The sequence below is a fragment of the Stomoxys calcitrans genome, chromosome 5, assembly GCF_963082655.1.
Source record: "Stomoxys calcitrans chromosome 5, idStoCalc2.1, whole genome shotgun sequence".
In the NCBI taxonomy this organism is placed as follows: Eukaryota; Metazoa; Arthropoda; class Insecta; order Diptera; family Muscidae; genus Stomoxys; species Stomoxys calcitrans.
In genome coordinates this window covers 24,938,926-25,011,014 of record NC_081556.1, presented here as the reverse complement: position 1 = coordinate 25,011,014, position 72,089 = coordinate 24,938,926, and the positions used below count along the sequence as shown (strand labels likewise).

Here is a 72,089-nt window from a genome sequence, read left to right as displayed (position 1 = left end):
CCCACCCTCAAAGCCCGCCAAATGGAAATTTAAACCAATAATGACAATATGGAGCTCAAATGAAAAGTATTTGAGACTAGAGCGCAAATCTGATAAATGGGGGTCCAACTCACCCCCATAACGGACATATTTACCGGCCAAAGCAATATAAGCCTAAAACGAAAGAAATTTGGGAATAGAGCACCAATATGATATCCACATTGGGGCGAAATATATAAAAGGCCGTACTTGTATCCCCAAATAGGACTTTTTTCCTGACCGTGCCAGCATAGAGCTCGGATAAAATAAGAAAGAAGGCGCAGCGAAGCGGTCCCTGTCCAGCTAGTATGATATAGAAATTATAGCATATAGCGACTTGAGACATCAATAAGGGGGAGCGGTATATATGGGGACTTTAACATATAGCTGCTTGATATGGAATTCATATTATGCACCTTAAAATACATATACCCGGGGGTTGATATATGTATTTGAAGGTGTATCTAGAATATTCTTTAAATGATATATCACTGTATGGTCATATGTTGTTTATTTACAGTATTTACATTACATTTAAAATTCTTCCAATGATACCAAAAGTTTGTGTACTTTATCATCCAAGCAATTAACAATGCGGTGAACTTTATCGCATTTATTAGCTCCACCTTTTTGTCGACATTCTTTGGTGAATTCGCGTAATTTGTCTACATGTGTTGACAACTGACCACTCTTTTGTAGTTGAATATAGACATCTTCCATAAATATATCGTCGATGAACCATCCATATTGCTCAACCATGCACTTTCCGAAACATTTCATATTGTTGCTATACTGATTGGGGTCATGCGTATCGCTCATCATTATTGAAAGTTCGTCGTCTGATAAAGGAAACTGCTGAATGCAATGGTTCCACATATATGCCAAATCATCCATGGTTTCACACTTTAAATTGGGCAACATTTAAAATTTATTAACAAAACAAAAACAAATATTTTATTTACGTGCTCTTGGATATATTTACCATCGCACCACTGGAGAGTATTATTAGAGAATATGAAACAAAGTATATTAACTTCATATTACTTTTTGGGGTATGCTGTATCTTTGAAATGCATGAAATGTGTGCGAAACTTGCGCCTTTATATGAAATCGGGTTGAGATTGATTTCAATAAAATTTAATTAAATGTCAAATTGCAAAAACCTATGAATGAAAATAAGTATACTAATTTTCTTTTCAACTATTTTTTGATTTGACATTTAAATCGCAAAATTAGCAAAATTAGTTACCCCATTGTGACTACCTAAAAAACATAGTGAGCGTTTTTTCATAACTCTTTCGCACTCTTTATTTTATCAAACCAATATTTGTTTATTTATTTATCAATAGTTGTTGTTTTGTGTACTTCACTACAATCAAAAAGGTATTTTTGAAATTAGACCATTTTTATACCCACCACCAAAGGATGGGGGCATATGCATATTGTCAATCCGTTTGCAACACATCGAAAAATCCATTTCCGACCTTATAAAGTATACATATTCTTGATAGTGGTAAAATTCTAAGACGATCCAGTCGTTTCCGCCCGTCTGTCTGTTGAAATCACGCTACAGTCTTTAAAAATAGAGATATTGATTGACAGATTCTTTTTTTTTTTGTCCATAAGCAGGTTAAGTTCGAAGATGGGCTATATCGGACTATATCTTAATATAGCCCCCATATAGACCGATCCTCCGATTTAGAGTCTTAGGCCCATAAATGTCACATTTATTATCCGATTTTGCTGAAATTTGGGACTGTGAGTGATGTTTGGTAATTCGACATTCTTCTTCTGGAGCACCTTTAGTGCCGCCAAAGCGGTCTTACAATTGTGGAGAATTATCCGAAGAAACGCGACCATAGTCAGGATTCAGAACTTCCACCACTGTTGTGTTAGCCTCGTCTTCTGATTCCACCAGGAGTTCATCCTCACAAGATTTATTGGAACTTGTCATGATAAGCGTCCGTACGCACCCACTCTTCCTCAGGACACTGAATACTTGCGGTGTTGACGATTCCTCCTTAGATGCATCACTAGCTGCTGATGCAGAAAATATACAATTTAATGGCCACTCATTTGATATTCTGCCCATGCTCTGCCATTCAAAGCTTGAAAGTAGAGAGAAACTCACCACTCCGTATTCAGACTGCTCTCGTGCCTTGAATGGCAGAGTATGGGCAGAATAAATATAAAATGGGAGCAAATGATACCAATTGAATGCCCATGAACTTACATGATATACAAATTATAGCCTCTAGGAACTCGAAACATCAAATAGGGGTGATCGGTTAATATGGGGACTTTAACATATAGCTGCTTGATATCAACGTCAATGCGAAATACACTATGCACCTTAAAATACACATACCAACCCCTGATATCTAGAATATACTTTAAGTGATATATCACTGTATGTTGTTTAGTTACAGTATTTACATTAAATTTAAAATTAATGCAATGATACCAAAAGTTTGCTTATTTTACCATCCATGCAACGCAAAATTTGGTGAACTTTATCGCATTTATTAGCTCCACCTTTTTGTCGACATTCTTTAACGAATTCGTGAAATTTGTCTACATGTGTTGACAACTCATCAGTCGCATGGAATTGAATATAGACATCTTCCATAAATACATCGTCGATGAACCATCCATATTGCTCTACCAAGCACTTTCCGAAACATTTTATATTATTGTTATACTGATCGGGGTTATGCGTATCGTTCATCATTATTGAAATTTCGTCGTCTGATAAAGGAATCTGCTGAAGGCAATGGGTCCACATGTATGCAAAATCCTCCATGGTTTCACACTTTAAATTGGGCAACATTTAAAATTTATTACCAAAACAAAAACAAATATTTTATTTACGTGCTCTTGGATATATTTACCTTCGCACCACTGGAGAGTATTATTAGAGAATATGAAACAACGTATATTAACTTCATAATATTTTTTGTTGTATGCTGTTTCTCTGAAATGCACTATTTTCTAAACAAAACTTGCGTATTTATATGAACTCGGGTTGTAATTATGTTAAAGAATAATTCATTTCAATAAACTTTAATTTCATGTCAAATTGCAAAAACTATGAATGAGGATATGAATAAGCAAACCAATTTTCATTTCAAATATTTTTGAACATTTAAATCGTAAAATTAGCAAAATTAGTTACCCCATTGTAACTACTTAAAAAAACTTGTAGGCGTTGTTCATAACTCTTATTTACGGTTCGCACTTATTAATTTATCAAACCAATTTTCCTTTATTTATTTACCAATAGTTATTTTGTGTGCTTCGCTGCAACCAAAAAAATTTAAAATAGCCTTTCTGCATTTGTTTGTTCGAAAGCATAGGAAAAAGACCTACCATGTACTATGTATGGATTCGGAACAATTATATAATTAGGTTTAGGCTTCATGGTCTATATGTCTGCCTGTCTAACTATGTATTCTTATAAACAGGGCACAGGTCTTGAATATTAGAGAGAGAGAGAGAGAGAGAGTTCTTTCTATATGGCACCTATATAACGGGAGGCTTAGAACAAATCACTTTCTCAAATTTCAGCGAAATCGGATAAAAAATAAAGCTTTAAAGGCTTCAGACCCTTCATTGGCAGATCGGTCTATATGACAGCTATATCTTAATAAAGTCAAATCGGAACCATATTTGGGTCAATTGTTGGGAGGCCTTAAACTATTCCCTGTTTCAAATTTCAGCAAAATTGGATAAAACATAAAACTTTTATGGGCATCAGTCTCTTTATCGGGAGATCGGTCTATATGGCAGGTATATCCAAATATATTCCGATCTGAATCATATTTGAGTCAAATGTTATGAAGCCAAAAACTGCTCACTGTTTCAAATTTCTGCGAAATCGGATAAAAAATTATACATTTATGGGCATTAGACCCTTTATCGGGAAATCGGTCTATATGGCAGCTACAATATATCTATATATAGCCCTATCTGAACCACATTTGGGTCAGGTATCGGGAGGCTTAAAATAACCCACTGCTTTAAATTCCAGCAAAATCGGGTAATAAATAAAGCTTTTATAGGCTTCAGACCCTTTATCGGCAGATGGGTCTATATGATAGCTATATCGAAATATCGTCAAATCTGAACCATATTTGGGTCGATTGATGAGAGGCCTTAAACTATTCACTGTTTCAAATTTCAGCAAAATTGGATAAAACATAAAGCTTTTATGGGCTTCAGACCCTTTACCGGGAGATCGGTCTATATGACAGCTATATCTAAATATAGCCCAATCTGAACCATATTTAGGTCGGGTCTCAGGAGGGTAAAAATAACTCACTGTTTTAAATTTTAGCGAAATCGGATGAAAAATAAAGCTTTTATGAGCTTCAGACCCCTTATCGTCAGATCGGTCTATATGGCAACTATATCTAAATATAGTCCGATCTGAACTATATTTGGGTCAGTTGTCGGGAAGCCTTAAACTACTTACTGTTTCAAATTTCAGCGAAATCGGATAAAAAATAAAGCATTTATGGGCATTAGACCCTATATCGGAAAATCGGTCTATAAAGCAGCTATATCCAAATATGGTCCGATTTGGCCCGTTCAAGAACTTAACCTGAGTGCATAAAAAAGACGTATCTGTGCCAAATTTCAGCTCAATATCTAAATTTTTGAAGGCTCTAGAGTGATTACCATAGACGGACGGACAGACACACGGACATCGTTAAATCTTCTTACAATTTTACGACGATCCGAAATATATATACTTTGCAGGGTCGGAAACTGATATTTCGATGTGTTGCAAACGGAATGGCTAAATGAATATCCCCCTATCCTACGTTGATGGGTATAAAAAATTTAAAACAATAACTGAAGAAAACAATAACTGAATGGTCCATCCGCTTAGTCCAATTTTGGCACACTCTTTCCAACATTTCGGCGGGTATCTCACGAATAAATGCTTCATTGTTGTCTTCCAATTCGTCAATTGAAGCGTGCTTGTCTGTATGGACATGAAATGGGGCTTTAACATAGCTCTACAAAAAAATAGTCTAAAGGCGATAAATCGCATGATCTAGGCGGCAAATTGACCAGTTCCGAACGTGAAATAAAATGTTCACCAAACTGGCCTCTCAATAAGTCCACTGTTACGCGTGCTGTGTGGCATGTGGCACCGTCTTGTTGAAACCACATACAACCACAAGTCAAGCTCTTGCATTTTGGACAAAATAAACTTGGATATCATGCCACGGCAACTCTTACTATTCATAGTTACGTTACGATGCGCATTATCTTTGAAGAAGTACGGTCCAATGATGCCACCAGCCCATAAACCGCAACAAACTGTGACTTTTTCTGGATGCCTTGGTGGCTCTTACAATGCTTCTGCCTTTCTTCACTCCAAAATCGACAATTCTGCTTATTTACGTAACCATGGAGCCAAAAATGAGCTTCGTTCATAAATTGGTAGAAGTGCGCGATGAATATTCTTAACAGAGCAAGCATTTGGATAAAAAAAATCTAATAATTTTCAAACGTTGTTCGTTTGTAAGACGACCAAACTGAAGATGTTTGAAAGTGAAACAAAACACAAAACATGCGTGAGCTGTTTAAACAAGATAATAGCTAAAAAATCACTCTTTACATTATGTTCAACATGAAATTCTGTAGACCGAATAATTGATGTTATTCCTTAAATAACCGGAACGCTCCATAGAAGATTTAATTTATTTAGAGTTATTACATTTCATTTAGGATTCATACAATGTTGCCACAAAGTTGTGTATTTTATTCTCTAAGCAATTCACAATTAGGTGCACTGTATCGCATTTATTAGCTCCAACAATATGTTTACATTCTTTTACAAATTCATGTACTTTATCAACTTGCTTCGACATCAGATCGCTACCAGTTTGGAATCGGACAAAGACATCTTCCACCAGCACATCGTCGATGAACCATCCTCTTTGCTCAAGTGTGCACTTTCCGAAACATTTTATATTATTGTTAAGCTTACTGGGGATATACGGATCGCTAAATAATATTGACAGTTCGTCATCTGATAAAGGAAACTGCTGAATGCAATGGTCCCAAATATATGCATAATCGTCAATTGTCTGACACTTCAAATTGGACAATATTTAAGTTGTATTAAAGAAAAAATATATATTCTATTTACGAAGTATTGGATATATTTACCTTTGCACCACTGAACAGCATTATCAGAAAATATAGCACAATGTTTACCAACTTCATAGCACTTTTTGGTTTATGCCGTAAATGAAATTCACAATTTTCGAAAAGAAACTTGAGAATTTATATGAACTCGAGTTGTCATTATGTTAAAAAATATTTGATCCCCAGGTGATATAATTATAGTGTCAAATAGAAAAATTTTAAAATGAAAATTACGCTACCAATTTTCATCAAAAATATTCTTCGATTTGACATTTAAATTGCAATGCAAAATTAGTTTAAATTACCATTATCAAAAAAAGACTGGTAAGCATTTTTAATAGGCTTGGTTAGGTTTAAGTGGCTGTGTGCCATCAGACTCACGCAGACAGACTCAGACTAATCTAGATTAGGCCACATAAATTGGGAATGCTCATAGACCCCTCTTTATGACCACCTATCTATGCCTTAAGCGACATGTAAGCTAAGTTATCAGGATCGGTCCCGAAGGGTAATGAATCCCTTCGGGCCTGATCCTGAAAACTAACCTTACATGGCGCTAGAGGCATAGTCAGAGATTCCAGTTCCCCCGTTTTCCCCCCCCTTTACAATTCCCTGGGATATGTCTGTGGCCGCAACCAGCACAGGTGAATTTTTAACTATTCAGCCATCTCGCAACAGTCGAGGGCGGTGTTTGTGTTCAGAAATACGTTCTTCAGGGATTTAATGGCTCCCTGGCTGCTTGAGAAGATATTTATGCCAATCGTCATTATGACATTACATCTTAGCCATTCCACCACTTTCTTAATTGAAGAATCTCCGCTTGATACACAGTGTAGTGGTCGGGTAACCATTTCGATATGACCAGTTCTAGATTTTTAGAGTACGCCTCAAAGCCCAACTGGTAGTCTAGTTTGGAACTACTATAAGGGATATCGTAGTTCCAAAAGGTGTTATCAGGAACATTTTGGGGCAGTACTTTATATCAATAAATATCTCAGGCAGGGTATAATCAACACTGCCTGGAACATCGGACATTTTATCAATGATAACACAGTGTCCGTAGCCGCCACATGCCCAAAGAGAGCTCCCCTAGCCTCACGCTAGTGGTCGCAGCAATTAGTCTAGCCACAATGTCCAGGGGCATTAGATGAAGCATTGAATTCAGTGCATCAGGAGGTGTCGTCCTCAGTGCGGCTTCGATGTACAAACAAGCCAGCCTATGGATCCGGTTGAGTAGGTGGACTTTTGAAGCGCAGTCATACAGACCACAACACCATATATCATTATAGCGGCATGTGCGAAAGCAACGTAGACACTCTACCTCTCACTTGCAGTGTGGAAGATTCCTCCTTAGATGCTTCACTAGCTACTGCTGTTGATGTACTTTTTGAGTTACGTCCTTCAACGCTGGCGCACACCTTAAGCCCAATTCAACAGGATGACCCACCTCCAAAGGCTTGTCGGCTCCCGTTTCGATGCCTTCCCCTCTTGGTTCGATGGTGGCAGGGGGATTTAAGTCTCCTGCAATCCGATGTGGTCGATAGTTCCACAGGCAAGTGTTCAGCCAAAAAAACTGAGCCGTCGCTTGATTCCCCAACCCCACCGGTTCCACAGATCTTCAGTTTCAACCGTGAAACCGTAGGATAAAGTTTAGTTTAGGTTAGGATGAAAATCCGCCCATGTCACTGTGGAAATACGCCTTAGCCAGTAATCGACTTGTTATGCGCTCTAAAAACTATAAAGTAAACTCTAAAAAGAAAATTTTAAGTTAGTAATTCGGTGCTACTAACAAAATCCTTAATCCTAAGTATCCCGTTATTATACCAAAAGTTATACTGACCTCCTTCTTACTACCATTCAGTAATAGCCTCGTCCTCTTACGATCCGTATTACCCCATTGGATTTTCTCCAACCTATCGACTGTTTCACTTTTCCACAGTATTATATGCCACACCCTTAACTTGGACTACGTCAACGCGAAGGGCTTCGGGTTAACCAAGTTTAATGACGGCAGTCCTCTGGCCTTCACCGCCAAATCGTCTGCCCTTTCATTCCCCCTCACTACGTTATGGCCTGGCACCTAAATGATGTGGATCGTGCCATCCTCAGAGACGGCGTTAATCTCCTTCTTGCATTCCAAGATTGTTCGTGATCTTATCCTCCTGGTTGTTATTGGCCTGATGACCATTTTACTGTTCATAAAGATTTTCACACTCGACGTCCCTGCGTTAACACCACACCACCTCACGCATTCCGTGGTGGCCCGGATCTCCTCCTGGAGGACCGTATTATGGTCAGGCAGTCAAAAAAAAAAATCTCATTCTTTGAGTATTCAATGTAGACCTTCAAGCCCACTCTGTCCTCTAACTTTTATCAATCCATGTAACATGATCTTCCAGATTCCAATATTAGAGTTCCATCAGTCCAAGACTGTGCCGTTGGCAGCAGTGCCTTGCACTCGACCTCAAGTGTCGTCTCAGTCATCCGATCGGAAACCTCTTCCGTACCATCCATCTTTCCTATCGTCGCCTCGATTGTACCGCGATTGTATGAGCTGCTCCCATCCTCAATCCATTCTCCCATCGCCTTAAGTCCTTATGTTGCACTTTTTCTCCATAGCAGTCCACCTAACTATTGAGGTGTATTTAAGTATTGCTCTAATCTTGCTCCTGTAGAGCCAGGTGACTATCCTCGGTTTACATAGTACCCAATATTGTGAGCCTACTCAGTACGCTCCTGAATGTGATACTTTCAATTAGGCATCCTATTCGACATCAATCCTAAGTATTTGACTTTATCAGATATCGAAATCGTTCTGTTAAGGCAATTGGTCCACCCGATACTGGTCTAAGAATCAATGTGTCGGCCCGCACATTTTTAGAAGCCAATTCGATGTCAATACCCACCATCGTAGGATAGGGGGTATATTCATTTAGTCATTCCGTTTGCAACACATCGAATAATCAATTTCCGACAAGGCGTATATATTGCGGATCGTCGTAAAATTCTAAGACGATTTAACGATGTCAGTGTGTCTGTCCGTCCGTCCGTGTAATCACTCTGGAGCCTTTAAAAATTGAGATATTGAGCTCAAATTTGGCACAGATACGTTTTTTTGATGCACGCTGGTTAAGTTCTTATACGGGCCAAATCGGACCATATTTGGATATAGCTGCTATATTGACCGATCTGGGGATAAAGGGTCTAATGCCCATAAATGCTTCATTTTATATCCGATTTCCCTAAAAATTGGAACAGTGAGTAGTTTAAGGCTTAAGGCATCTGACCTAAAAATGATTCAGATCGGACTATATTTAGACATAGCTGCCATATAGACCGATCTCCTGATAACGGGTCTGAAACCCATAAAAGCTTTATTTATTACCTAATGTCGCCGAAATTTGGAACAGCGAGTTATTTTAAGCCTCCCGACATCTCGCCTAAATATGGATTAGATCGGTCTATATTTAGATATAGCTGTCATATAGACCGATATCACGATAAAGGGCCTGAAGACCATAAAAGCTTTAGTTTCGCCGAAATTTGAAACAGTGAGTTGTTCTGAGCCTCCCGATATCCGACCTTAATATGGTTCATATCTGTTTATATTTGGATAAAGCTGCCAAAGAGACCAATATTTTGTTCTACAAAATTGAATAGAGTCTTAATATTAGACCCCTCAATGTCCGTGCCGAATTTGGGTGCTTAAGTTACGCAATTTTCACCGGATTTTGATGAAAGGAGGTTTACATGTATAACCGAGGTGGTGGGTATCCAAAGTTCGGTCCGGCCGAACTTAATGCCTTATTACTTGTTCTTATACCCTCCACCATAGGATGGGAGTATACTAATTTGGTAATTTTGTTTGTAACTCCACGAAATATTCGTATAAGACCCCATAATGTATATATATTCTTGATTGTCAAGACATTTTAAGTCGATCTAGCCATGTTCTTCCGTTTGTCCGTCCGTCCGTCCGTCTGTCTGTTGAAAGCATTCTAACTTTCGAAGGAATAAAGCTAGCCGCTTGAAATTTTGCACAAATATTTCTTATTAGTGTAGGGATTGTAAATGGGCTATATCAGTCCATGTTTTAATATAGCAGCCATATAAACCGATCTTGGTCCTGACTTCTTGAACCACTAGAAGGCGCAATTCTTACTCGATTTGGCTGAAATTTTGCAGAACGTGTTTTGTTGTGACTTCCAACAACTGTACTAAGTATGTGGGAAATTGGTTCATAACCAGATATAGCTGCCATATAAACCGATCTGGGGTCTTGACTTCTTGATCCACTAGAGGGCGCAATTATTATCCAATTTGGCTGAAATTTTGCATGAAGTGTTTTGTTATGACTTTCAACAGCTGTGCTAACTATGGTTCAAATCGGTTTATAACCTAATATAGCTGCCATATAAACCGATCTGGGGTCTTGACTTCTTGATCCACTAGAGGGAGCAATTCCTATCCGATTCAGCTGAAATTTTGCATGAAGTGTTTTGTTATGACTTTCAACAACTGTGCTTAGTATGGTGGAAATCGGTAAATAACCTAATATAGCTGCCATATAAACCGATCTGGGGCTTGACTTCTTGAGCCTCTAGAGGGAGCAATTCCTACCCGATTCAGCTGAAATTTTGCATGAAGTGTTTTGTTATGACTTTCAACAACTGTGCTTAGTATGGTGGAAATCGGTTCATAAGCTGATATAGCTGCCATATAAACCGATCTGGGATTTTGACTTCTTGAGCCTCTAAAGGGCGTAATTATTATCCGATTTGGCTGAAATTTTGTAGAACGGCTTCTCCCATGACCTTCAACAGACGTGTTGAATATGACCTGAATCGGTTTATAGCCTAATACAGCTCCCATACAGGGGCGCAATTCTTACTAGATTTATTTTTTTTAATTTGATGTGTTTTTTAGTTTCAAAACAAGTTTTGTTTTTATGATCACGCCGAAGTCTAAACTTGATATTTGATTATTTTCAAAAAGAATATTAAATTTAATATTCCTCATATATCCACAAAGGGTGTTGTATTTGCATCTGATTTGTTTGAAATATTAATGGTTGAGTTGTATTAGGCCCTTCTACATTTTTTTTAAATTCATACACAGAGGTTTGCCTTTCTGTTTAATCCCCATATAGGACGACCTCTTGATTTAATTTCTTGATTGCCCAAGAGCCATATTTTCGAATCGGTGGGTTAAAGTTGATGACAGATTCGTTCTTCACTCCCTAACGTTTTTCACTCTAACTCTATATTTCAATATTCGTTCTATAGGGACCAAATTTAGAAAAAAATTTTATTCATCCTATAATGATTAAGTTGACAATGACAATGAAGAAAGATACTTGTCATATGTTGTTTAACATAGTCAGTTTTATAATTTACGTTTAAGTTCAGTTGATGAAGATATTTAAATATTTTTGTACCTTTATCAAATTACCTTCACGCCATTTAAAAAGTTTACTTCTATAAATATCAAGTATCAATTGGTACTAAATAACAATATCAACGAAACAATATAATTGCCGCCAATTAGGCTGTCAGTTAGAAAATTTTTTCTCCCCCTTTTGGAAGACATAGTAATGGAAAAAAAAATTAATTAAAACATTATTATAGTTATTAACAGAAGTATTTTGATGACAGTAAATAATCAACGTGGAACATTTCCGTATAAATTGCAAGAGCTTCCATCAAATGCTCACAGTTTGTCAGAGATCATCAAGTGCATTCCAACATTTTGGCAAGCTTTACTATCATTAATACATAAAATTATGAAGCATACATTTGTTTTCGCATTCCTCATGGTAGTCGCCATTGGCACTGTAAAGGTAATCTAAAATAGATCATTAGTTTCCATATAAAACATTAATCTAATCATTCTTTCCTATCTAGGCCAATTTCTCTGATGATATGAAGGCATTATTTGAAGCTTGTAGCGCCAATTTCCCAAATTTCCAAGGCGATATAGTTAAGTTGTTCAAAATTGAAATGGGAATGGAGCCCGCTGATGATGCTTCGAAATGCTACATAAAATGCATTATGGAAAAGGAGGGAACTTTCGTAAATGGAACATTCAATATGGATGAGTTTATTAAGATACACAAAGAACATCCAGTTTTAAAGGATCATTTAGATGAGGTTATCGAAAGAGCTAAAAATTGTTCAGCCCTGAAGGGAGTCAATGATTGTGATGCAGCTTACAAAATTGGCACATGTTTGTCTCATCGTCACTGAAGGAATGTTTTCACAAAGTATAACTTTAAATGTTAGAGGTTTTCATAAACTAGAATAAATGTATGGCTATAGCGAAAGCTTCCAGCAATGGAATAAGTGTTCTATTCTATCATTATGTTCGGAAAACATCGATATCAAGCTACTACTACTACTACATATACGTACATAAGTGTTTCAGAGTTTACAAATTGGAAATTTTGCCCATGAACATTCCACTAAGGAACAGGGCCATACTTCTCACATATCAAAGAGTGCAGTCCGATTCAAGTTTAAGCTCAATGATAAGGGGTCTGCTTTTTATGGCTGAGTCCGAACGGCGTGCCGCAGTGCCACTCATCTTTTGGAGAGAAGTTTTACATGGCATATTACCTCACAAATGTTGCCAGCATTAGGAGGGGAAAGCCACCGCTGAAAATTTTTGCTGATGGTCTCGCCAGGATTCGAACCCAGGTGTTCAGCGTCATGCGCTACGGCGGCCTCCGTATTTCAGAGTTTGGTAAAGTTCACAGGCGGACCATAGGGCTATGTCTAATATAGCTTCTTACCTGAACCTTTGGGTGCAGCGAGCGTTTAGTAATTTCACTCCGCAAGAATATTCTGTTATGCGTAATCGGTAGTTATTTTTTGGAACAAAATGCTAAGTCATTCAAGGATAGCTGTGATAGTAATATCCTTTAGGCGGTTGATGGTCTTCGTCAGTTTCCAGTGGAACGGCAGATCTAGAGCCCGAGAATAGGCTTAGAATTATTGGGTTGCTCAAAAAGTAATTGCGGATTTTTCATAAGTCGGCGTTGACAAATTTTTTCATAGCTTGTGACTCTGTAATTGCATATTTTCTTCTGTCAGTTATCCGCTGTTACTTTTAGCTTGCTTTAGAAAAAAAGTGTAAAAAAGTATATTTGATTAAAGTTCATTCTAAGTTTTATTAAAAATGCATTTACTTTCTTTTAAAAAATCCGCAATTACTTTTTGGGCAACCCAATGGAACTGGCAAATTATTATTAATCGCAACATTCGATATTTTCGATGTTTTCATATCCCCCACCAAAGGATGAGAGTATATTCAATTTGCGTCATTCCGTTTGCAACAAATCGAAATATCCTTTTCCGACCATCTAGTCATGTCCGTCCGTCTGTCTCTTGAAATCATGCTACAGTCTTTGAAAATAGAGATATTGAGCTGAAACTTGGTACAGGTTCTTTTTTTTTTGTCCATAAGCAGGTTAAGTTCGAAGATGGGCTATATTAGACTATATCTTGATATAGCCCCCATATAGACCGATCCGCCGATTAAAGGTCTTAGGCCCATAAAAGCCAAATTTATTGTCCAATTTTGCTGAAATGTGGGATACTGAGTTGTGTCTTCGTCTTCATCCTCAATTTGACTCAGATCTGTCCAGATTTGGATATAGCTGCCATATAGACCGATCTCTCGTTTTAAGGCCTTGGACCCATAAAAGGAGCATTTGTTGTACGATTTCGATGAAATTTGGGACAGTGAGTTGCGTTAGGCCCTTCTACATTCTTTTCCAATTTGGCTCAGATCGTTCCAGATTTGGATATAGATGCCATATAGACCGATCTCTCGATTTAAGGTCTTTGATCCATAAAAGCACCATTTATTGTCCGATTTTGCTGAAATTTGGGACAGTGAGTTGTGTTAGGCCACTCAACATTCATTTGACTTAGATCGGTCTAGATTTGGATATAGCTGCCATGTAGATCGATCTTTCGATTTAATGCCTTGAGACCATAAAAGTCCCATGTATTGTCCGATTTGGCTGGAATTTCCGACAGTGAGTAGTATTAGACCCTTCAAGATGGCCCAGATCGGTACAGATTTGGCTATAACTTTCATATAGACAGATGAACATGGCGAGGAAAGTACGATCTGTCACCGCACGGAAGCTAGACATTGAAAAGCTGCAAACACAACAAATGGCAGCGGCATACTCCACTCGACTGACCCAACTGCTTGATGAAAGCACTCCGATTATATAATGGCGCAGAGGCACATTATTGCCCACTCTATGAAAAATGCCGCGAAATACGTACTTGGGTACCGGAAGCCTCCTCCAAGAAATCCATGGTACGACCAAGAGTGTAGAGATGCTACTGAAGCCAAGAATGCGGCATATAGAGCAACCCTGCAATCAGTAGCAACGCGCCAGATGAAGGAGAGGTATCGGGAGAAAAAGAGAGAGGAGAAACGTCTATTCCGCAGACAGAAAAAGGAAATGGAAAGACGTGAATGTGAGCGAATTGAGATGTACAGGAGTCAGAATAAAGTCCGGAAATTCTACCAAAGAATTAAACATCAAACCGATGGCTTTGGCACAGGCACATCCTCCTGCAGAGACAAAGAAGGAAATCTGGTAACTGACAAGGATAACATGCTGAGGATATGGAAAGAACATTTTACCCAAATGCTAGTGTCCGGGAAGAGGACACCGCAGAATAAATTCCAGATGATGGTATAGAATGTTTACCTCCAAGTCAGAATGAGGTTCAAATAGCAATGACCCGACTGAAGAACAACAAGGTAGCAGGAGCCGACGGATTACCCGCTGAACTATTTAAGACCGGAGGCGACACGCTGATAAGGCGTTTGCATCAGCTTATCTGGCTAGAAGAACGCATACCCGATGATTAGAATCTCAGCATACTATGTCTCGTACACAAGAATGGAGACAAGACGGAATGTGCCAACTACAGATGAGCCAGTCCAGTCTCTTCCCCATCGCATACCAGATACTCTCGAGCGTACTTTGTGAAAGGTTAAAACCCTTAAGTCAATGAGATAATTGGGCCCTATCAATGCGGCTTTAGACCTGGTAAATCCACCCTAGATCAGATATTCACACTGCGCCAAATCCTGGAAAAGACCAGAGAAGAAAAAATTAACACCTACCATCTCTTTGTTGACTACAAAGCCGCCTTCGATACTCCTTTACGTTCAAAGGTATTTCAAGCCATGTCTGAATTTGGTATCCCTGCAAAACTAATAAGACTCTGCAGGATGACTCTTGCTGATACGCGTTCCTCGGTAAGAATAGGAAAGAATCTTTCGGAACCTTTTAATACCAAACGAGGTTTCAGACAAGGAGACAGCCTATTGTGTGATCTCTTTAATATCCTGCTGGAGAATATTGTACGAGATGCAGATGTGAATAGATATGGCACACTAATCATAAGAGAACACATGCTACTCGCCTATGCCGACGATATCGACATCACCGTCGGTCTGTCACCGGAAGTTGTAACTGCAGCCTTTGAAAGAACCGAAAGAGCGCCAGTGAACATGGGTCTGGCAGTAAATGGAGATAAGACAAAACGCCTTGTACAACCGAGCAGATAAAGAAAATGGAAAAAGTTGGGAACCACAACTTTGAGATAGTCAGCAACTTTATCTACCTCTGCACCGCCTTAACCGAAACGAATGACACCAGTTTTGAGATAAAACGAAGAAAAATACTGGCAAGCAGATGCTACTTTGGTTAATTAAGCAGTTTAGAAACAAGGCCACTTCTCGACAGACGAAAATTACACTATGCAAGACATTGATACTACCCGTGCTGTTATATGACTCTGAAGCATGGGTACTTGTGAAAGTAGAGTGTTTGAAGTGTTTGAACGAAAGATTATTCGTAAAATATATGTACCAGTTTGCGTTAATGGAGAATATGTATGTCATAAGAACCACGAGCTGTATGACGATGATAGCATAGTTATACGTATCAAAATACAATGGAGGCGATGGCTAGGTCATGTTGTCAGAATGGATGAAGAAGCTCCAGCCAAGAAGTCTTTTGAAGGCAAACCAGGTCTACTAAAAGCCCTATGGAAAGATCAAGTGGTAGAAGACACCTACGTGGAACAAACGGTCTGTCATAGCTAATTAAAGTAAAGTAAAGATCTGTTGTGATTTTCAAGTAGGGCCCAAATCGGGCCTTCCCAACTTGATATGAGTTCCTGTAAGTCGTAGTTATTGTGCGAAAGTCTCATTCCTCAATTAGAGTCCTTCTCTAAGACCCTATAAGGCATGTATGCTCTTGGTTATTATGAAATTCTCAGACGATCAGGGCTAGATCTGCCTATCTGTTTTAAAACACATTATCATCCGGTCGAATGAAGCTAGTCGCTTTTTTTAGAGGGCTCCAGAAGTCTTCCCAACAAGATATGAGCTCCTGTAAGCTGTAATTATTGTGCGAAAGTCTCATTGCTAAATTTGAGTACTTCTCTAAGATCCTATAGGGTACGTATTCTCTTGGTCGTTATGACATTTTGAGACGATCTAGCCCTGTCTGCTTATCTGTTGAAAAATACATTATCCTTCGAAGTCAATACCCTTATTAAAATTTTTGCATTCCTCTTAAATTTTGCGTTCTCATTCTACTGAGTCTACTCTTTTAAAACATTTTCGGATTTATTTGGGAAAAAGGTACTTACTGTTTCGCAGCTCCCATCAGACCGTTCCTTTTCATTACAATAAGTACATTCCATAATTATTCTACTTCCGCATCTATCCGCATGCACTGTAGCATAGAAAACTAATTTCTATGGTAATGTGGCACGTGTATGTAATGCCTTTCGAAAATGAAACAAAAATAGAATAAGTGACACAACTAATATCGCAGCTTTCGATTAAGTTGTCAAACATGGAAAACAATATTGCATAATATTTTATTTATGATTTAGTTTAACATTCAACCAATTTCATATAAATCCGCAAAATGTTTCGTACTTTTGGCCATTCCAATATAAACTTCAAATATGAAGTTGATCCACGTTGTGACATGTTTACTGTTACTCTTCCGTTGGGTGGAGGTAAGTTTAGTTTAATTCAATCCTTGATAATGATAATGAAATAATGAAATAAATGCGATTTTCTGCAATTCAAAGTGTGATAACATGGAAATGATGTCAATGTTTATGGAAAATTGTGAAGAGAAATTTCCCATAACGAATGATGAATTCGTTGAGGTTTTAACCGAGCACCACACCAACTTGCCGCCAAGTGACAATTTCAAATGTTATGTCAAGTGTATTTTGGAATATCGAGGCTTGGTCGTTGCCGATGATCTTGTAGATGATTTAGTTTTCGCAGAACTTGTTTCTCCTTCCACTCTTGCGAAAATTGAAGACAAAATAACCCAAATAATAAAAGAATGCCGGCTATTGGTAAGTGCTAATAAATGCGATGCGGTGTTTAAAGTTTTTCACTGCTACGAGGATAAGCTGAAGGCAATTATATTTTCATTGCGTCAGCAATCAAATAAAATTTGAATAAAATAGCTAAAGTTGTGTTTAATCTTTTATTTAATGAAGAGCGGACTAAAAACAAGTAAAAGTGCGCTAAGTTCGGCAAGGCCTAATCTAATATACTTTTCACCGCAGATAGCATTTGCCAAAGTCTTTGGATGAATTCTTTTTTTAGGCTATCAAAGAAGGATGCGGATATTAATCCGCCACATGCCACTAGGAACATACACCTAAGCCAGTAATCGACATGTTGGAAGCTCTAAAAACTTAAAAAGTAACCTCGAAAATGAAAATTTTAAGTTAGGAATTCCGTACTTCTTACAAAATCCTTAATAGTTTTCCATATCACTACCCCTAAGTTGGTTAATGTCTGGTATTGTTATTGTCCCCACTTAGGTTTCTGTGTATTTAGCCGCCAAAGCTGGGTAATGACATAGGAAATGCTCCAACGTCTCATCATCTTACCCACATGCCCTATCACTTGACGCACCGATGTGCTTAAGTGATATCAAAAGCTATACTGACCTCCTTCTTCCTTCCTTTTTATACCCACCACCATGGGATGGAGGCCACCGTTGCGCACAGGTTAGTATGTCCTCCTATGACGCTGAACACCTGGGTTCTAATCCTGGCGAGACCATTAGCAAAAATTTTCAGCGGTGGCTTTCCCCTCCAAATGCTGGCAACATTTGTGAGGTACAATGCCAAGTAAAACTTCTCTCCAAAGAGGTGTCGCACTGCGGCACGCCGTTTGGACTCGGCTACAAAAAGGATGCCCCTTATCATTGAGCTTAAAACTTGAATCGGACTGCACTCACTGATATGTGAGAAGTTTGCCCCTGTTGCTTTGTGGAATGTTCATGGGCAAAATTTGCAATTTACCATGGAATGGGGGTATACTAATTTAGTCATTCCGTTTTTAACATCTTGTCATCAAGTCACTCCGTTTGTAACAATATTGATCTAGGACCCCATGAAGTATATATATTTTTGATCGTCTCGAAATTCTGATTCAAACTAGCCATGTCCGTCCGTCCGTCGAAATCACGATAGCGGTCGAACGCGCATAGCTAGCAGCTAGAAATTTTGTTCAGATACTTTATGTTGATGTAGGTCGTTGATGATTGCAAATGGGCTATATCGGTTCAAACTTGGATATAGCTTCCATATACACCGATCTTCCGAATTGAATTCTTGAGACTTTGGAAGCCGCAATTTTCATCTGGTTTTGGCTAAAATTTGGAACAATGACTTGATTTATGACTTCCAACATCCGTGTAAAGGTTGACCAGAATCGGTCTATAACCTGATATAGCTCCCATATAAACCGATCTCCCTATTTGACATCTTGAGCCCCTGTAAGTCTAACTGGTCATCCGATTTGGCTGAAATTTTGCACATAGTGTTCTGTTATGACTTCCAATAACTGTGCAAAGTACGGTCTGAATCGGTCTATAACCTGATATAGCTCCCATATAAACCGATCTCCCAATTTGACATCTTGAGCCCCTGGAAGCCTCACTTTTCATGCGAATTGACTGAAATGTTGCACATAGTATTCTGTTATGTATCCCAAAAAGCGGAACCAAGTACGGACTGTAGCCTGATATAAATAGCTCCCATATAAACCGATCTCCCGATTTGATTTCTTGAGCCCCTGGAAGTCGCAATTTTTGTCCGATTTAACTGAAATTTTGCCCATAGTGTTCTATTTTGACTTCCCACATCTGTGCCAAGTACGGTTCAAATCGGTCAAGAACATGATGTAGTTCCCATATAAACCGAACTCCCGTTTTGACTTCTTTAACCCTTACAAGCCGCGATTTTTATCCGATTGGGCTGAAATGTTGCATATAGTGTGCTGTTATGACTCTCAATAACTGCTCCAAGTACGGTTTAATTCGGTCTAAAACTAGATATAACTCCCATATTTAAGCAGAATCCATGGTAGTGGGTTCCCAAGATTCGGCCCAGCCTAACTGAGCACGCTTTTACTTGTTGAGTAATAGCCTCTTCCTCTCACGATCCGGATCACCCCACAGGATTTTCACCGTCCTATCGACTATTCCGCTGTTCCACAGTGTTACATACTCATTCGTCGCCCACGCCCTTAATTCGGATTGCGTCGACCCGAAAGGCTTCGGGTTAACCAAGTTTATTGGTGTCAGTCATCTGGCCTTCATTGCCAAATCGTCTGCTTTCTCATTCCCAGTTACCCCGCCAGGGCTCGGCACCCAAATAATGCGGATTGTGCCATCCTCAAAGAAGGCATTAATCTCAATCATATATACCAAGACTGTTCGTGATCTTAACGTGCTGGTTGTCCCTTTTGCCCTTATGGCCTGTTTATTGTCCGTAAAGATGTTCATACTCGACGTCTTTGCGTTAACACTACACCACCGCACGTATTCGGTGATCGCCTGGATCTCCGCCTGCAGGGCTGTATTATGGTCAGGCAGTTGAAAACAGATCTAACCCCAGGCCCTCACGGTATTCTAGCTTTGATCCATCCATGTAACATGATCTTCCAGATAACAATACTAGGGTTCCGTCCATCCAAGAGTGTGCCGCTGGCAGCAGTGTCTCGCACTCGACCTCAAATGTCGTCTTAGGTATCCGATCGGAAATTTCTTCCCTTTCTTACAGGTTTCCTATCGTGGCCTAGATTATACCGCGATGATATGAGCTGCTCCTATCCTCAATCCATTCTCCCATCGCCTTAAGGATAATGGGTAAGAATTGCTATGGTATTGGAGCTATATCAGGTTATAAAACGATCCGGGCCATATATTGTTTGAATGTTGAAGACCACGCTAGATGTCATTGTCATAGACGTCAAAACGATCCGGGCCCTACTTTGTTTGGATGTGGAAGACCATGGTAGATGTCATTGTCATAGAGGCTTAGGGGAGATCGGTTTATATGGGAGCTATATCAGGTTATGGACCGATTTAAACCATTTTTGGCTCGTATGTTGGAGGTTATAGGAGAAATCATTGCACAAAATTTCAGAGAAATCAAAAAATAACTACGTCATATAGGGGCGGAACAAGTGCTATAGGGAGATCGGTTTATGTGGCAGCTAAATCAGGTTTCAGAACGATTCAGGTCCAACTTGTCAGGTATTTTGAATGCCACAGAAAACGTAATAATACAACGTTTTCAAATCGGATAAGAATTTCGACCTCTAGAGATTCAAGAAGTTTTCGAGATCGGTTTATATGGCAGTTATATTAAAACAATAGCCAATAGGTCCATTTACAATCCCAACCGACCTATACTTATAGGTAGAATTTGTGCAAAATTTCAAGCACCTACATTTACTGCTTCAAAAGTTTACGTGCATTCAACAGACAGACAGACGAGCGGACATCGCTATATCGATTTATATTTATACTTCGCGGGGTCTTAGACCAATATTTCGATGTGTTACAAAACGAAATGCCAAAGTAGTGACGACGGATGGTGGAGGGTACAAATATGGGCCACCATAGGATGGTGGAGGGTACAAATACCCTCCACCATGGGATGGTGGAGGGTATAAATATGGACCAATGAAGCAATGAACCAATGACACATAGGAGGTTCGACTTCAACAACACATGGCCTCATGGCCCTCTCGAGCAAGGTCACGGATGGTTTTAATACCCGTTGTGCGACTATAGCGGTAGAATTAGACTATGAGAAGGCTTTCGATAACGTATGGCAGGAGGGTATTGTTAGGAATATGAGACATCGCTACGGCTTTGATGAACAGCTTTGCGTTATGGTCTCCAACTATCTCAGTGGGAGATCTTTTTCGGTATCCATTTGACAGACAACATAGGGGAAAAGAGAAATAGTGGTTGGTGTTTCTCAGGGCTCAGTACTGGGACCGGTTTTATATAATTTGTATCTGGGCGATATTCCGGAGCCTAAGACATGTGAGACTCTGATTATATACGCGGACGATATATTACTTGCATCCACCCATCCCAGGGCGAAGACCGCTGCCCATAATTTGACATTGTTCCTTGGAAGATTGGAGGTGTATTTCAGGGAATGTAGGCTTAAACTGAATATCGAGAAATACTCATTAATCGTTTCAGAGGAAAAAGGGGAAAGCTCTATAGGAATGCTGGTAGCTATATGTTGAGCCGATTAAGAATGAAAAGACTATGAAATACCTCGGAGTAGTCTTTTAGGAGGATATTAGGAATGGCTAGGGCTGCTTTTCATACCTACGGAAGTCTATTTACAAGAAGAAGGAGATTGAGAACTCGGGTAAAGCTCATCATGTACAAGAAAGTTGTCAGACCAGTACTTTTGTACACACATCCCGTATGGGTGTTTATTTCATCGGTGCAGATGGAACGTGCGAAGCGGTTCGAGGGCCGTATGCTGCGATACGCCCCCGAGATGAGATGTCATGTGAAGGCGGGCGGGCAGGTTTACAGGGAAGGCGGCATGTCCAGAATTGATCTGGACATCTTCAGCGCTATGGCCGATATCGTCTTATCATATAATGGTTATGGTAAACTCATGTTTTACTATGGGAGGTTTGGGAGTCTTGACATTGGAGATAAGGTCTATGCCACCGATCAGTAGATAGGGAATTGTGAATAACTGCAAATAGTATGCTCTGGATATTGAAGTATTCCGATTTGTATTTTTATTTTAGTTTTATTTTTTTAAACACCTTTCGTATGCCTGGTTTTTATAGTGTTAAGGAGTTTTAGTAGACATGGACCCAAGTTTTGTCCCTTTACTGGTTTTTGGAATATGAAGTAAAGGTTGTCTTTTGTGAACCTTCTGATTGCAAGTGAGAAATGGGCCGGACTTCGGTTTTAACATTTAAGCCATATGGAGAGTGTTCTTAGATAAATATATATAAAGGGGGATTTTTAGCTTTTATCTTTTTGGCAACACTGGGTTAAACAGCTCAAACACGTTTCGTGTTTTGTTTCACTGACAAACATCTTCAGTTTGGTATATAATTTAACCATGAATCGTCTTACAAACTAACAACGCTTGCAAATTATTAAATTTTATTATCAAATAAGTGCTCTGTTAAGAAAGTTCATCAAAAATCAAATTGTGTTCAGAGACGAAGCTCATTTAAGTAAGTAATTTCATAATTGTTGATCTTGGAGTGAAGATCAACCAGAAGTATTGCAAGAACTACCAATGTATCTCGAAAAAGTCACAGTTTCGTGCGGTTTATGGGCTGGTGGCATCATTGGACCGTACTTCTTCAGAGACGATGCGAATCGTAACGTAACTGTGAATGGTGAGCGCTGCCGTGAAATGATATCCAACTTCTGTTTTTGCCCAAAATGTAAAAGCTTGACTTACATGACATGTGGATTCAACAAGACGGTGCCTCATGCCACGCAGCACGCGTTACAATGGACTTATTGAGAGGCGAGATCGGTGAATATTTTACTTCACGTCCGGGACCGATCAATTGGCCGCCTAGATCGTACGATTTAACGCCGTTAGACTATTTTTTGGGGGGCTATGTTAAAACTCATGTCTATACAGACAAACAGTGAATTATATGGGCCATACTATCGATTCACATAAAGATTTCAAGCATTCTTCTCAATTTTATGTTTTTTTTTTTGGGAAAAAAATCACCCTTTGCTTTATAGGGTCCCAGATCAATATTTGTAACTGCTGCGAACTTAATGACTAGATTAATATATTCCCCATCCTTATGTGTATAAAAACTGAATTGGATGATATTACGGCACGCGTGATTCATTTCCCAATGAAATAAAAAACTTAGTCTTAAATATAAGTGACACAACGAATTTTGCAGATTTCGATTATGTTGTCAAACACCGACAGCATGACTTAAATAATTTGTGGCTTATTTTTATATAGAACAGTTTTCATATAAATTTCCAAAATCATTTCTACGGTTGGACATTTAAATTTAAACTTTTAATATGAAGTTAGTTTACGTTGTGACATGCATTCTGTTGCTATTCCGTTCGGTGGAGGTAAGTTGAATTTGTTTCTATCCTTGGATATGACTCTAAAATAATTCTGATGTTCTCCAATTTTTAGTGTGAGAACATGGAAATTATGGCAATGTTTATGGAAAATTGTCAACAGAAATTTCCTGTAACAGATGATGAGTTCAATATGATTGTAACCGATCATACTTCTAACGTTCGGGCAAGTGACAATCTTAAATGTTACGCCAAGTGTATGTTGGAACATCGAGGATGGGTCATTGAAGATGATCTGGTAGATGATATATTTTTCACAAATTATTTCCATCCATCCGAATTCGCAAAATTTGAAAACAAGATACCCCCAATTGTAAAAGAATGTCGGCTTTTGGTTAGTGCTGATAAATGCGATAGGGTGTTTAGAGTTTACCACTGCTACAAAGATAAATTAGAGAAAATTATGTTTCCATTGAAGAAACATTAAAATAAAGCTCTAATAAACTGATTGAGATTGATTTGGGTTTTCATGCATAGAAAGGTAAAAACGGTAAATTCGTCTTGGCAACATATTTAGGATCGGAAAATGATATCCAACAGTTTCATCAGCGTTTGGCGTTAACTTTAGCGAACACGAAGCCATTTCGAGACAATGTGAAACGAGTTAAAAGCATGAGCAAGAGAAGCGCTTGTGACACATTGTCGAAAGGGCGGCAATATTTGAACCACGATATGATGAAGCGAATATTGACGAAGAATATCAAGGAGATTAATTTTACTTTTTGCACCTATGGGCTATATGGTGTATTGAGGCTAGCGATACGGTATGCAGGGAATTTGGGGCGACGATAAATTCGATGACGAATTTAAGCAAAACCTCGAAATATCGGTCTGGTGGTTTCGTAATTGGAGTAAAAACACATCTATGTCATAAAAATGTTACCCATCTTTTGGAATACAAAACTGTTTTAAGTGCATTGAGATTATACATAAATGGAAAAGATATATCATTGATTCCTCTCTATATACACGGAGCTGATTGGCAAAACGAATCTTAGTGAAAGATTATTTTGCAGAGAATAACGAAAATATTCCGATTCTAATGGGTGTTCCAAATATAAGAATTGGTAATTTGCAATAATCAATCCCAGAACTTAATACACAGCAACCAATGGGACCGGAAGGCATTTTATGGAATTTTGTAACGACTATGGCTTTGTTGTTCCAAATTGGAAAAACAGTGGGTGATGAAAGTGGAAACTGTACCTTTATAAATAATATTGGGTGTTCCGTTAATGATATATGTGCCTCAAATATGAATGGATTGAGTATAGTAGGGCGTTTTGAAATAGAAGAAAAACATGGTCTAATCATATGCCAACTAAATTGACAAATAAAATAAAATCAACCCAGACAAACATTTCTGCTTCCAAAGCTTATTTGGAGAGAGTCGTACTAAAATGCATACCAACACAAGCTTAATATGCATCTGAGAAATAATGAAAATTTTGGTACCGAAGAGTTGGTAGAAATCATTACAAAATTTGCTCCATTGCAAGATACAAATTCAAAATTTATATTTAAGCAAAAATGGTTTAACTTTAACTGTTCAAGAGCAAGAGAAAAAGTATTTAAACTGCTCAATAAATACAGAAATACACAAAATACAGAGGAGAGACAAGCATATCTAGCATATAGAACAAACTATAAAATCATACGCCAGAACCGAAAGACAGAATGTAATTGCAAGCTTGAAATGAAAACCAATATGACTATATGTGGCACACTGATAGAGATTTTACGTCAACGGAAGTTAAAACGATATTGCAGAGGATGAAAAAGAATAAATCACCAGGTGAGGACCGAATCTCGTACGAATTCCTGCAATATGTCTCAATAGAATATATCGATCTATTAACAAAATCATTTAATAGAATATTATCCAGCGGAAAAGTCGATAATACTTTTGGTAAATCCGTAATTTTTCCTATATATAAAAAAGATTCTCCGGATTTGCCAAACTTTTCATGGGCATCGTAAATGACCCGGTATGGGTAGAGAAAAATGAAATATTAAATGAGTATCAAGCAGGATTTCAAAAAACAGTACTCTAGTGCTGATAATATCTACAGCTTGGCTGCTATAGTAAATTTAAAATTCCATGAAAAAATTGTAAACCTTTTGAAACATATTTACAACAATACAAAATCGGCTGTTTGGACAGGGAGCGAAATGTCAGAGTATTTCGACACATTTTATGGTGTTAAACAAGATTGCTTGCTCCCACCGCTGTTGTTTACAATATATCTAAATCTACAACCTGAATATACGGATCCTTTTGCACGCAGACGATATTGTAATACTAGCTGATGATAAAAATGAAACGCGGAAAATTATTGTTAACTTGAACATTATTGTGAAGAGTGGAACATGGAGGTGAATACGGATAAATCAGAAATGATGGTCTTCAGAAAAGGTGGGTCTCTAGCAAGAGATGAGAAATTGTATTTCAAAGGAGAATTGGCTAGAATAACTAATGTGATTTTTACACCAAAAATGTCATTTACCAAACATGCTGATGCAACAAATGTCGCGGCAAAAAACTGTATTAATTCTACTTGGGAAAGCTTTCTGAATAAACCCAGCGTATCTCTAAAATCTAAACGGACAATTTTCCAATCTATATGTAGAGCGGTACAATCGTATGGTGCGTAGGTGTGGGGCTTCGCTAACTTTGCAAAGATATTTTCTTAAAACGATTTTAAAAACACCCGATTTCATGCCTAATTCTGTTTTAAGTCTAGAGACTGGTGCTGATGAAGGTTTTATTTTAGACATTGAACCTTCGTCTGAATTATATCGAAAAAACTTTGTGCACTTATGGTCATAACCGGCTTCCAAACTCTCAAAGCTTATTCTACAGAATAATATTTTCTGGTCAAAGGAAATAAATTGTATGGGCCAGGAGCTTAACAGACTACTTCATGGGCTCTCAAATGAAAGACTGGATATACTGTACCAAGGAAATATTGGGTTGCCCAAAAAGTAATTGCGGATTTTTTAAAAGAAAATAAATGCATTTTTAATAAAACTTAGAATGAACTTTAATCAAATATACTTTTTTTACACTTTTTTCTAAAGCAAGCTAAAATTAACAGCTGATAACTGACAGAAGAAAGAATGCAATTACAGAGTCACAAGCTGTAAAAAAATTTGTCAACGCCGACTATATGAAAAATCCGCAATTACTTTTTGGGCAACCCAATATTTCTTAATGTCAAAACTAAAGCGTACGAAGATATGCTTAGCCAATATCAAGCAAGTAGTACACGCATATATAAACAAACATCTGACATCTTTGATGGGAAAAGGATATTTTACTAAAGAATATCTAAATAAATACCAAATATCAGCCTTATTCAGAGCACTAAGCGACACTATACCGCTAAAGGCGAGAAAAATTAACGAGAACAGAGAACGAAGCGACACTATACCGCTTAAGGCGAGAAAAATTAACGAGAACAGCATCAAAACATGTGCAAAACATATGCAACACTCGCCAAGATTTTCATTGCACATTTCTTGAAAATGTGTCCTATATTCAAAGAACTCAGGAAGAACTACTTCGGAATAGAATTATTTAATGAGAAAGGTATTCGATGGAATACCTCGATGGAATATTCGATGGAATATCTCCGACTCTGGAAAAAATTAGAAAAACATTTTTCAAACAAAAATTAAATTCTAAAACAATTATAGAATAAAATGTTGATATTTTAAAACTCGACTTTTAAAATCTTTCAGTTTATATTAAAATTATTCATAGCAATTTCGTATATAGAAAGAAAGAGAGAGTGGACAACACTAAACAGTCAACATTTCAGCGATATGTTTTCTTTGAGAACATTTTATCGAAATATTGTTTTTTGAGAAAATGTTATTGATATGGTGTCTTTAAAGATTTAAAGATTTCTTTCACAAGAATGTCGTTGAAATCTAAAAAATACAAAGTTCTATTAAAATTTTGTCTAATGGCTGATTTTTGCAGCTGAAAACTCGTATATTTCGCAATTACTATTTTGAAACACTTCAAAAATCTCAACATAATATTTTTATTAAAATTGTTTCATAAGTTAAAAAGTAATGAAATACTGAATAAAATCAGCACATTGTTTTGCTTTGAAAGCTATAATCGGAAAAATATCACTAAAATTTGGCATGAAAAAAAAAATTTCCTTAAAATTTTGTCTTTAGAGAAAATTTTATTGAAATTTTGCAAATTTGCCCATGAAAATTCCACTAAGGAACAGGGGTAAACTTCTCACATATCACTCAGAGCTGCCCGATTCAAATGTTAAGCTCAAGCGCTTTTTTTATAGCCGAGTCTGAACGGCGTGACGAAGTGCGACACCTCTTTGGGGAGAAATTTCAACATGACATGCAAATGCAAATGGAAATTTGCCCATGAACATTCCATTAAGGAACTGGGTCAAACTTCCCATAAATCAATGAGTGCTGTCCGATTCAATGTTAAGCTCAATGATAAATTTTAAGCTCAAATTTCGCCATCATTAATGGGGCATAATCAGCGCTGAAAAATTTTTCCTGATGTTCTCGCCATGAACCGAACCCAGGCGTTCAGCGTCATAGGTGGACATGCTAACCTCTACGCTACGGTGGTGTTTAGAAAAATCTTCTTGAAATTTTGTGTTCGGAAAACAACTCACTAAAATTTAGTTTTTATCTAAAATGTATGCAAAAATTTTATTGAAATCTTGTTTTAAGTAAAAATTTCGTTGCAAATTTAATTACTCTCCACCACCACTTTAGTACAGAGTATTATAACTTAGTGCATTTGTTTGTAACACCTAGAAAGAAGAGAGATAGGCCCATTGATAAGTATATCGATTGACTCAGATTCACTTTTGGATTTAGCTATGTCCGTAGATCTTTACAGCAGGATATACAAGTAACAACGGTAGGAACCGTTGAACCATCCTTCTTCTGTATGCCGATCGACTCAGAATCACTTTCTGATACGATTTAGCTATGTCCGTAGATTTTTTCAGCAGGAGATACAAGTAACAACGGTAGGAACCGTTGAACCATCCTTCTTCTGTTCCTGTGGTATCACAATCCACGAAAACGTCTAAGTGATTCTGATGGCAGACTGGCACTTAAACCTAAGTCAGACTTGTCTGAGGGATATTTTCAACCATTTCTCTACATTAAAAGCGATATTTTCGTTATGATTTTACTTTGTTTGCCTATTCATGTTTCTCTACTGCTTGTCTTGTGGGTTTTCAGGCTGCCTTCGTCACAAACGGTCATTTTTATATTTTTGATTCATGTTTTTATGTTTTAAATATCTGTTTTTGTGCAACATTATTTCAATTATTACCATGTTCAATAATTGAAGTAACGTTCATTTTATGTTCAAATTCTTTAATATTTTAATATATCTTAAATATCATTTTATGTTAAAATTCTTAAATATGGCCTATTTAAATATGACCTAAACACATAGGCACGAGAGATGCATATTAAAACATCCGTTTTCAATACGAAATTACTTCCGAAATCCTTGAGAATTCTTACGAAGTTTGGGAAAAAAATGTCTTTTTCCGTATAATCCAAGGTTCTTCTTCAATCTGACTATTGTCAGCAGTTTTACGGCCGATTAGAAGTTATGGTATGCTGTAAACGGTATCGCCCCTGGTATACCACTATGAAGTATGTCGAGTGCCGATCCTTCATGACATACTATAACCACGCCATAACTATTAGACCCTCTTACAGCTGCATACCTTTGAAATGTAGAGTAGTGAGTTATGTAAGTGTCTCCAAAAAACAATGCAAAAACGATTAAGAGTCAACATAAAATCCCTGAAGATCCCTGGGTGAATGCAGTATAAAGTCTGGCTATTTACAGTTACGCTTTTTGCTGTTAATTACTCATACACTACGGCCGCTAATTAGCAACCAATCACCATTGAGTGTTTGCTCGCCATTACGTAATTAAAATGTCAAATGGTAATTTGCACAAATCGCTACGGGGGTTTCTCATTAATTGTCTCATGGAAGCATTGTTGAAAATTAAATTTCTATAAATTCTAAAACATGTTCCACCAACAAGCCATTATCAATTATCGCCTCCACAATAATAATCGTAGAGGTAAGCAATGAAGTTACCATATATAAATACTATTTGTTTTTTGATCTGCATTAGCTATGTGAATGTAAGTTACTCTCATTATGCTATGTAAACAAATTTCAATGAATATTTTACACCTATTCGTAGTCACAGTATCATGTCCTACAAAATTCCATAGACAGCGTTACGAAATGCCTTTTGAAGTTTACCACTACCAGAGAGGAGAGCAAAACATATTTTGACAATCCGGATAAGACAAGCCACAATTTCAAATGCTTCCTTAAATGTATGGTGGAAGAAGAGGGATTTTTTCAAAACGGATCGCCTGTGGCTGAGTTGGTATTCGAAACTCACAAAACAAATAAGTATTTAGCTGCTACCTCTGAGGAATTGCTTGAAGTAATTGAAAGATGCCACGCATTGGTTGGTGACGACGATTGTGATACGGTGTTTAAAATTTCAAGGTGTTTTGATGATATAGTTTATGGTAAGGTCCACCATACATAACTTCTAATGAAAGGAGTCGTCCATGTGCTATCGAACACAACCTGATATATTTTTTATGCTTGAATAAATAAATGTGACTGCAAATACAATTTCATTTAAAGTTGAAACAAAAAAATTGAACCCTAGAAAAAATTATATCAGAAATTTCATCAACATCTCATTTAAATAGGAAATTTTGGGAAAATATCGTTTTTATGGAAAATTTAAAATTTCAATTCTTAAAGGAATTTTCTCAACATTTCTCATCTGTAGGGAATGGAATATAGAAACATTTTTAATATTTCCGTTCAATAGAAATTGGAAGTCTTTCACAGGGTGGAGAAGGAAGGATGAGATTAACGCCCATTAACGGCATTAATCTCGTCTCCGTGACAATTTTGGCGAAGAAAGACTAAAGGCATGGTGTACTAAGGGATCAAGACTGTCTTTTTCAAGATTGGGAAGACTAGAATGAACAAAGATCCTTATATTGTGCAGTGGCAGGAGAACATGTTGTATTAGCATAGGCGGAGCGATGAAGACCACGCCCGCCCACGACCCATAGACACACACAGATTAAGTGTGAGGCAGCCACTACGGCTATAAGACTTGAGGCGATAGGAGAATGGATAGGTGATAGGAGTAGTTCATACCATCATAATGGATGGGATAATAGGAAACCTGAATGGAATAGAAGACATTTCCGATTGGATGAAACTTGAGGTCGAGTGCGAGACACTGCCGTTAGCGGTACAGGTTTGGATTGACGCAACTCTGGTATAGCTATCTGGAAGATTATGCTAAACAGATGGCTCAAAACTAGGGGACAAAGTGCGCCTGGAGGATCTACATTGAGGACTGGGATCTGTTTCAGACTGTCTGACCATAATATAGTCCTGCAGGCGAAGATCCTAGCGAACACGGAATACGAGAGGTGGTGTGGCTTTAAGGCGAGGACATCGTGTGTGAACATCTTTGGGGATCGTTAACTGGCCAACAGGGCTATAACAACCAGGACGGTAGGTTCATGAACAGTGTTGGTTTACCCGAGGCCTATCGGGTCGACGCCGTCCGAGTGTAGAGCGTGGGCGACAAAAGTGCACGGTGGAACCGCGAAACGGTGGGTAGGACGACAAAAATCCTATGGTGAGTTCAGGACAGTGAGAAGACGAGACTATCACAGAAAGAAGGACGTAATGAGGTGGTCAGTATAGCTTTCGGTATCATAATGGGACACATATTAGTAAAGCAAGGAATGAGGAAGTGAGCATAGCTTTCAGTATCGTAACGGGGCACACAGTAGCTCATGCACACTTATGTAAAATTGGTGCGGCAAGTGATAACATAATGCACGTGAGACGTTGTGTCATTGCCCGGCTTTCGCCTCTTACAGACACCGGCACTAAGGTGGGGACACAATACCAGACATGAACCAACATAGGGGAGTGTTATGGAAAACAATTAAAGGTTTTGTCAGAAATACGGATTTTCTGACTTAGATTTTCTATTCTGAGATTATTTTTTAGCTTTTAGAATGCAAAACGAACCGATTACGGGCTAAGATGCATGTTCATTGTGGTATGGGGCGGATAAATATCCGCACGGTTATTATACCCACCGTCATAGGATGGGTGTATACTTATCAAGTTATTCCGTTTGCAACACCTCGAAATATTGATCTGCGACCCAATAATGTATATATATTTTGGATCGTTTCGACATTCTGAGTCGATCTAGCCATGTCCGTCCCTCCGTCCGACCATCTGCCGAAAGCACGATAGCGGTCATAGGCATAAAGCTAACCGCTTAATATGTTGCACAGATGATGTAGGTGATTGGGGATAGTTAATGGGTCATATCGGTTCAGATTTGGATATAGCCCCATATAAACCGATCCCCCGATTTGACTTCTTGATCGCCTAGAAGCCTAAACTTTCTTATGATTTGGTTGAGATTTGACGCAAATACCTATCTTATGACTTACAACATCAATGCGAAGTTTTATCCGAATCGGTCAATATGGTGATAATAGTAAAAGCGTGCTATGTTCGGCTAGGCAAAATCTTGGGTGCCCACCATGGATTCTGCTAAAAATTTATACAAAATAAATTTAGTTGAAGGGCATAATTTTATTCTACATATCAAACTTCTAGGAACCGAACAAGGATGATCGAGAGACCGGTGGACATGGGAGCTATATCAGGTTATAGACTGATTTGACCCGTATTTGGCACATTTGTTGGAAGTCGTAACCAAATTCGACAGAAATTACGGACTGTAAGGACTCAAGAAGTCAGATCGAGAGATTAACCCATTTCTCGATCAGAGAGAGCTATATTAGGTTATAGACCCATTTGGACCGTACTTGCCACATTTGTTGAAAGTCATAACAAAACCAGACGTGCTCAATTTTAGCCAAATCGAAAAAAACTTGCAGCTTCCAGGGGCTCAAAAAATCAAATGGGGAGATCGGTTTATGCGGGAGCTATATTAGGTTTAAAACCGATTTAGACCTTACGCGGCATAGTTGTTGATATTTATAACAAAACACAATGTGCAAAATTTCAGCCAAAACGGACATAAATAGCGGCTTGTAAGGGCTCAAGAAGTCAAAACGGAAGATCGGTTTATAAGGGAGCTATATCAGACTACAGACTGATTTGACCCATACTTGGTACATTTGTTGGAAGTCACAACCAAGTGCAAAATTTCAGCCAAATCGGACAAAATTGCTGATTCCAGGGGCTCAAGAAGTCAAATCGGGAGATCGGTTTATATGGGAGCTATATCTAAATCTAAACCGATATGGCCCTTTCGCTATCCCCAAAGACCAACATCAATATTGAGCATATGTACAATAGTTAATTTTACCATTGTTTAGTTTTTTCATTCGTCGCTGTTTGTCTGGAATAAAAGGTCAACTATTGCCCCAACAATATTTAGTTGATATTGAACATATTGTCACAATTTCTTGAAATTGAACAATTTTCAAATTTTTTTTTAGAATTTCGTTCCTTAGCATTTACAAAAAAAAAAAAATTCTGAATATCGTTTCTTAAGGAATTTTTTCCAAAGTTTTTTTTTTTGTAGAATTTTATTTTTTTAGGAATTTTTTCAAAATTTTGATTCTCTAAGAAATGTTTAACAATTTCTTTTTTTTTTTTTTTGGTAAAGGTAATTTTCAAAAATTTCATTTCTATTCAAAACATTGTTCAAATTAAATTTTTTAGCGAGTTTGGTCAACATTCTTGTCTGTAGAGGAAATGTATTCTCCTTAGGCCCCTTTTTATGATGACTTGTCTGAATTAGCGGATAAGATTATAAGGTTTTTTTAAGTGATCTGAATTGTTCAACGGTATGGTCTATAAGGCATTCGTCTTCTTCTGTTCCTGTGGCTTCACTACTTACTTACTTTAATTGGCTATGACAGAATATTTGTTCCACTAGCCGAACGTAGAATAGTGTTCCGAGTGCCTCTATCTTTTGCGCTCATTCTAAAATCTCTGACACCAAGTTTCGAGGTGTCTCCCACAACTTGATCTTTCCATCGGGCTTTTGGTCTTCCGGGTTTGCGTGCACCACCGTGTTTGCCTTCAAAAGACTTCTTTGCTGGAGCTTCTTCATCCATTCTGACAACATGACCTAGCCAACGTAGCCGTTGTATTTTGATGCGTGTTACTATGCTATCGTCGTCATACAGCTCGTGGTTCATACGTCGCCTATATTCTCCGTTAACGCAAACTGGTCCATATATTTTACAAAGAACCTTTCTCTCAAATACTCCATGCCCTGCCTCATCTGCTTTCACAAGTACCCATGCTTCAGAACCATATAACAGCACGGGTTGTAAAGTGTAGTCTTCGTCTGTCGAGAGGTGGCCTTGTTTCTAAACTGCTTACTTAGTCCAAAGAAGCATCTGTTTGCCAGTATTATTCTTCGCTTTATCTACTTCGGATCCGAGGTAGATAATTTACTGACTATCTCAAAGTTGTGATTCTCAACTTTCTCCATTTTCTTTATCTGCTCGGTTGTGCAAGGTTTTTTGGGAGTTGAAACCATCCATTTCGTCTTATCTCCATTTACTGCCAGACCCATTTTCACTGACTCTCTTTCGATTCTTTCAAAGGCTGCAGTTACTATTTCCGGTGACCGACCTATGGTATCGATATCGTCGGCATAGGTGAGTAGCATGTGTTCTCTTGTGATTAGTGTGTCATATCTATTCACATCTGCATCTCGTATACTCTTCTCCAGCAGGATATTAAAGAGATCACACGAGAGGCTGTCTCCTTGTCTGAAACCTCGTTTGGTATTAAATGGTTCGGAGATATTCTTTCCTATTCTTACTGAGGAACGCGTATCAGCAAGTGTCATCCTGCAGAGTCTTATTAATTTTGCAGGGATACCAAACTCAGGCATGGCTTGAAATTCTTTTGAACGTAAAGGAGTATCGAAGGCGGCTTTGTAGTCAACAAAGAGATGGTAGGTGTTAATTTGTCCTTCTCGGGTCTTTTCCAGGATTTGGCGCAGTGTGAATATCTGGTCTAGGGTGGATTTACCTGGTCTAAAGTCGCACTGATAGGGCCCAATTATCTCATTGACTTTAGGTTTTAATCTTTCACACAGTACGCTAGAGAGTATCTTGTATGCGATGGGGAGGAGACTTATTCCTCTGTAGTTTGCACATTCCGTCTTGTGTTCTTTCTTGTGTACGGGATATAGTATGCTGAGGTTCCAATCATCGGGTATGCGTTCTTCTAGCCAGATTGCGCAGATAAGCTGATGCATACGCCTTATCAGCGTGTCGCCTCCGGTCTTAAATAGTTCAGCGGGTAACCCGCCGGCTCCTGCTGCCTTGTTGTTCTTTAGTCGGGTTACTGCTACTTGGTCCTCATTCTGACTAGGAGGTAAACATTCCATACCTGGGGCTTCACAATGAACTAAAATGTCTCAGGTTGACCTAAATCTGACCTTTGCTTAGTGTTGGCTTAGTTTTTTTATTTCGACCCGCCCTAATATTTATTGTATGCTAGAATGCTTTAGGAACAATTATTTCACAAAAATAAAAAATTATTTTACAAATTGTTTCAACAAAATTCAATTGAATTTAGTCTTAATTATACATAATTGATGTTGTCAACGCAACGAATGTATAGAAATTAGTCAATAGCACAATTTATTTGCGATTACAAATTGAAAACCTACTGTTGATCATATTTAATAAACCGCTCCGCAAGATAGCCATGAACTTTTGCTACACATTAATATTAGTATTGGGAGTAATCCAGAGTCTTGCTAAGGTGAGAAATTTTTACCAAGCTTCTTGGATGACTTACAATTTGTTGTTTTGTTTTGCATTAGAGCGAGAGTGAACTTGAACCCCAAGCTATAATTTTGGAGTGTCAACAGCAGCTTGGAATTTCGTTAGAGGAGTTAAGACCATTTTTAAAGGGAAACTGGAATTCTTCAACCACAAGTTACAAGTTGAAGTGCTTTATTAAATGCATATTGCAGAGGGAGGGTTCAATGGCTAATGGAGCAATTATTTTGCCGATAGCCCAAGCAAATGCTCTAACACATCCCTTGCTAAAGGATAACCCAGCAGAGGTACTCGAAAAAATTGAAGAATGTATTGCTAAGGGAGGAGAAGATGAATGTGATAAAGCTTTTGAATTTACCAAATGTTTCTATCATGAATATCTAGAAAGGGTAACAGTGAAATTTAACAATAATTAAAGGAAAATCGTATACATACGTATGTTTTAATGGCTAATGAGGCAAAATAAATTGGTGTTGAATTTGTTTGTAATACCAAGAAGGAAGAAAGACGGACTCAATAACAAGGCTTCATTGGTTTAGAATCAGCTTGTAAGGTGCTCTAGACATGATTGGATGTCTGTCTTTCTCAGCTCTCAGTTTTGTATATAGTTGTCTTAGTCGGATTGAAAACAAGTAAAAGCGTGTTAAGTTCGGCAGGGCGAATCTTATATACCCTACACCATAGATCGCATTTGGCAAGTTTTTTGGACGATTAATCTTAATAGGCAGATGGGCAATAAAAAAAAAATAATTGCTTCCCGTTATGGACCAATTCTGACTATACTTGGGACGAATGTTGAAGGTTATTTGTTGATGTGCAATATAAAGAAGGATAAGAATTTCGCTTTCTAGAAGGTCAAGAACTAAAACCGGAAGATCGGTTTATACGGAAGCTATATCAGGTTTTAAACCTATTCAAACCATAACTGGCACATATATTTTCAGTCAAAGGAGAAGTCATTGTGAAGCATCGTATAACAATTGCGCCCTCTAGAGACTGAGGAAGTGTAATCGGTAAATCGTTTTATATGGGAGCTATATCAGGTTTTAGAAACAGGTTTGGCACATCTGTTGAAATGTCATAAAAAACGTCATAGTAAAAAATTTAAGCCGAATAGGATAAGAATTGCGCTTTCTAGAGGATCAAGATCGGAGATCGCTTAAAATGTGAGCTTTAACTCGGATTCATACCTTACTTAGGTATATTCTCAGCTAAATCGTAAAATAATAAAATTTGCGCATTCTAGACCTCAAGAAGTATAATCGAGAGATCGGTTTATCAAAACATGGACCGATATGGCCCATTTACAATCACAACCGACCTACACTAATAAGAAGTATTCGTGCAAAATTTCAAGCACCTAGCTTTATTCCTTCGAAAGTTAGCGTGCTTTCGGCAGACATATGAACGGACGGATAGACGGACGGACATGGCTAGATCGACTTAAAATGACATGACGATTAAGAATATATTGTATATACTTTATGGGGTCCCAGAGGAATATTTCGAGGAGTTACAAACAGAATGACGAAATTAGTATACCCCCATCCTATGGTGGAGGGTATACAAATAAGCTGAATAGGATACGAATTGCTCCATCTAGAGGCTAAGATCGGGGATCGGATAATATGGGAGCTTTAAGTCAAATTCATACCTTATTTGGCACGTATTTTAAAGGTCAAAGTCATTGTGCACAACTTCAGTTCAATCGGAGTATAATAACAATTGCGCTTTCTAGAACTCCATAAGTATAATCGAGAGATCGGATTATACGGGAGCTATATCAAAACTTGAACCGATATGACCCATTTACAAGCCCAATCGACCAACACTAATTCATAGGAACCAGGACGGTAAGGTCACGAACAGTCTTGCAGTGTATAAAGAAGATTAACACCATTTTTGAGGATGGCAAAATCCGCATCGTTTGGGTGCCGGGCCATAACGGAGTAAGCGGGAATGAAAGGGCAGATGATTTGGCGGTGAAGGTCAGACGACTTCCGTCAATAAACTTGGTTAACCCGAAGTCTTTCGGGTCAACGCAGTCCGAGTTAATGGCGTATGCGACGAATGCGTATGCAGCACTGTGCAACAGCGAAACGGTCGAGAGGGGAGACGTCACCAGTTGGAAATTGAAAACACCCGCAGGCAATGAGAGCTCTCATAATCCATGCGATAACAAAATAGTTATAAATTAGTTTAAATTTTGCATCGAAATATTGAATTTCTTTTTATATCCTCCATCATGTGATGGGGGGCTATACTAGTTTCGTCATTCCGCTTGTAACACATAATCATATTGATCTGACACCCAACAAAGGATTGATTTTCTTGATCGTCTTGACATCAAAAAAGTTGACTTAGCCATGTCCGTCTGTCGAAAGCACGCCAACTTCAGAAGGAATAAAGCAAGCAGCTTGAAATTCGGGATTGTAAATGGGCTATTTCGGCCCATGTTTCGATATAGCTGCCATATAAGCCAATGTCGGATCTTGACTTCTTGAGCCTCTAGAGGTCACAAATCTTATGCGATTTGTCCGAAATTTTGTTTGAGATTTTTCATTTTGACTTCCAACAACTGTGTCTAGTATGGTACCATATAAACCGATCTCCTGATTGAACTTTTTGAGTCTTTAGAAGGCGCAATTCAAATCCGATTATGCTGAAATTTTGTATAACGACTTCGTCTACGACCTTAAACATACGTGTTAATATGGTCAGAATCGGTCGATAATATAATATTGGTTCAATATAAGCTGATCTCCCGCTTTTACTTCTTAAGCCACTAAAGGATGCAATTCTTATCCGAATTGGCTGATTTCTTGCACAATAACTTCTACTTTTGTCTCTAACAGCCAAACCACGTATGGCCTCAATCGAATATGACTTTATTATAATCAATGCATCACTGGCTGAGAGCTCGGTGAGGAAGATTGTCACCAGGGAGACACCGCAGAGGTTTTATCCCTTCTCTAGTTACTGTTGGTTATGAATGGGATTCTCATATCCTTCGTGGAGGAAAGAGTGAAGATTGTTGCCTATGCTGATGACGTATAATATCACGGATAGATGAGTGAGAACGAATGGGCTTGGCATAAACCTAAGGAAGTCAGATCTGGTGTTGTTCACGAGAAGGAAGAAGTATGGCGAGTTCAGGGGACCGGTACTTGATGGAGTGGAGCTGCTGCTCTCACGGGAGGCTAAATACCTAGGCGTTATTTTTCGCCAGAAATTGAAATGGAGAAGAAACGTTAACTAAGTTGTATAGGTAACGCGACGGACTATGTGCTGGGCGGATCTGTCTTCTACGGCGACCTCGAGGTTCTCTTCCCGGGGAGGAAGCATTGGGCTTGGGTCGTCCCGCCCATCGTAGGTCCCTTTGTTTACACGGATGGGCACAAGATGGGGGCACGGGGTCTGGGGTTTTTGTTTTATTTGAAGGAATTAGGGAAGAAATTATTAACAAATATTTTATTTGACTCTCGGTAATTTTTTTATCAAATAAAATTTATTTTTCATTCTGTTTACCATTCTGTACCACTAGTGTACTAATGTCGTTATACCGTTAGTAAAACCTCGAAATTTTGGTCCAAGACTGTATAAAGTGCATATGTATATGCTTGTTCAAATTGGCATTTCAAGTCGATATAGCCCGGTCCGTCCATCCGTCCCTGTTAGCTCCTACTTAAACATATCTTCCAAGTTGACTTCTTGAGAGCCCCTAAGATCGCTTCGATTCTAATTTGGCTGGAATTTTACGCAATGATTTTTGTTATTACCTCCAATAACTATACCAAATATGGTCTGAATTGGTACGTAACCTGATATAACGCCCATATATATCCCAGCTCCCTATTTTACTTCATAAGCCCTAAGAGGGTACAATTACAGATGATTTCTATTATAATCTCTAACATCAAAACCAAAATTGGTCCAAGTCGGTCCATTATCTGATATAGCTCCCATATGAACCAATCTTGCGAATTTACATCTTGAGCCTAAATGTTTATCCATTTTAGCGAGAAAATAGCTTAAATGAAATCACAGAGAAAGAAGAACATCATCCCTATTTTATTGAAAGGAAATTACTTCATCCGTTATAATACTAAAATATTTAATTGCAGAGTAATTTATTATTTGGAATATCATTCTAATTTAAACTAAAGTAAAATATATACGTGTCAGCGTTTTTAAATTTCCAAAAAAAAGTATAGTATGTTATTTTATGATTGCTAAATTCATATAAAACCTGTTGAGTTCTGTAGAAATTTCACAGTTTAGCTAGCTGCCACATCATATCCAAGTAATCATGAAGTTTTGCCTTTTTTGGATGCTAATCACCGCATTAGCCCATAGATCAGTTAAGGAAAGAATATTTGTTTGCTTTTGTTTCCATTTGCAAATATTTAATTGCTGTACTCGCATTATTTCAGGCGGAAGATCTACCTGAGCTAACCAATCGTTGTCAACTTGAACTTGGAATTTCGGACAACGATATAGCAAGATATAAAAGTGAAGCAATGGACTTATCAGATGTCACGTATAACATGAAATGCCTATCCAAATGCCTACTGGAGCAAGAAGGAGTATTGTCGAATGGAAAAATTAATACAAATGTGCCTATTGAAGTAGCTTTGAAATTTCCTATTCTAAGAGATGATCCTGAAAAAGCGCTCAAGGCTCTTGAAGAATGTCAGGAGCAGAAAGGAGATAATGATTGCGAAATAGCTTTTGCCATTACCCTTTGTGTTTACGACAAGTTTACCAAAAAATAATTAACGTCACATTGGTAGCCGATGCAAAGAAGAAAAAAAACATTAAAAATGAATAAAACTAATTAATTTTTTTATTGTGAATTTCAACAGAGGGTAATGAATCTTTTGTTTACAACATTTATTTATTCATTTATTTTTCCATCCATTAGCGAAATCGTTCGATCAAGAAAAGATCTCTAATTATCCATATTTTCGTGTGTAATGATTTAACAAGGTGAGACTGAATTTGTATAGAAAATTAGGGTTGGAAACTCAAGAAATGCTTCTGCAGATGATACTTCAGACTTGTCGAAGGAATTATCGTCCTTATCGCTTAAGTCTGGCAGATTGCTGAAAACGTAGTATCTCTCTGACAAGAACTTGATAAAAGGTTATGGGAAGACTCTGCGACGCATTTAGGTTTTTCTAACTGTGTTAGTGGGTCATTCGGTTAGATAAGCTTGGGGTATTTTTATATAAAAACAAGTAACAGCGAACTTAGATCGGCCGTGTATAATCTTTATACCCTCCACCATTTGTCAAGTTCTTTGGCCGGTATCTCTTTATAGCTAAACAAAGGATAATGGATAATAATTGCTTTGCTATTGGAGCTATTTCAGTTTATGGACCGTTTCGTGCCATAGTTGGTTTGGATGTTGGAGACCATAATAGAAGTCATTTCAGCCAAATCGGATAAGAATTGCGTACTTTAGGGGCACATGAAGTGCATACGGGAGATAGGTTTTAATGGGAGCTATATCAAGTTATATACCGATTTAAGTCACACTTGCCACTCATTTTGGAAGTCATACGAGAAATCATGGTGCAAAATTTCAGCCAATTGGGATAAAAACTGCACCCTTTAATGGCTCAAGAATTCAAATTGTCCGATCGGTTTATTTAAGAGCTATATATAATAAGCCTGTTGAACCAGAGCTGCGGAGGCTGACCCTCGACTCCGACTCCGACCTGGAGTGATTCGTAGTCGTAGAACGGTTCGAAGTCTGGGCAAGCGTGCTTATCTCCGAACCCAACTCCGACTCAATAGTCCGACTCCGGCCACAAAACCTCGACTCTGCAGTCCTGATTTGGCACGGCTGTTGAAATTCATAGCAAAACTTTTCCTTCAAAACTTCAGCCAAATCGTGTGGCAATTGTGCCTTTTATGGTAGCTATATCAGGTTATGAAACTATTTGAACCATACTTTTCACATTTGTTGGAAGTCAAAACCGAACACATCATGAAAAATTTCAGCCAAATTGAATAAGAATTGTGCCCTCTAAAGTCTCAAGAATTCAATATCCTAGACCGAATTGGATCATACTTCGCACTGTTATTGCAAGTCAGAGCAAACCACGTCATGTAAAATTTCAGCCAAATCGGATACGAATTGCTTCGGGAGGATCAAGAAATCAAGATCCGAGATCGGTTAATATAGCAGCTATATCAGGTAAAGAACAGATTTGAATTATACTTTGCACAGTTGTAGAAAGCCAAAACAGAACACATCACATTAAATTAGATAAGAATTGCGCACTCTAGAGGCTCTTGAAGTCAACATCCGAGACCGGTTTACAATACCAGCCGACCTACACGTATGGAAGTATTTGTGCAAAATTTCATGCTGTTAGCTTTACTCCTTCGAAAGTTTCGGCAGACGGATGGACATGGCGAAATTGATTTTCAATGTCAAGACGATCAAGAATATGTTTGTTGGGTCTCAAATCTATATTTTGATGTTTTACAAACGAAATGACGAAATTTTTATACCCCCCTCCTATGGAGGAGCTCTACTTTCGTTCATGAAAGTAGAGCTTTGTTTATTTGTTCAGAATAGACTCAAAAACTATTGTACTAAACCGATTTTCATGATATTTTCACAGATGGTTGCATCCCGTTGGCACCACTTAATCTAAGGAAAGTATATAAGAATAAAATAAAAAATAAATGAGCATTAACATTCATCATTTCCAAAGTCTAGTTTTAAATTTTGCCGAGGTATTGAGTAATTGCAGATCGTTGGGAAGTTCCAGAGACGTACAACGAATATGAACATACATACATACGAGTATGATAAAAATTTCCCAATCCATACCGATATGGTCCAGTTTCAATCCCCAATGACCTTCACCAATAAAAGAAAACACCCAAAGAACAAATCGAGCACGACGTTGACAAATCCTCCATATTCGTTTATAAAAATGAATCAACACACAGATATTATCAGATCAATCACAAATGTTCATAAACTAACAACAGTTTTTGTGAATGAAACGTTCACAGCCGTTCACATTCTGACAACATCTAAAGCATAGTTGTTTTAAAGATTGCGAAAAGTTTTTGTGCCACCGGCTCTGTGCATACTGCAATGATTTAAGAGTCATTTAAACTTAAGGTTGGTATACATACACATTTTGTAGGGATGATGTTAATAATGGTCGGTGCATGAAACAACAACGCGTGTGCACAAAGTCATCCACACTTGTTATTTTCCTACAACGAATGTGTATGATAATGACAAAAATGATGGATGCTTTTGCAACGTCTTCGTTTTTTCAGTGAAGATGCAACATTCAAAGCTGATATCTTTTTCGTTCAACTGCTATGGTAATTTCAACTGGCGTATGGAAGGAAATTGTCTAGAAAATCAAGAATATAAATTCTTCATAGGGTCGCCGATCACCATTTCGAGTAGCCTCAAACAGAATGACTAGATAACACCACTATGGTGATGGGCATAAAAATCAGAACCAACCCATTGTACAATTAATTTTAATATTTGATAGTCACATGCTGTGAACATTCAAAATTAATTACTCAATAATTATCTATAATTTATAAAAATACTCCACATAATTAAAAATGAATTCAATTTATAAAAATTTCCATCAAAGCTTTTCAGTTTTAGCAGGGCTGCGTTCACATGAAGAACATCAGAAATTTAATATGCTGATTAATATTTGTGTAATATTTTTGTTATTTTGCTTCAATAAAGCACAGGTAAATTTTTCCTTAACCATTCATATTATTATTTAATATTCTCAAATACTTATAAGGCACTTATTGAGGATGACTTAATGGAAATAAAAAACAAATGCCAGCAGGAGGTTCCCCTAACTGAGGAAGAAGTGAACAAATTTTCTGCGGATCCTGTTAAGCATGTCACCGAATCCATTCAATGTCATCTCAAGTGTATGATGGAAAAACAGGGCATGTTGATTGATGGTATCTTCGATGTTGCAGCCTCATTGAAAACTATGGAAACCTATCCAGCTTATAAAAATCGTAAATCCGAAGTTGTAGCAGCTGTGGAGGAATGCAAAAGTCAGAGTGGTGAGAATAACTGTGAAATAGCCTATAAGATTTTAATGTGTCTTCAAGCGCATGAGGCCAAGGTATTTGCAAATGTATAGAAATTTATAAAATAAAAATGTTGCACCATTAAAACTTATAGGTCATTGTTAGATTTGTATAAGATAAGTCTACATTGGTGTAAGATTAAGATTATCCAATAAATGGAAAAAATAGGTGTTGTAATTGCTTTTTGGGGCTACCGTAGCTCAGAGGGAGCATGTCCGTCTGGGTTCAAATCCAGGCCAGAATATCAGAAGAAACAATTTCTACGTGGTTATTCCCAACAAGAACTGGTGGAACTTGAGAGGTAATTACCTTAGGTAATCAGTGGTATTTCTCTGAGGCAAGCTGTGTGGACTCCGAATTGGAAAGGCGACGTTCCTTATCATTAAGCTTGAACTTGTATCGGACAGCACTCATTGATATGAGAGAAGTATCCCCGTTGTTTGAATAATTACTTTCTCCCACTACCATCTTGACAATTTCTTTTCTAGACTTCTTCCGAGTTTGTAATAACTACCGAAAATTTGCAGGTCTTGTTGTAGATAAAGTTAGTATAAATGAACAGCAAGTAAAGTTTGGTTTGTATAAGCCAGTTTAATTCACGTTTGGTAGTTTTCCACCTTTTCCAGGCGTCTCAGTTTTGAGATGATACTGAATCAGGCGTGATTTGAACCAGTTTTGAAAGTAAATTGTGGAAAACGAAAGAGGTTATGTAATTGAAATATAAAGGGTGATTTTTTTGAGGTTAGGATTTTCATGCATTAGTATTTGACAGATCACGTGGGATTTCAGACATGGTGTCAAAGAGAAAGATGCTCAGTATGCTTTGACATTTCATCATGAATAGACTTACTAACGAGCAACGCCTGTAAATCATTGAATTTTATTACCAAAATCAGTGTTCGGTTCGAAATGTGTTCATTCACCGTAACGTTGCGTCCAACAGCATCTTTGAAAAAATACGGTCCAATGATTCCACCAGCGTACAAACCACACCAAACAGTGCATTTTTCGGGATGCATGGGCAGTTCTTGAACGGCTTCTGGTTGCTCTTCACTCCAAATGCGGCAATTTTGCTTATTTACGTAGCCATTCAACCAGAAATGAGCCTCATCGCTGAACAAAATTTGTCAAAATTTGAACACATTTCGAACCGAACACTGATTTTGGTAATAAAATTCAATGATTTGCAAGCGTTGCTCGTTAGTAAGTCTATTCATGATGAAATGTCAAAGCATACTGAGCATCTTTCTCTTTGACACCATGTCTGAAATCCCACGTGATCTATCAAATACTAATGCATGAAAATCCTAACCTCAAAAAAATCACCCTTTAGATGGTTGGTGTCAATTGGTTCTTATTTTGTCGTTCTGACTATAAGAGTAGTAATATTATTTGGTCTTTAAAACAATGTAACAGATTTGAATATATATTCTCATATGCATACATATTTTCCCCGATTTGGAAAAATCTTATTAAAATTGGATTAGTTTTGCGCATAGACTTACATGTCGCACAATATTCTTCGAAGCAGCTAGCGTATACTATCCACATAGTATAAAAATATATGTTTATAGGGTGCCTAGGAGCAATATAATCGCCAAAAGCCCTTTACGTCCGCAGTTCGGAGTGATTATGGTCTGGTGACTGAGGGTGTAGTTTTGCGCTAGGATGCAAAATTGCATGCAATTTTAATCCCATCTTCCTTAAAAGGCGGAAGCCACCGGGACGGAGAGGCAGAGGTTTATATTGGGGACTATATCTATATACGGATCTAATTGGGTACATTTTAGTGTGTATGTGTTGGAGGGTATAAATGTAACAGATTTACGAGGGCTCTTATATAAGTGTATGGTCTAGGCAATACAAAGTGTAGTCAGCATCAATCTGACAGTACCGGTATCTGTACTTAGGTGGAAAATTTAAGTATTGAGCTAAAATCTGGTTAATTTCTTGAAAGGGCGAAATCGGACTATATTTAGATCAGACCGATCTGCCGATAAATGGCCTAAAGCCCATAAAAGCTTTATTTATTACCCTATTTCGTTGAAATTTAAAACAGTGAGTTATTTTAAACCGATGTCTAACTTAAATATGGTTCAGATCGGACTATATTTGGATATATTTGCCATATAGACCGATCTGCCGATAAAGAGTCTGAATCACATAAACACATTATTATACCCTCCACCATAGTATGGGGGTATACTAATTTCGTCATTCTGTTTGTAACACCTCGAAATATGCGTCGGAGACCCCACAAAGTATATATATTCTTGATCGTCATATCAATTTAAGTCGATCTAGCCAAGTCCGTCCGTCTGTCCGTCCGTCCGTTTGTCTGTCGAAACCACGCTAACTTTCGAAGGAGTTAAGATAACCGCTTGAAATTTTGCACAAATACATTTCATTAGTGTAGGTCGGTTGGGATTGTAAATGGGCCAAATCGGTCCATGTTTTGATATAGCTGCCATATAAACCGATCTTGGGTCTTGACTTCTTGAGCCTCTAGAGGGCGCAATTTTTGTCCAATTTGACATTTGGTGTTTTGGTATCACTTTCAACAATTGCGCTAAGAATGGTTCAAATCGGTCCATGTTTTGATATAGCTGCCATATAAACCGATTTTGGGTCTTGACTTTTTGAGTCTCTAGAGAGCGCAATTCTCATCCGATTTGACTGAAATTTAGCACTTAGTGTTTTGGTATATTTTCCAATAACTGTATTAAGTACGATTCAAATCGATTTATAATCTGGTATAGCTGTCATATAAATCGATCTTGGATCTTGACTTCTTGAGCCAATAGAGCGCGCATTTCTCATCCCATTTGACTGAAATTTTGCAAGAGGTGTCTTGTTATGACTTGCAATAACTGTGCTAAGTATTGCGCAAATCGGTACATAACCTGATTTAGCTGCCATATAAACCGATATAGGATCTTGACTTCTTGAGCCTCTAGAGGGTGCAATTCTCAAACGATTTGGAAGAAATTTTGTACAACAGCTTCTCTCATGACCTTCAACATACGTGTCTAATATGGTCTGAATCGATTAATAGCTTGATACAGCTCCTATATAAACCTATCTCCAGATTTTGAGCCCCTATAAGGCGCAATTCATATACGAATGAACGGAAATATTACACAATAGCATATTCTTATTCAATATTCTTTGTTTGCCTAAAAAGAGATACTGCGCATAGAAATCGACAAATGCGATCTATGGTGGAGGGTATATAAGATTCGGCCCGGCCGAACTCAGCACGTTCTTACTTGTCATTATTAGCACCGAACCTTATATAGCAGCACTCGTTTCAAATTTCAACACTCCCAGAAAAAAGGTGCAGAGCTACAAGAGATAACCTCTAGATCAGATTAGATCAGAGCAGATTAGCTACCACGTGTATGTGGTCTTTCAGAACGACAGCTTCCCATTGCGCTTGAAAAAATTGACCGCCCCCAGCAGAGTTATTCTGGCTCATTTGCATTTCGGCAGATGTAACCTGAGACAACACGCTACACGTCACCTTTTGACTGTCTGCCCAAACATACTCGACTTAGACCTAGTTCCCTTTGCACGCACCCCAACTTAAAACAGAGTTCCTGCATCAGTATATTCAGTAGAACCAAGCAGACAAAAGATAGAACACTATTCAAATATCAGACAAATGTAGCAAAAACTACGGCAAAGAAGTAAAATCCGATCGATTTTCAAGGGAGTTTTATGTTAATGTATGGATTTATTTGGATGGAATTTGTTGTGAGTTTTAGGGTATAATATTTCAACTACCAAAGTTTTGCCACATCGATCAAAAATTTAAGTTTCGAAGGCCTCAATTAATTCATATGGGGGCTATACTCAGTTATCGACTTATCTAGGTCGGATTTGTTGTGAATATCACAGGGTATCAGATTACTAGGCGTACCAAATTTCAGTCAAATCGTGTGCAAATTTTGATTTCTAGGAGCTCAAAAAGTCAAATCCGGGGATCGGTCCCTATGGAAGGAATTTAGAGTCATTATTGAAGGGCATAACAGTACTTCACGTACCAAATTTTAACCAAAACAGAAAAAATGCAGGAAGCCGCTCAAGAAGTAAAATGCTGAGATCGGTTGCATGGGGGCTATATCTATATATAAGCGCATCTGGGAGGGATTTGGTAAGATTTTTTGAGGATATAGACGTATTTCACTTAGGCGTCTAGTATTCAAAACACCCAATCCAAGGATCGCTTTATGGGAGCTATTTTAAAATCTTAACCGATATAATATATTAAGAATCCGCAACAATCTATGTACACCAATAAAAAGTATCTGTGCAGAATTTCAAATGGATATCTTCATCAGTTTTACAGCCGTCATAATTTCGATAGACAGACTTTCGAACATGCCTATGTCGACTAAAAATATGAAGAGCATAAGCCGTTCTTAAGTTTATAGAGAAAGAAACAAAGCGTAGCACTTTGACATTTATATATCCGAATAAGTAAAAGCGTGCTAAGTTCGAGCCTCCACCATGGATCGCATTTGTCAAGTGTATATGCCCGGATGCTCTTCATAGGCAAACAAAGGATATTGTATAATAATTGCTATGCTACTGGAGCCATATCAGGTTATGAAATAATAACGACCATACTTGGTGTGTATATTGGAGACCATGGAGCCTAATCGGATAAAAATTGCGTTATATAGGGGTTTTAGAAGTAAAATCGCGAGAAAGGTTTATATGGCGCCTGTATCAGGTTATGGACCGAGACTTTATTTTGCATGTATGCTTAAGGTCATAGAAGAAGTTGTTGTACAAAATCGAATAAGAAATGCTCTCTATAGAGGCTCAAGATATATAATCGGGAGATCGGTTTATATGGGAGCTATATGAGGTTATAGACCGATTCAAACTATATTTGGCAACTATGTTGAAGTCCGTAGGAGAAGTCGTTGGACAGTCAAATTTGGATAAGCAAAAGTGTATAAATCTTGGAGGATACTTTGAAAAAGATTTATTATTACGTACCAAATATGATATCGGTCCATGACCGAATATAACTCCCATATAAACCGAACTCCCGATTTTATTTCTGACTCTCTTTATATAATTCATATCGGATTTGGCTGAAATTTTGCATAATGATATCAAATATGGTCTCCAACATCAAAGCCAGGCAATTCTTATCCTTTATCCTTCGTTTGCCTATAAAGAAATATCAAGCAAAGAACTTGACATATGTGATTCATTTCGGAGGAGTATAAGATTCGGTTCGGCCGAACTTAACTTTTACTTGTTACTTAATTAATTTTAGTGTTTTTTCACCATTATTTTTTATGCATACTAATAATAAAGCTAATAAAAAATCTTATTGAAGGATTAACAAATTTTAAGAATTTTTAAAATGTTAAAAAAACGAAAAACGCTTATTCAATGGACACATATTTATTTTTCAATGATAGTAAATAATTCGATTAAGGATTTATTCATCTAAATCCTGTGTCTTAGAACCTCGACCTTTCACCATCCACAATTCATGGGTTTAATCTCTGCTACCTTTGATTCATAAAAAAGAAAGAAACATTTAACCCCTATTGCAATCACCATTAAATACAAAGGGCTTAGAGAAAAAAATATGGTATCAGATGTACAATCTGACCTCCATACTCCAATTAATAATCGTCACCATCAACCATTAACCAGCACTTGTTTAACAATTTCCAGTGCATTTTTTTTCGTTTAACCTTTACCACATTGAATCCTTGAAGTATAAGAGTTACCTAGTAACGTGTGGTCTAAGTAAACCTTAGCAGCATGAGCACTCGGAAAAGAGCGCATTTTACCACAAATCCCTTTATTTTCAGAGCAGAGCACAGGGCAAAGAAAAAAAAACCCTCATAATCCGTATCATTTTGTTGTGCATCGTTTTCTCTTACTTTCATTTTCTATGGGTAAATCCTTTCTATGGCAACTCAACTAGGATTACCATTATTTTTGCCCCACACAATGCACAGGGTCAATGATGTATAACCTGTATTCAATCAAATCTTATATATATTAATAAAGAAATATTTTTAAAGAAGATTTGATCAGTTGGAAACATTAGAAACAAAACTTCACAAAAAAATTCTACAAAAATAAAGAAAGAATTAAAATTGAATTAACATCTGTTCCAAAATCTCTGTTAATTTATTTGAGAATTGATTTGAATTTTTTATTGCCTAGTATTCTCTTTAATTAACTTGCATAACTGCAGATTGTAGAAGAATAGCTTTCGTTCGACAAATGAACATTTCTGTGTAGTACATACAAAAGTCGTTTTGAGACTCCAGCAATCAAGGTGGATTTTTTGTTCTCATCTGTTTACCCTACTTAAATGTGATTTGATTTTTATTGTCTGCGTTTTTTGCCTCAGCAAAACTCTATGAAATTAAATCAGGCATAAACGTAGGAACACATACACATCTTCATTCTTCATTGGGTTCCAATGCCAGGATAAAAAAAGGACGAATTAAGGAATATGAACCTTGTATAGCTGGTTTGGAGAGTCAAAGCAGCATCATCAACAGTTCCAAGTAAAACTGGCTATAAAAAAAAACAAAAACCATGAGATTCCTTAGCCTAAACTCCAGCATAGAGTATGCCCAGATGACACAAGGACATTTGAGTTGTGTTTGGAGTTTTTCGATTTGATTTTTTCTTTTTTTTTCAAAATGCAGACACACAAAATATGGCCTAAGGATATTAAAAACTCCACAAGAAATCGATATGCAGGTCGCTGCTGCTGTTGTAGACTGTCAGAGAAAAGGACCATACATGCTGAGCTCCCAACATACGAAAAGAAGCAGCCTCAACATTTTTTGATGCTGTTGTTTTTTTTTTCGAATAGAAAAAGCAAGAGAAGAGGAACAACGCATATATGCAGCTGAGCCATGAAAATTAAATGAAGAATCATAGCAGCAAAAACAGCATTGCTGCTTTACATCCTTAAAAGGGAAATCAAGACAAGCAGCCGGGGCAAAATTTCATCCTTGTCCCAGCATGTTCATCACAGCAATCGTACCAGCAGAAGTGCCTTGGTAATATTCCATTGCAGAAATTGTCAAAGCTCAATATGATAAACAGAAATAACCAAAAAAACAAATTTAGGCAGGGACGTAGCAATGCTTGTACACCTATTCGAAACAAGCGGAAGGAGGGTAAATTCGGGCAGGCTGACGGACAGACGGGCGGATGGAAAAGGCTAGATCTTTAAATAAATGATAAATTTATATGTGTTGCTAGTGGCACTCCATCTATTTCTGTCCATCTATTAGTACATAAAGGGTTTTTCAATAAGAGCGCTACAATAGTTTTTATACCCTCCACCATGGGATGGGGGTATACTAATTTCGTCATTCTGTTTGTAACACCTCGAAATATGGGTCTGGGACCCGATATGGTATATATATTCTTGATCGTCATGTCATTTTAAGTCAATCTAGCCATGTCCGTCTGTCTGTCCGTCTGTCTGTCCGTCCGTCTGTCCATCCGCCCGTCTGTCTGTCGAAAGCACGCTAACTTTCGAAGGAGTAAAGCTAGGCGCTTGAAGTTTTGCACAAATACTTTTTATTAGTGTATGTCGGTTGGGATTGTAAATGGGCCAAATCGGTTCATGTTTTGATATAGCTGCCATATAAACCGATCTTGGGTCATGACTTCTTGAGCCTCTAGAAGGCGCGATTATCCTCCGACTTGACTTATACTTTGCACGCGGTGTTCTGGTATCGCTTCCAACAACTGCGCTAAGTATGGTTCAAATCGGCCCACGTTTTGATATAGCTGCCATATAAACCAATCTTGGGTCTCGACTTCTTGAGCATCTAGAGGAGCAACTCTCGTTCGATTTGACTGAAATTGTGCACGTAGTGTTTTGATATCATTTTTAACAACTGTGCGCAGTATGATTCAAATCGGTTTAAAATCTGGTATAGCTGTAGTATTGGGTTGCCCAAAAAGTAATTGCGGATTTTTCATATAGTCGGCGTTGACAAATTTTTTCACAGGTGGGGTCCTTCGAAGATAGTTGTCCTCTTCGGGAAAGGAGATTCGCAATATTGGTTAAGAGATCCGCAGACATTTTAACAGAGCACGTCGTAAAAAGGCGGAAGATAATTGGGATGTGTATTACACACGGCTCAAGGAATACAATAAGATTACCAGAGCGGCAAAACATGCCTCCTGGATTTTTTTTCTGCGAACAGGTCGATAGCGTTAATGACGCCGGAACTTTGGAACTGTGGATATCCACCACCAAGGATATAATAATCATCTTATTTTATTATAACTCCACTACTACATCCATAAAGTAGTAGTAACAGCTGATAACTGACAGAAGAAAGAATGCAATTACAGAGTCACAAGCTGTGAAAAAATTTGTCAACGCCGACTATATGAAAAATCCGCAATTACTTTTTGGGCAACCGATCTTGGATCTTGACTTCTTGAGCCAATAGAGCGCGCAATTCTCATCCGATTTGGCTGAAATTTTGCATGAGGTGTTTTGTTATGACTTCCAATAACTGTGCCAAGTATGGCGCAAATCGGTATATAACCTAATACAGTTACAGATCTGGGATTTTGACTTCTTGATTGGCAGAAATTTTGAACAACGGCTCCTCTCATGACTTTCAACGTATCTGTCAAATATGGTCTGAATCGATCAATAGCTTGATTTAGCTCCCATATAAACCTATCTCCCGATTTTGCCCCTACAAGCTGAGTTCTTATCTGAATGAACTCAAATATTACACAATGACTTCTACAATGTTCGGCATTCATTTATGGTCCGAATCGGACTATAACTTGATAAAGCTCCAATAGCATAACAGTTCTTATTCAATATTCTTTGTTTGCCTAAAAAGAGATACCGCGCATAGAACTCGACAAATGCGATCCATGGTAGAGCGTATATAAGATTCGGCCCGGCCGAACTTAGCACGCTCTTACTTGTTTTTAAAATGTAACAACAACGGAAATTTTTTATTTTTGTGATAGCACGTTCAATTCCTTTATTCGATTTCTTTTGCATGGCCACCACGGGCACGTTGCAGAAGTCCAGACGCTGAATTTAATTTTCAACGGGTTTCAAACATAACTCGGCAGATAATGCTGTAACTTCTCGTTTGACATTTGTATTAAGTCTATGAATCGTTGCTGGCTTGTTGGCATATACCATAGACTTGATGTAGCCACACAGAAAATAGTCTAACGGCGTCAAATCGCACTACCGAGGCGGCCAATCGACTGAACCATTTCCTTAGAAAATATGTTCTCAAAACTTGATTTCCAATTAATTGATTGTGACATTCACAGTGTGGCTTATGGCACCGTCCTGTTGGAACCACATGACCTTCAAGCTCATATCATCCAATTGGGGCTAAAAATGTTCTATTATCAGTGAACGGTAGCGATTCCCATTCACAGTAACTTGACGGTCTTGATTATCACAAAAGAAGTACGACCCAATGACGCGGACGGCCTATAAACCGCACCAGATCGTAATTTTTTCTCGATGCAATGATGATTCATGGAGTACGTGTGGATTGCTGTCTGACAAATAATGCATATTTTGCTTATTGAAGAAGCCAAACAGCCAGAAGTGGGCATCATTGCTGACGCTCTTAACGTTGAAGCCACTGACTCCGAATTTCGGTATTAAATTTTTCTTGAAGACAAGATTTTAATGAAATTTTCTTTAAAGATAAAATTTCGATAAATTTTTCTTCAATGAAATTTTCATAAAATTTTCTCTAAAAAAAAATTTCAGTTCAATTTTCACTAAAGATAATATCTCGATAAAATTTTTTCTAAGGACAACAATGTAAATAAAAATTTTGCCCATGAAGATTTTCACGCACATCTATGAGTGCAGTCCGCTTCATGTCAGCATAAGGAAGGGAAAACCACCACTGAAATTTTGTTGATGGTCTCGCCAGGATACGAATCCAGGCTTTCAACGCCATAGGCGGACATGCACTACGGTGGCCTCCTCTAAAGACGACTTTCACACAAAATTTTAATTAATAACAACATTAAAAAAAAAAATTCTCCAAAACGAAATGAATTTTCTCTAACGACATTTTGAATCAAATTTTTTCTAAAAACAACATTTCGATGAATTTTTGTTTAAGACAACATTTCGATAAAATTTTTTCAATGAAATCTCTTATAAAGGCAAAATATCAATGAAATTTTCCTTAAAAACTAAATTTCCATGCAATTTTCTCAAAAGACAAAACTAAATCTCCATGCAATTTTCTCTAAAAACAAAGTTTTAATAACATTTTCTCTAAAGACAAAATTTCCTACAATTTTTTTCAAAAAACAAAATTTCAATGATCTCTCTAAAATGTTTACCAGGGGCTTACCTTTTACTCTACCCTCCTAGAGCAAATTTGTTATCCGCGCCTATGCCTTAAAAAATACAGCAGCACACACACAAAAAAGGTAATACCATTGTATTGTACATGCTCCTGATATTTCATTCAAGATAAGTTTAAAATGTTTTACGGGCATGAATCCTGGGTGACTCATAAGCCTGCACAGGCTAAGTCAAAAATTCTACTTGAGGGCAGGCGGACTGGCAACAAACCTAGGGTCGGGTTGACATAAAAAAAAAACTCACTTAACTTACGTAGGATGTGTGCAGCAGTTGTCACTTGCACTCAATTTGGCCATCGCCCATGCCAGCCATGCCACCAAACATTGTTGGCCTGGTGTGGTATAAAGATCTTCTGCTGCCATGTTTGAGATTTTGTCAAACATACCACCATTGACAATTTGTGTGACAAATGCATACGCACTTTCAGGCGACCATAGCCTGTCGTCAGGCATGCATCCAATCATCTATCCTTCCCATGTAATGTCTTCTCAGGCCAGAGAGCCAGCCGCCTTACTGAAATACCAAAGGCATTACTCTGCCATCGATTTGTTATTGTGATGGGCTCTTATTTTGGTCCCTCTTTGATTTGATTCTCTGCTTTCTTTTTTTTTTTCTTTATTTTTTTTTGCCTGCTTTTGTTTACTTCGATTTTATATATTTACGACGTTATCTCGTTTGCCAATCATTTTCATCATCAATACAATTTGCCATTTAGGAAGTGTTCTCTACGCACCCGTCGTACTTGTCATGCTGCTGATAGAAAGAAAAAAATATGGCTAAGGATAAGGGCCAGGATGTTGTTGCACACTTCACAGGCAGGCTAAAAGACTACAAAGACTCCCCTTTTACCCCCTTTTGTTTTGCATTTAACATTCTTTACACTCGCTTCCTTTCTGTGTTTCAATAGTTTTGCTTATTTGCAAGCTTTCGTCATGGCAATACCGCCTCACTAAAAAAAGGAGTTGTGAATATTTTGTAATGCAATTTGGAGCATCTTGCCAATGACGGTGGGCATTGAAATGGGAAAGGATACAACAATTTTCAGTTATTCAATTGTAGGAAAACGAAATTCAGTTTATTTAAATTTGTCTCGTGATCTTTCATTATTTTTCATATTTTAATGCTCCATGTCAAGAGTGGAAGCTCTTGAAGTGTCATTTTGCGTAAAAGAAAAATGTGATTATATCGCGATGGTATGAGCTGCTCCCGTCCTCAATCCATTCTCCCATCGCCTTAAGTTTCATAGCCGTAGTAGCTGCCTCACATTTAAACTGTATGTCAATGGGTCGGATATCTAGAATAGTCTCCATTGCCCTAGTGGGTGTGGTCCTCATCGCTCCGCCTATGCCAAGACAACATGTTCTCTGAACCTGTTGTATGGTCCTTATTTTGCACTTTTTCTCCATAGCAGTCCACCAAACTACTGAGGCGTAAGTAAGTATTGGCCTAATCACGCTCCTGTAGAGCCAGTTGATTATCCTAGGATCCAGGTCCCTTTTCGAGCCTACGGCCCGTCTAAATAGTGCCCAACATCTGTGAGCCTTCTCAGTATGCTCCTGAATGTGACACTTGCAATTCAGTTTCCTGTCCAAGATTACACCTAAGTATTTGACCTTGTCAGATATCGAAATCGTCTTATTGAGGAAACGTGGTGCGTTAAATTGGCCCACCTTCGTCTTCCCCGTGAACAGGCATATTTCAGTCTCCTCTGGGTTAACTTTGAGACCTCTGGGTCTAGCCCAGTCATATGCCCTATGCAAGACCCTTTCGGCCCTTCTGCATATCTCGTTCGGATCCTTACCCCTAGAAGTATTATATCATCGCGTAGCAAACGTGTTCAAATCCCTCCTTAGCCAGCCACCTATTACGGATAGGTCATTTATGGTGGTCACCCATAGGTGTCAAAATTCTCCCCTGGTGTGGTGTACATGTCCTCTTGGCGTTTTTGGGTTGGTCCTGATGCTTTGTATAAGTTCCTGAAGACTTTTTTAAGGTGGACGGCGCATTTGGCCCTTATTGAGGGATTATTCATGCTTTACATTATCTTACCTGTTCCCTTAGGGGGCTTATTGTTGCATTCTCAACTCGATGTCGTGACCTACCAGGCAGCAGGAATTTCAGATTATGTTCTAATTCCTACCAAGGTATTAATACAGCCTAAAATACTTAAAAATTTTTTGGCTCCTGCTTAAAGCATTTCATTAAATAGACCGCCCGCCTTTCGTAGCTAACAGACATCGGTACTTAGGTGAGGATACAATCGGCGACAAAGAAAACTATTAACCAAATGGGACCTTCTTTGTCCACTTGAACCGACCTCACGCTAAATATAGCTGCCATATTCTCCGGAATGAGACTACCGTGGCTCAGGGGTTAGCATGTTCACCTATGACGCAGAACTCCTGGCTTCAAATCCCTGGCGTGAAAATCAGAAAACCTTGGCAGCGGTGGTTCGTCTGTCCGTCCATCTGTCTGTCGAAATCACGCAAACTTTCAAATGAGTAAAGCCTGGTGCTTGAAATTTTGCATAATACTTCTCTTTAGTGCAGGTCGGTTGGGGTTTAAATGGGAAAAATCGGTAAGTGTTTTGGTATAGCTGCCATATGAACTGATATCGGATCTTGTCTTCTTGAACCTGTAGGGGGTGCAATTATTACCCGATTTGTAAAATGAAAATTTTGCCCATGAACATTCCACAAAGGAACTTCTCACGTATCGATGAGTGCATTCCGATTCAAGTCTAAGCTCAATGATAAGTGGCCTCCTTTTTATAGCCGAGTCCGAACGGCGTGCCGCAGTGCGACACCTCTTTGGAGAGAAGTTTTGCATGGCATAGTACTTCACAAATGTTGTCAGCATTAGGAGAGGAAAACCACGGCTAAAAATTTTTTTCTGATGGTCTCGCCAGGATTCGAACCCAGGCGTTTAGCGTCATAGGCGAACATGCTAATCTATGCGCTACGGTGGCCTCCAAAACTTTGTCTTATGACGTTTTCTAGGACTTTCAACAGATATGCCAATAATGGCCTGAATCGTTTTTAAACCTGATATATCTCCCATATAAGCAGATCTACGATCTTGATTTTTTCAGCCGCTAGAGGGCGCAATTATTGTTCGATTTGGCTGAAAAATTTCTACGAAGTGTTTAGGTTTGACCGTCAATAACTGCGCCAAGAATGGCTCAAATCAGTTCATAACCTGATATTGCTCTTATTTAAACCGATTTCGGTTCTTGAATTCCTGAGCCGCTAGAGGGCGCAATTTTTATCCGATTTGGCTGAAATTTTCAACGAAGTGTTGTGATTTGACTGTCAATAACTGTGCCAAGTATGGCTCAAATCGGTTCATAACCTGATATTGCTCCCGTTTAAACTCATTTCGGATCTTGAATTCTTAAGCTGCTAGAGGGCGCAATTATTATTGAATTTAGCTGAAATATTGCATGAAGTGTTCTGTTTTAACTTCGAAAAACTGTGGCAGGTATGCTTGAAATTGGCTCATAACCATATCATCAGATCTCGGAACCTGACTTCGTGAGCCTCTAAGGGGCACAATTATCATCCGATTTAGCTGAAATTTCGCAAGAAGTGTTTTGGTTTGACCGTCAATAACTGTGGATCAAATCGGTTCATAACCTGATATTGCTCCCATTTAAACCGATTTCGGATTCTTAAGCCGCTAGAGGGCGCAATATTGTCCGATTTGGCTTAAAATTTCTACGAAGTGTTGTGATTTGATCATCAATAACTGTGCCAAGTTTGGCGTAAATCGGTTCATAACCTGATATTGCTCCCATTTAAACTCATTTCGGATCTTGAATTCTTGAGCCGCTAGAGGGCGCAATTATTAACGAATTTAGCTGAAATTTTGCATGAAGTGTTTTGGTTTGACCGTCAATAACTGTGGATCAAATCGGTTTATAACCTGATATAGGGCGCAATTATTATCCGATTTGACTGAAATTTTCTACAAAGTGTTGTGATTTGACCATCAGTAACTGTGCTAAGTATGGATCAAATCGGTTCATAACCTGATATTGCTCCCATTTAAACTCATTTCGGATCTTGAATTATTGAGCCGCTAGAGGGCGCAATTATTATCGAATTTAGCTGAAATTTAGCATGAAGTGTTCTGTGAGCCTCTAGAGGGCACAATTATCATCCGATTTAGCTGAAACTTCGCATGAAGTATTTTGGTTTGACCGTCAATAACTGTGAATCATATCGGTTCATAACCTGATATTGCTCCCATTTAAACCGATTTCTGATCTTGACTTCTTGAGCCTCTGTAGGGCTCAATTATTATTCGATTTGGCTGAAATTTTGGACGAAGTGTTTTGGTTTGACCAACAAACAACTGCGCTAAGTATCGGTTCACAGCCTGATATTTCTCCAATATAAACCGATCTCCCGATTATACTTCATGAGCCACTAATCGGTTCACAGCCTGATATTTCTCCAATATAAACCGATCTCCCGATTATACTTCATGAGCCACTAGAGGGAGCAGCCTGAATCAGTCTATAACTTGATATAGTTCCCCTATAAACAGATCTCCCAATTTTATTTCTTGAACCACTATAGGGCGCAATTCTTATTAGATTTGGCTGACGTTTTGCACAATGAAATCCACGTTGGTCTCCAACAGCCAAACCAAGTATGGCCCCATACTTTGTATAGCTGAAATAGCATAGCAATTATTATCCATTATGCTTCTATGTCTATAAAGAAATATCAGTCAAAGAACTTGAGAAATGCGACTCATGGTGGAGGGTATATAAGATTAGGCCCGGGCGAAATTTGCACCGTTTTACTTGTTGAACTTCTAGAGCTAATAATATTTGACGTTAGAGTAGACAGGTTATAATTATATATCCTTATCATGATATCATGAATATGATTGGCACTAATCAAAGTTTGCCCTTACTGGACTCAATGCGTTATTACTTGCATTTAGAATGCAGCCTTACTATCCCACTGTATCCGCGACATGCACATCTAAAAAAAAAAACGAGCTTCTCTTTTCCTTTTGCAATCATCATTAGCCCTACGTTTTTATTTTCATACAAATACGCACGACTGACGACGTATAAGTGGATAATTCTATAACGTAAAAATTAGTGACTGAGTGAAACTTTCTGTTGAAGGAGCGAATGCGGAACGGATACCCGAGAACACAACCAAGCATGACAACCAAAACACATCAAAATAAAAACAACTGATTGAATTTACCGAAATGTAGCACAATGACAAAGGCAATCGAATTTAAATGCAAACTCTAAGATGTGAAATTTGAATTCGGAAAAAATCCACAACAATCGAAGAGGAGCAACAAAGATAAAGCAAAGAAAATTCAGTTCAATGTGGGTTGGTAGATGGATAACAAATATTTTAATTGGATATTCTGGTGGTATATAGCAAATCGTTAAAAGGACAAACAAGGTATGGGAAAAGAATTTATCCTTTTTTTACACCCTACACCACTACTGTTGTAAAGGATATTATAATAAGGTGAATTTATTTGTAACACCAAGAAGCATACCGATCGACTCAGAAACACTTTCTGATTCGAGTACGCCATATCCCGCAGTGGGAGAAATTCCTTTGAAATTTGGAATGGTTAGAGCTGATGTGATAACGAGATCGTGCGTATTTTTAAAACCCTAGGCTTTCCCGACGACTTTTGGCAGGCCTTGTAAGTTGGTCATCTCATTTCTTCGAAAAATTGTAGGGGCTACCAAATCTTCGTTTGTTGTCCGATCTCACGCGGCATATTTTTATACCCTACACCACTACTGTGGTACAGAGTATTATAAGTTAGTGCATTTGTTCGTAACACCCAAATGGAAGAGAGATAGACCCATTGATAAGTATACCGATCGACTCAGAATCACTTTCTGATTCGATTTAGCTATGTCTGTCTGTCTGTCCGTCCGTCTGTCTGTCCGTCTGTCTATGTTAATTTGTGTAAAAACTACAGGTCGCAATTTTCATCCGATTGTCTTCAAATTTGGTACAGGCATGTTTTTCGGCCAAGAGACGAAGCCTATTGCAATTGGAAAAAATCGGTTCTGATTTGGATATAGCTCCCATATATATATATTCGTCCCATTTTCAGTAATAATGCAATAAAAAGTTCATTTGTTAACCGATTCTCTTGAAATTTAGCAGGAAGGATTTTCCTATTACTCAAGACAATATTGGTGAATTTCATTGTACAACACCTTCCTCGAAGACTACCACAATATCTGAGATTGCTTGAAATCGGTTCAGATTTGAATATAGCTCCCATATATATGTTCGTCCGATTTGCAGAAATAATGCATTAAAATGGTCATTTATTAACCGATTCTCTCGAAATGTGGCAGGAAGGATTTCTTTATGTATATATTGGGTTGCCCAAAAAGTAATTGCGGATTTTTCATATAGTCGGCGTTGACAAATTTTTTCACAGCTTGTGACTTTGTAATTGCATTCTATCTTCTGTCAGTTATCAGCTGTTACTTTTAGCTTGCTTTAGAAAAAAGTGTAAAAAAGTATATTTGATTAAAGTTCATTCTAAGTTTTATTAAAAATGCATTTACTTTCTTTTAAAAAATCCGCAATTACTTTTTGGGCAACCCAATATAACTCTCATATATATATCGCCCGATTTTCATTCCTTGAACCATTGAAGGCACATTTAATAACCAATCTTCCCAAAACTTTTGTACAACACCTTCCTCGACGACTACCACATTATCTGAGAAATTTGCTTGAAATCGGTTTAGAATTAGATATAGCTCCTATATACGTGTTCGTCACATATTCGGCAATTTGAAATAATGTTGTCATTTGTCAACCGTAGTTATTAGAGATTCAACATATTTGGTCGCCAAGGTCCATCAAAATTGGTTCAGAATTGGATATAGCTCCCACATTGTACCTAAAGGGTAGGTGTAGAGTATTATACAGTCGGCACCGCCCGACTTTTGCCCTTCCTTACTGGTTTTGCTAGTTTTATCGATTTTCTTCCACTGTGTGTCCGTTCGTCTATCAGCCCGGCTATGCGTCCGTCTGTCCATTTTAATTTGTGTACAAAGTACAGGTCGCAATTTTCATCCGATTGCCAAATTTAGCACAAATACTTTTTTGAGTCCTAGAGCCTATTAAAATTCGTAGGCAAACGGTTCAGATTCAGTTATAGTTCCCATATATATGTTCGTTCGATTTGGAGTAATACTGCAATAATATTGTCATTTGTGGGAGGATGTTCACGAAATTTGGCACAAGAGAGTCTCTTAGCAGTCTCGATTCACATTACTGGTGAACTTGATAGAAATCGGTTCTGATAAAGATATCGCTCCCTTATATTTGTATCGCCCGATTATCGTTTCTAAAGCCTTTTCAATCACATTTATCAACCGATCTTCTTAAAACTTTGCACTCCGCTTTCTTCTACGAATTCAACAAAACCTGCGGATTTTTGTAAAAATTGATTCATATTGGGATATAGCTTCCATATATAAGTTCGCCAAATTTAAAATAACATTGCAATAATTTAATTATTGGTTAACCGGTTCACATGCAATATGGCACCAAGGAATCCCCTATGACTCCCAGCATTGCTGTTCAATTTTATAGGAATGGGTGTCAGATTTAGGTAAAGCTCCCATATATGTGTATCAACTGATTTTGCTTTTATAGCCTTTTGTCAGCGTATTTCTAAACAGATTTTCTCTAAATTTTGCATAATTTCTTCTTCTATTATTCGAACTTTTTGTGCTGGTTTTAGTTAAAATCAGTTATGATATAGGTAAAGCTTCCATAAATATTTTTGTACGATTTTGACTTGGTAAACCATCCTCAAAAATTTGGCGCTAAGGTGTCCTTTATAACTCATCTGATTACAGTTTTTCCATGACTCCTAAAACATGTCCGGATATTGGTCAAAGTTTTTCGTTTTAAATTAAAGCAAATTTTTGTCTCGACAACTTAGCTTGCGTTCGAGCTGGGCCGAATCTGGGATTCTCCTAAAAATATACACTAATTGAGCTTGTACATGGAATATTTTGTAGAAATCAGATCGAGTAATGATTGAGGCTTCCCAAAAAGTCAGTCATAGTCTTAAGAAGGGGACACATCTTTTTAAAGACCCAACTGTGTGAATTTTAGTGGATTTGATTTACCAAATTTGGGCCAAATACAATGAAAAATCAGACACAAAGCGGCACATAAGTCAAATACTGAAATTGATTAACGAGTACATGGAAAAGATTGTGAGACTAGGAACTATCTTGTGCACTCCAGGGAAACTGGAATACAGCGGTCAAAAAAAGTATTCATCATTCAATGTTTTTTTTTTAATAAGTCTACAAAAGACAATTGGAATAAAAACATATTAAACTAATGATGCAGTAGTGCTTGTGTGATATATATGTACACAATTTCATTGTTTTTAAAGAAAAAAATAGTATTTATTGGAACAAAAAGGGCCATTTTACAGCTGAACACAAAAAATTAAACAAAAAAAGTATTCATCATTGCAAAAAAACAAAAAAATAAATAACATAATTTAAAAAAATTAATACTTTGTTATTCGACCACCGCGTCTTATAACTTCTTTTAAACGGTTTGACATCGATTGGACTAATTTAGCGGTTATATTTTGGTCTATATTAGTCCATTCCTCCATTATCACCTGTTGCATTTGACTCTTGCTCGAAAAATTGCGCGTTCTCAATTTGCGTTCGAGATGTTCCCAAAGATGTTCAATTGGGTTCAAGTCGGGACTTTGAGGAGGAGTTTTAATGACTTTGGGGCAGTTATACAGCATCCACATCTTGGTATTTAAAGCAGAATGTTTGGGGTCATTATCTTGATAATATTGAAAGTTATTACCAAGCCCAAGTTTTACAGCACTATCTTTTAAATTCCTCTTTAAAATGTCAATGTAATACTTATGATCCATTACTCCATTAATAATTTCAAGATTTCCCGGTCCTGAAGCCGCCATACACCCCCAAACCATTAAACCACCTCCACCATGTTTTACAGTAGCAACTGTGTTTCGTTCTTCAAGCTCTGTATTTGGTTTTCTGTACACTATGACCTTTCCATCGCACCCAAAAAGATTAAACTTGCTCTCGTCTGCAAAAATGACTGTTTTCTAAAATGATTCGGGCTGTTTTACATACATTTTTGCGAAGTTTAGCCTTTTCACTCGGTTTATTTTATTTATAAAGGGCTTCTTACGTGCAGTTCTTCCTCTGTAACTATGCCTTTTGAGTGTATTTCGAATTGTTTGTGTAGTAACTTCCTTCCCTAAAGATTGCATAGTGTTTTTACGAAGAATGGTCGCATTTGTCTTCGGAGTTTTCTGAACTTGCCGCACTAGCCAACGCACATCTCCAACTGAAAGTGCTTTTGGTCGACCAGATCTTGGTTTATTGTCAACAGTTTTCGTTTCTGTCCACTTTCTGATGATGGATTGTATAGTAGATCGTGGTCTATTTAATATTTCACTGATAGTTTTTTGAGTTAAACCATTCCTGTGGTGTTTTATTATCAAAACTTTTACCTCATCAGAAACCTCGTTTTGCTTACGACCCATTTTGACAAAAACTATATTTTCAATGAAATTAAATATTTGCTGTCAAGGGCAAAGCCTCCTTTACTAAATAAAACAGAAAAGGGGGATTCCCAAATAATATTTGAATTTGACTTTGATGATAGCACATCAATGATGAATACTTTTTTTGTTCTGTTTTTGGTGTTATTATATAAAATTGCATTTTTTGCGCTAATTAAATTTATTTTTTGAATTTATTTTAAAACATATTACGAAAAATAAACTATTGCATAAAACTGCATTATTTGTTTACTTTAAATTTTCTTCAATTACCCAAAATAAGTGAATTTATTATCAATTTTGCTAATGATGAATACTTTTTTTGACCGCTGTATATGGGTATGCCTCTAGCCACATGTTAGCTAAGTCTTCAGGATCAAGCACGGGCAACGAATGGTGGGTGGTCACATGATTGGTGGGTTGTGAATATTCCGAAATTATGTTGTATAATCTAGGTTCGATGAGATCTACCGCTTTACTGTCGTTGAATAGAACAGACTTCTCAGTCATTTTGTGTGTCATGACAGGTCACAGTCTGATCGAAAAACATGCTGAGAGACTGAACTGGGTTTTTGAAGCGATCTGAATGGTTCAACGGTAGGAACTAGAAAACATCTTCCTTCTTCTGTGGTCACAATGAAAGAAAACGTCAAAGTGAGTCTGATGGCAGACTGCCACTTAAACCTAACCTAACCTAAGAAGCTTTCTGAGTTAATTATTTCTCCACGTTTTCCAAATCAGCCGAATATATATTATAGTTAGCACCACGTTAGTGCATGGGTTTCAAATTATGGTTTCAAATATTGTTGCCTTGTATATTAGAGGCCTAAAATTTTTGCTTCAAGTATTCTCCCAGCAGCATATGGTTCCAATAACTTTCGAAAGTCTTCAATACATATGCAACTCTTCACCGACATAACCTCTATTTAGAATTAAATGTTATGCATGTCATACATCTCTTTCCGGTTATAAACATCCTGCGATAATGCCATCTTTGAATAATGTTCCCTTCAAATAAACAAAAAAAAAGGCTAACAACAAATTGAAAATGGCCAAAAAATGTTAATTTTATACATCATGAAAAAACCCCACACATGCAAAAGGGTTAATTGATAGTTTGTAAAGGAAAGACAGTAAACAGCTGTAAACATTACAACTGCATACAGGTTAAACATGTCAAAATGTTTTGTATATATTTTAAACGATAACAAGGGAAAATGTTGAATTTCTGTTACCTAATTTCCGCTTTTCAATTTTGTGGTGGCTAAAAACCACAAAAAATATTGAACCAAAAAAAAACAGCTGTCTCTATTGCTGCGTGAGTATTGCTCTCTTTGGTAGCATAACTTCAACTCACAAAAAAAATCGTATATCCATATTCCTTTTTTGGAGGAGAAAATAAAAAAACTTAAACCCAATGCTATCTTCCATGGTACAAAATATGTATGTAAGTGTCATGTGATATCTACAAAGCTGTTTAGAATGAAAATCGGAAATCCAACAACAACACTGTTAGTGTTTTATGCATTCACATTGTATGCAATTCAATTATTTTTATGGTTGATTAACTGTAAATACATATGCATGAGGAAGTTGCAACCAAAAACCCACAAAAAAAAGACAAATCTCGCAACTTTGCAGATTTAAGTCGGTTATTGAGGCAATTTTATGCAAAAAACTCCAAGGGATGTTTTTTTTTCAAAAATTTGTTTAGGGTTGGGGAAATAAGTCAAGTTTAAAAAATTTTTGTTAATATTGTCCATATATCGCTCGATTTCGCTGAAATTTATCATGAGTTGCGTGATGGTCCTCCACATCCGTGCCGAATATGATGCAAATCGGTATATATCTGATCGGTCGTCCTATTAAAGGTCAAAGGCCCATGAAAGCACGAAGTCGCTGAAATTTTGCTTTTTCACTTCAGTGCGGATCACGGTTTATATCGGAACTTTTTACGAATATCGTCTATATATATATATATATAACTGGCCCATTTATTACCCGATTTTTGAGAAATTTGTAAAGTGGAGTTTTGGAGACAGATTCGAGTAATTTTATTTTTCTCTACTCCGCCTCCGGACAAAGTAAAATAAAATGTTTCAACTAAAAATGTATATTTCACTATATCATAGGATGGGGGTATACTAATCTAGTCATTCCGTTTGTAACACCTCGAAATATCCGTCTAATTTTTCACAAAGTTGTAGATGATGAGAACACCCAAAATACCCACACTGGTTCAAGATGTTTGCAAAATTGGCATTCTTAAGTAAAATGTCCGTTAAGACTCAATCCGAGGATTGGCACAAACAATTTTTTTGCACGCTATTAGTTATTACGTGGGCCAGTGAAAATCTTATATTGGGTTGCCCAAAAAGTAATAGCGGATTTTTTAAAAGAAAGTAAATGCATTTTAAATAAAACTTAAAATGAACTTTAATCAAATATACTTCTTTTACACATTTTTTCTAAAGCAAGCTAAAATTAACAGCTGATAACTGACAGAAGAAAGAATGCAATTACAGAGTCACAAGCTGTGAAAAAATTTGTCAATGCCGACTATATGAAAAATCCGCAATTACTTTTTAGGAAATAATTTTTTTGAGTGGCAACACTGATCGCAATGGATGTGGCAGTGGAGTTGTTTAAAATAGGATGGTTAATTTATCCATGATGGTGGGTATCCAAAGTTCGGCCGAACTTACCGCCTTTTTACTTGTTTTTCATATAATTTTTTTTAATTCAAAAATTTTTTTTATTTTTGTTTTAGATCAAAAATGGGTCTACGAGTATATACCCCTCGTGTCAATTTTTATCACTGAGAAAGCACACACTTGCAATAGCTATCACAAAAACACACACAGATCCATGGGGATTTCTATGAATACCAAAGAAGATTCTGATTTGGGAAGCAGAAGCAAAAAAAAAAAAAAATCGATGGGCATAACTAACATGTATTCTTTTTTTGAAAATATGCAATTTTCAATTGCATCCATTGTAGCTGGAGGATTTGTGAGTGACATTTACATTTCTGAGGGCATTCGTGTGCAAGAGTCTGGCTTAAGCCAAAAATTCAAAACACCCCAAGGAAGAGAAAAAAACCATAATTCTCAGCTGTCTTTGTATGGAGTTGAAACAGCCGAATGACTGATCAAATTTTTTGCCACACAAAAAACCCAAAAAGTTGTTATACAAAGATACGAATAGATTTTTTTGTTAATTTCCAATTTTGCTAGCAAAACGCTCATCGATTGTGGTGGTGGTGATGGCGGCGGTTATACCAATATCTCGCCCTGGTGTCAAAAATTTGTTTTGCCTGCCTACCGTTTGTCAATGCATTTGTTACAGTCGACTTCTAGGCCTTTGTGCGATGCTCAGGCGGCTCGTGTGCATCACATTTCAATGGAGGAAATTTTTGAATTGCGTTTTTTGTTTCAATTTTACGTAATTCTAAGCGTTTAGCGTAAATAATTTTAGTAAAACGAATTTCTTGTTTTCACATTTCTAGCGTTGTAATTTTTTTTTTTTTTTTTGTCAACTCACCCAAGATTTAATGAGTTTCTGTTGTCAGTTAGTCAGTCGTTGTTGTGAGCCGTCAATTAATGGCTCGTTTTACATATCTAATGCGTTCCAATTGCTGTGTACTTGCATCTGGCTAGCTGCTGCCGCTGAGGACCATGGATGCCCTGGCCAAGCAGATGTTGTTGTCACCCGGATTAGTAGAAAATAAGATGGTAATTGGATTAAAATAAATGAGCAGTTGCTGGGCAAAAGAATATAAAAATTGTTTTGATGGCTTGCAGTTGGTCACTGTGATGGACATTTGTTTTCTTCTTACGAAGAAGAATGGATGATGTTTTGGTAAATAAGGTTGAGAAATAATACAACTAAGAAAACTAGGAGCTAATCTGATTAGCTTGAATGTTTTGTATCGGAAATACATAGGGGCATGCAAGGAGGACAAATCTCTTCTTTAGGCAATTGCTCACCTTTTTGTAAGGTTAACAGTTGTATGAAGAATGTACATCCTTCGAAACATAAAATGGTTTGTAAGATGTTCCTTTAAGTAAAAATATTGAATTTTTGACTAATCTTCTTCCGTGCTGTATTCTGCAACGAATGTTAAAATAGAGCCAATGTGTTCAACACCACGGCATTCTTCTACCTTTGCATGTCTTACTAAAGCATAGGTGAGTAGGATAGGGCATGTTCATATTTTTCGACAACGAGCTGATTATCTGCGAAAACCGAGGGCTACCACCTGCACTAGTTGCCTAACTTGTGAGATTGGTTTATATGGTAAATAAATAATAGAGGCTAATAGAGGCCATTGTAACGCAGAGTTTAGAGTGTCCGCCTTTGACGCTGTACGCCTGGGTACAAATCCTGGCGGAGACATCAGAAAAAAATTTCCAGCGGTGGTTATCCCCTCTTAAAGCTGGCAACATTGTAAGGTACTTTGCCATGTAAAAACTTTTCCCCAAAGAGGTGTCGCTCTGCGGTACGCCGTTTGGACTCGGCTATAAAAACCAGGACCCTTATCATTGAACTTAAACTTGAATCGGAGAGTAATCATTGATATGAGAGAAGTTTGCCTCTATTTAATAGAATGTTCATGTTGCATTTTTGCAATATTAAGAGAGTCGGTGATGGTCTCTTCGTCGGCCGGTTTAACGGTATTGAGTCATCTGAGTCCGGTATGTATTGATACTGAACCTTAGTCTTCCCGATCGTGTAGAATACAGCCTTGCTCCAGTAGAATACCACGCCTTTGGTCTTGGCCAAACTTGTCACGGAGACTTGACCAATGCCCACCACAAGAACAGTTCCTTCCACATTCTCCTCCCTGTGGAAGACCTCCCATTTATCAACGACCAATCCTTGGTTTTGCTTGCCTAAGAACTCAAACATGCGTTCCGTCGCGAATTTGCTGCTCTCCCCATGATGAAGATTGACGCCTTTGTGAGCTGTGGGATTTCCATCATTCTCAGCAGGTCGAGCTTTACGCCAGAGGGAGAGTGGATACTTCCGACGAGCTCTCTGATGGTATTAATACATTCAACTGACGCAAAGCGCAGCGTAAATATGTCCCCTCTATATTCCCACCTCACCGTTTGTATGGTTGGACCTTCTTCAGGTTCTAAAGATGTTCGAAAATCTTACCGGAAGAACTGGCGATATCGATGATTGCATAAGTCAGCTCATCTCGGTTGTGCTTCCACGCGACTCTGGCGTAGGAGGGCTGCTCCTTAGTATTTTCAGAAACAATCTTACATGATGAAGATCGTCGCCTTTGTGAGCTTGGGGATGTCCATCTTTCTCACCAGGCCAAGCTTTGCGCCCTAGGGATCAATAAATTCAACTGATTGATATGGATGATCTGCAGATATCGATGACTGCAAAAGTCAGCTTCCTTCAATAAATTCAACTGGCACCTCATCATTTTTATGGGATGATATGGATGATCTGCCGATATCGATGACTGCATAAGTCAGCTCATCTCTGTTGTGCCTCCTTGCCACTCTGGCGTAAGAGGGCGGCTCCTTACCATTCCCAGCGACCATCTTCACCTTTCGTGATAGCTATGGCGTCCTTTTGGAAGTCACAGTCCACGATGAACACTCAGGGGCTGCGCACGCTTCTTCTGATACCATTTCAACTTTGTCTCCCTTCGCAGGACTCTGTCTGAAGTCTCCATTGCGGAATGGCTGGCTTGGTCGTTCACGTGTACTTGAAGACGAGGAGCTCTTTTTCAGCGTTTTAGCAGTGCTATGCTCTTCGGGAGATCTGATTCTCTTTCCAGCTCCCGCAGAAGTACTTGGAATATCAGTTCCAATCCTACCCGGGCGAAGACCGACCGTGTCGAACACCTTCGATAGATTCATTGCCACGAGGACCTTCGTATCACATGGCCTGGGCTGATTAAAACCACTAAAAATGTGTGAGTTGATGGCATGCAAACCAGTAGTCTTCGGAATCCAGCAGTCTTCGGAATCCATGTTGATGTTCGGCAAATGGAAATTCTCCAGCAAGGCTCCAGATGAGTAGTGCCTCTAGCATCTCGGCAACTGGTGAGAGAAAGGAGATCGGTCTGTACGATTTCCCTTACTCGGGTCCATTCCAAGCTTCAGTAGCGGCATCATTCTGCCCATCTTCCAGACATCGGGTACTATAAGAGTGTTCAAAGACAGGTTGAGGACAGACGTAAGGTATTCAATTCCTGGTTTATACAGATTCTTCAGCATCAGTATAGAGATTCTGTCAGTGCCCAACGCCTTTGTTGATATAGCACCACGGATGACATTCTTAGCTTCGTCAACGGTTAATTTTAAAGGCTGTCCTTCGGCTCGGTGACCGCAGATACGACGAATGGTTCTCCTCCTAGCCCTGTCACTCTCAGGATGCACAATAAATAGACTGTTGAATAAACTGGCGCATCTTTTCGGATCAGTCATAGTTTCGACCCCAAAAGTGACTGAGGTCCTGTCGTCCCGTCTACCGGGCAAGTGTTCCAGCCACAAATTCCGCTTATGTTCGTTGACTACCCTGTTAATTTCCAGATTCAGCCCACTGAACTTGGGGTATGTGGGGTCTACGAATCCCATTACGCTTGTCTGCGAGTACCACTGCCAGCGCCAAAAAAAATAGGCTCACTTGAGGTATTCGCTCGGCTGGTTTAGTTCGAGCAGCTGCTGTGTTAAATATGTTTCGGAATTTCCTCTCGACAAGTGGCACATTCCACACCTAATCAGCCTTCTTTTGATTGATAAACGTTCGGTGCTCAGAGATTATGAAGTCGAGTTGTTGGTCGATGGTGAGAATTATGGGGAGGTAGTTTAATCCTAAAGAAATTACGGCTTGACAGGCTACGTTACTCCGGATACAAGGGGATGTAATGGAAATGTGTGGCGAGCTACTACACCTCCTCGGAATCATAGTAGGGATATTTTCATTCACCGCGCAAAACGTGGAGTCTTTAATCTGCTCTGGAAAAGCTATGCCCCGCTGGTCGTTACCTTTAGGAGAATGCCATGAAAGGTGATGCGCATTAAAGTCTACTAGAACCACACAATTATGGAAAGACAGTAGCCCAATTATGTCGGGCTTGTAAGCTTGGCCATTAACTGGGTCACAACTACCCACCGGAGGTATGTACACGCTGCAAAGCTCTGTCTCGGCACTAATGCACCTGACTGCTATCACCATGCACTTAATTTTGGGGTCAATAGCGACAGGCGCAGGCGCAGGCGATATGGGTCTATACTGCACGGAATGGTTTGTCAGGAAGGCCAATCCTCAGTTTGACTATAATCCCTTAGTAATGAAAAGCCAGAGCATTAAAGAACCTGACAATTATGGCCAACTCACACAACTACCACCGGCGGTATGTACACGCTGTAAGGCTCTATCTCGGCACTAACGCACCTGACTGTTATCCCCATACACTCCATGTTGGGGTCACTAGCGCCAGCGGCAAGCGAGACGGGTCTACACTGCACGGAATAGTTTGTCACGAAGGTCAATCCTCAGTTTGACTATAGTCGCGTAGGGCCCGCGATTTTTTTCTATCCCGACAGGGACCAGAACCGTGCGGAGAAGACTCTCGGGGATACGCCTCTCCCATGACGAAAAAAGGACGATTATGTACACTGAGGCGGCAGCCTTTACCGATTAAGGATTATATCTAGTGATGTGCATTAGCACATAACCTCTATCTACAATAAGGGGTTACTTCCTTGCTGGAAGAATAGAGTAGAAGAAGAAAGAAGTTATTGTTAACAAGTAAAAGCCGGATAAGTTCGGCCGGGCCGAATCTTAGGAACCCACCACCATGGATTCTGATAAAAATTTACACAAAATGAATCTAGTTGAGGGACATTATTTTATTCTACAAACCAAACTTCTGTCAAACTAGCAAAAATTAAAGCTTCTTGGAACCGAACAAGGATGATCGAGAGACCGGTTTATATGGGAGCTATATCAGGTTATAGACTGATTTTGGGCGTATATGGCACAGTTTTTAGAAGTCTTAAAAGAACGCCTCATGCACACATGAACACCGCGGCTTGAAAGGACGCAAGAAGTCAAATCGGCAGATCGGTTACAGATTGATGTGGAATTTACTAAGTACAGTTGCTAAAGCTCATAGCAGAACTCTACATGCAAAAATTCAGCCAAATCGGACCAAAATTGCGGCTTCCAGGGGCTCAAGAAGTCAAATCGGCAGATCGGTTTATTTGAAAGCTATATCTAAATCTGAACCGATTTGGCAATCGCCAAGGACCTACATCGAAATTTAGTATCTGTACAAAATTTCAAGCGGCTAGCTTTACGCGTTTGACCTCTATCGTGATTTTGACTGGCGGATGGA

The 72,089-nt window shown here is 38.1% G+C and overlaps 4 protein-coding genes across 4 annotated transcripts; all 4 read left to right on the top strand.

The window, feature by feature from the left end:
• The first annotated feature begins 11,786 nt into the window (after window positions 1-11,786).
• On the top strand, window positions 11,787-12,482 carry LOC106090256 (general odorant-binding protein 56h-like). Its single transcript, XM_013256390.2, has 2 exons — window positions 11,787-12,022; window positions 12,087-12,482. Exons 1-2 carry the CDS (start codon window positions 11,831-11,833, stop codon window positions 12,426-12,428), a joined length of 534 nt encoding a protein of 177 aa, XP_013111844.2. The 5' UTR covers window positions 11,787-11,830; the 3' UTR covers window positions 12,429-12,482.
• A 4,584-nt stretch (window positions 12,483-17,066) lies between these two features.
• LOC106090250 (uncharacterized) lies at window positions 17,067-40,420 on the top strand. The gene is made up of 3 exons (XM_013256383.2): window positions 17,067-17,255; window positions 17,331-17,609; window positions 40,023-40,420. The coding sequence occupies exons 1-3, from the start codon at window positions 17,202-17,204 to the stop codon at window positions 40,362-40,364; spliced, it is 675 nt and encodes a 224-aa protein (XP_013111837.2). The 5' UTR covers window positions 17,067-17,201; the 3' UTR covers window positions 40,365-40,420.
• On the top strand, window positions 23,587-24,121 carry LOC106090251 (general odorant-binding protein 56d-like). Its single transcript, XM_013256385.2, has 2 exons — window positions 23,587-23,677; window positions 23,745-24,121. Exons 1-2 carry the CDS (start codon window positions 23,624-23,626, stop codon window positions 24,114-24,116), a joined length of 426 nt encoding a protein of 141 aa, XP_013111839.2. The 5' UTR covers window positions 23,587-23,623; the 3' UTR covers window positions 24,117-24,121.
• On the top strand, window positions 29,791-30,382 carry LOC106090252 (general odorant-binding protein 56h-like). Its single transcript, XM_059369307.1, has 2 exons — window positions 29,791-29,868; window positions 29,931-30,382. The coding sequence occupies exons 1-2, from the start codon at window positions 29,812-29,814 to the stop codon at window positions 30,288-30,290; spliced, it is 417 nt and encodes a 138-aa protein (XP_059225290.1). The 5' UTR covers window positions 29,791-29,811; the 3' UTR covers window positions 30,291-30,382.
• Window positions 40,421-72,089: the final 31,669 nt, after the last annotated feature.

Bases quoted from the DNA above. Each gene is read 5' to 3' on its own strand.
- LOC106090256 (XM_013256390.2), top strand. From the start codon at position 11,831: ATGACAGTAAATAATCAACGTGGAACATTTCCGTATAAATTGCAAGAG. The intron at 12,023-12,086 runs GTAATCTAAAAT...TTTCCTATCTAG, and splicing joins TCGCCATTGGCACTGTAAAG to GCCAATTTCTCTGATGATAT.
- LOC106090250 (XM_013256383.2), top strand. From the start codon at position 17,202: ATGAAGTTGATCCACGTTGTGACATGTTTACTGTTACTCTTCCGTTGG. The intron at 17,256-17,330 runs GTAAGTTTAGTT...TGCAATTCAAAG, and splicing joins TACTCTTCCGTTGGGTGGAG to TGTGATAACATGGAAATGAT. The intron at 17,610-40,022 runs GTAAGTGCTAAT...GCATTATTTCAG, and splicing joins TAAAAGAATGCCGGCTATTG to GCGGAAGATCTACCTGAGCT.
- LOC106090252 (XM_059369307.1), top strand. From the start codon at position 29,812: ATGAAGTTACCATATATAAATACTATTTGTTTTTTGATCTGCATTAGC. The intron at 29,869-29,930 runs GTAAGTTACTCT...ACCTATTCGTAG, and splicing joins TCTGCATTAGCTATGTGAAT to TCACAGTATCATGTCCTACA.
- LOC106090251 (XM_013256385.2), top strand. From the start codon at position 23,624: ATGAAGTTAGTTTACGTTGTGACATGCATTCTGTTGCTATTCCGTTCG. The intron at 23,678-23,744 runs GTAAGTTGAATT...TCCAATTTTTAG, and splicing joins TGCTATTCCGTTCGGTGGAG to TGTGAGAACATGGAAATTAT.